At 39.2% G+C, this 72,089-nt stretch overlaps 3 protein-coding genes across 3 annotated transcripts; 1 reads left to right on the forward strand and 2 right to left on the reverse strand.

Annotated features, from left to right (window-relative positions):
- Positions 1 to 11,214: 11,214 nt before the first annotated feature.
- Positions 11,215 to 11,811, reverse strand: LOC109212269. The gene has a single exon (XM_019375901.1). The coding sequence runs from the start codon at positions 11,659 to 11,661 to the stop codon at positions 11,371 to 11,373; it is 291 nt and encodes a 96-aa protein (XP_019231446.1). The 5' UTR covers positions 11,662 to 11,811; the 3' UTR covers positions 11,215 to 11,370.
- A 25,836-nt stretch (positions 11,812 to 37,647) lies between these two features.
- Positions 37,648 to 43,488, forward strand: LOC109212271 (protein disulfide-isomerase-like). The gene is made up of 11 exons (XM_019375904.1): positions 37,648 to 37,907; positions 38,701 to 38,731; positions 38,835 to 39,113; positions 39,311 to 39,499; positions 39,580 to 39,705; positions 40,400 to 40,537; positions 40,619 to 40,738; positions 40,993 to 41,110; positions 41,654 to 41,766; positions 42,435 to 42,629; positions 43,142 to 43,488. Exons 1-10 carry the CDS (start codon positions 37,735 to 37,737, stop codon positions 42,621 to 42,623), a joined length of 1,476 nt encoding a protein of 491 aa, XP_019231449.1. The 5' UTR covers positions 37,648 to 37,734; the 3' UTR covers positions 42,624 to 42,629; positions 43,142 to 43,488.
- A 2,114-nt stretch (positions 43,489 to 45,602) lies between these two features.
- Positions 45,603 to 55,517, reverse strand: LOC109212270. The gene is made up of 5 exons (XM_019375902.1): positions 55,140 to 55,517; positions 52,959 to 54,998; positions 50,240 to 50,454; positions 48,346 to 48,569; positions 45,603 to 46,834 (listed from the first exon to the last, which is right to left on the reverse strand). The coding sequence occupies exons 2-5, from the start codon at positions 54,988 to 54,990 to the stop codon at positions 46,039 to 46,041; spliced, it is 3,267 nt and encodes a 1,088-aa protein (XP_019231447.1). The 5' UTR covers positions 54,991 to 54,998; positions 55,140 to 55,517; the 3' UTR covers positions 45,603 to 46,038.
- Positions 55,518 to 72,089: the final 16,572 nt, after the last annotated feature.

A 72,089-nucleotide genomic window follows, 5' to 3' on the forward strand; every position in this document is an offset into this window, starting at 1 on the left:
TCCTCCACTCATCGATAGATCAAGTCGAGGTAAGGACTATAAATCTGACTTGGGACTGGCACAATAGTTTTTTTTTCATACTTGCAGGATGGCGTACTCCTAGATGATAAAAAGAAAGCCAGGAAGCTTCGGATGCAAGCGAACAGATAAAGTATCATTCACAACAACCTATACAAGAGGACGTTTGGCGGCCCTCTAGAAAAATGTTTAGGCCCAAATCAAACGCGGCGCGTCCTAGACAAAGTCCACGAAGGCCACTGTAGAGCCCATTTCAGCAATCGAGCTTTGGTTAGATGCCTCATACGAGCCGATTACTACTGGCCTACTATGAAAAAGAGGCTGCTGAATTTGTGAAAAAGTGCGAGCAATGTCAAAAATACGCCCAATGATCCATCAAGCGGTCGAGCATCTCCACTCAGTCACTTCGCCTTGGCCTTTCATCAAATGGAGAATGGACATCGTCGGCCCCCTCCCTGCGGGGCAAGGTAACGTACGATTCCTTTTGGTTTTAACTGACTATTTTTCTACATGTGTAGAAGTAGGAGCATTCTCCCAGATACGTGAACAAAAAGTGATCGCCTTCATATGGAAAAATATTGTGTGCAGCTTCGGCCTCCCCAAAGAGATCAGTTGCGATAATGGACCCCAATTCACCGGAAAAAAGGTCATCGAGTTCTTCGAGAAGTGGCATATCAAAAGAATACTCTCCATGCCCTATCACCCCGCGGTCAATGGGCAAGCGGAGTCCTCCAATAAATCAATACCGAACATCATGAGGAAAAGCTTGAGGCCACCAAAGGACTATGGCTGGAGCTATTGCTAGAAGTAATTTGGGCCTACCGCACAACGCCAAAGAGGAGCACAGGAGAGACGCTCTACTCATTAGTCTACGGGACCGATGCAGTAATACCAATCGGAGTAGGAGAGCCCAGTCTGAGATATTCCCACGAGAGCGGGCCGAGGAACGACGAAAGCAGAAGGCAAGAGCTCGATGAAGTCGAGGAGCGGAAGGATATGTCCTACATAAGGATGGTCGCCCAGATGCAACAGGCAGAATGCTATTTAACAAAAAGGCAAAAGTCAGACCACTCAAAGTCGGGGACTACGCGCTCAAGGCCAAAACACAAGAAATCAAAGACACACGGGAAGGCAAACTAGGAACAAATTGGGACGTCCCGTACAAAATCATGGCAGCAGCAAATAAAGGGTCGTTTCAACTAGAAAAAATGGAAGGAAAATTACTACCAAACAACTGGAACGTCGCCCACCTTAAGTACTTCAACTTTTAAAAAAAACGTCATCTAAGTCGTACTCTTTTTTCCTCACTTGGGTTTTGTCCCAATTAGGTTTTCTCAAGAAGGTTTTTAACGAGGCGACAAGGGGGATACTTCAAGTAGAAATACAAACGGAAAAAGGATATCGGACGGTCAATTCATTGCCCAACCTCTCAATACGTCTCCAGGTCGCCCAATGAAGGGACTGGATAGACAGGACTGGAATGTCGGCCTGAGAAACATGTAAATTTCTCTAAATATATGAGCAAAACACAAGTATATGAAATTCGCCCATGTTTTGGCAAGTGCAACATTGCCTCAATTTCTACTCGGCCACTGGTTGCAATTAACTCACTTTCGACCTCGCTCGAATTAACTCACATTCGACCTCGTTCGAATTAACTAAAGTGACATTTGACCTCTCTCGAATTAACACACATTCGACCTCGCTCGAATTAACTCACATTCGACCTCGTTCGAATTAACTAGAGTTACATTCGACCTCGCTCGAATTAACTCATATTCGACCTCGCTCGAATTAACTCACATTCGACCTTGTTCGAATTAACTAAAGTGATATTCGACTTCGCTCGAATTAACTCACATTCGACCTCGCTCGAATTAACACCTATCAGCCCCGGCCATGACCAAAACCAAAATTTTACGACTAAGGCGACCAAATGATAAAACAAAAGAAGGAAGCGTACAGGACCAAACAAAGGAAAGAATCAGATACGAGCAGCGAAAATAGCATTTCATAATTCAAAAATATTCTTTACAAGGGCTAGACAGACGCCCACAAAAGAGTGAACAAAAATTACAAACAAAGAATAATTACTCACCACCCGACCTAGCAGCGACATCTCCACCATCGTCATCGCCATCGATATCCGTCCTCGTACCAGACGTCTTGCTCAATCCCATCTAAATCAACCTCACCATCGCCGGCCCTCGGTGTAGCAGGGCCATAGCCGCAGGATATCCAAGCTGCACGCGCCTTAGTACGAGCATCCTCAAAATCGGCCTCAGGAACATTCCCCGTTGTCATCAAATCTCTGACTATATCCAGCCGGGCCTCGATGTGGATCCACTTCTCATATGAATCCCGCGGAACATCAGGATAAGAAGAAGTGTGAGAGGAGGACGGCTGAGCCAACAATTGCGTCTTCTCGGCTTCAACGACGATTTGGTCACCAAGTTTCGAGACCTCTTTTACTAGACCTCTATTTGCTCTTCGAGCCGCTCTTCTCTAAGTTTGGCCATCTCCATATCATTTGCTCGCTCAGATCGAAGAACACAGATTGTGTCCTCAAGCCTCCACTTTTGTCGAAGCCGCCAACCGAGCCAACTTGGCCTTCTCCAAATCCATCATCTTCTCGGCTACTTTGCCACTCAAAACATCGGCCCTGACCAAACATTGCTCGAGCTCGGCCCACAGAGATATCACTTGGCCTGAAGGTCCGCACATTGGGCCTCAACTCTCTTGCTCACTTTGAGCTCCTCTTATTTGTCCCTCAACGCCCCTTCGAGGATGTTCCATTGCCGATGACCCTCATCAACTCGTCATCTTTCTGCTTTAGCTTGTCCCTGATGGCTTGGAAGTTGCCACTCTCGCCAAACCGCCTACAGATCTCGCGGTACTTGGTGCGGTATTCGAGGTACTTCCTCTCCGTCTTAAAAATAGTTTTGCGCCTCTCTTCTCGGCGAGCACTCTAAATCTCCAAAATAATGGTCTGAAAAGAAAGGAGGAAAAGATGTAGAAAATCAGTCAAGTCAAAGAGTAGAGTGCAAGTCACGAAAATTAGAAAGGTTAGAAAATTTACCCTAAGGGCGAGGCCGGCTATGCCCGACGACATGGCAACATCGTCCAATGTCTCGAGGGTCCTTCCCTCCACATCGGAGCAAAGGGGACCTAAGAAGGGACTACGTCCTCTATATTCACCAGTAAGTACCAATCCATAGGAACCACGATGGTCTTCGAGGACCCATCTAACCTAACCTCAACGCGAGTAAACCCCTCGCTCAGTATCCAGACCTCGTTAGGATCTAGATCGGACCTCGTATCATAGCCGCTCTCAGTAACCCCTTCGTCGCTCTCATGAGTAGACGTGGTGGGAACCTCGACTTGCCTCGATGACAATGGCTCATCTCTCAGTACAGTGCCCATGACTTCCACAGGCGACCCGTCGACTCCAACCTCAGCCTCAGGCAAAGGCACGCCTTCCACGGCCCCCGTTGATAGCAGGACTTTAGACGGCGGGCCAGCATCACTTTCCAGCACGAAAATGGTCGGCTCATGATCATCCCTCGAAGAATCCACTTCTTAGATGGTTCCATCACCCACATCCACCGACCTCCTTTTACGAGGAATCAGGTCTTCCTCACTCGGCGATGATTTATCTATTAAGTGCAGCACGCGAAAGGCTGGAGTCTCTGTTGCTGAGGCCGCCGATAGTCGGCTAGATCTAGTCAAAGCTGGAGGCCGAGCAGAAGTGGTCTCCTCGAGACCGGTTCACATCGACCCGGTACCGAGGAGTTCTTCTTAATTTTGAAGCCGGCAACAGTAGGGCACCCTCCCAGAACAAAATCCTCAAGGGGATAGTCAGTCGCAGCTCCGTCGCCGGCAGGCCGCGACGAAGAGGCGGTCTCCTTTTGGGCACGGTTTTGGAAGTTTTAGCCATTGATGAACAAGAGAAAGGGGAATTAGGATGATATGCGGGTTGATTAGAGTTCAAGAAATTTGGGTAAAGCAAAGGGATTTTTTGAAGAAAAGGCAAGAGTAGGAAGATCTTTGAGTGTAAAAGTTTTAATGAGAAAGGGCTAGGGTTCTTATAGGTTGCTGGCGATGGTTCAGAACCGGTAGTGGCCGACCAGAAACTGATAGGCATTTAATGCCTCGGTAACCAAACCGACGAGACGTTTCAGTATCCACTTGCCGCTGACGTCATAGTCGGGCTCGTCGCTTACGTCACGGCCAATCGAGACGGGATTGGAAAAGTTCATATCATTTCTCGCCATCTTCTCTTCGAGAAACGAGGGGACTATCTGTATACGATCAAAACTGAGCTTGCCCTTTTTGTATGACTAATCAAGACTAGAACGTGACAGGCTACGGTTCGACCTCGTATTATATCGGACCGTGATACAAAGTTAGATTTAGCGAGCTTGTGACCCAGAGACCGATCGAGATCGGGATCGGTCGAGATCAAAACCGGGCAGGATAGAGATCGAGGGAAGCTTACCCAGCCAAATAACAGAAAGCCAAAATATCTGCAATTGGGCGAGGATCACGGCGAAAATCTCGGCACGTATCAAGAAGAGGCCGATTAATTAGCTAATCATGGGATTTCTTACTGTATTTAGAATTGTATCAAGAGTAGGACTCACCTACTATATAAATGGGGTCTGATCATTTGTAAAACACATCACATTTACGCAATACAAAGCAATATACTGCCTTTCTCTAGTTTTCGTTATCTTGTTACTCTGTTCTTATATCAACTGAAGCTTCCCTTGGTTCAAGGGTGATCGAATTCAAGGGTCAAGGCTATTTGATTCGTTTGGTTGCATTTATTTCTTTGTAGTCGATTTTAATACTATATATATATATATATATATATATATATATATATATATATATAATATATCTTCCTAATTTGTGCCAAGTTATATCACGTATCCTTAAAACCACATATAAATTCAATTGTTATCCGATTTTAGGGTAAACAGTCCTCAAACCCACACTTAGTACAAAACAAAGTTTACAAATCTACGTAGGATTTAAAATCGGGAAGCGCCTATTACATATCAGAATTCACAGTACTTCACCACAGGAGGGGCAGAATCTTAAATCGGCATCCACTTCATGGTTACATGGCTGACACCAGTCAAGGACTTCGTCCTCCATATCTGACTCCGATTGTGGGAAGAAAAGTTTGCAATTGTTGCACCGGCTCTTTCCATGGCCATCGCCATATTGGAACAAACAAGAGCTTCATAACCTTGTCGTACTCGACGAGGTCGGCGTATGATCCGCACGCTATGCATATCCCCTCTGCACTCACTAATACCTGTCTCACTGTAGCGATTCCAACGTTGGAATTGCCATGAAAAGAAAAGTAAGAACTAAAAAAAAGGAAGAAAATACAGGGAAAAGATAAATCAATTTTTCATTCAACACACCATGACAGTGCTTTTTCTATCAGAATATAAAGGCCTAAAATGATTAAGGGCCTATCTGACATTAACTACCAACTAAGGGGTCCTAATAAAAATAAACATAATTTTGGAGTTAAACGGCAGTACAAAGACTTGGCCCTTCCTTTCGTTCGTTACATTACATCCCCTTGTAGCCAGTAGAGAGCTTTTTGTTAAAGAAACTTTTATAGAGTTTCGCACTTAAATCTTAAGATTTATTTATAAGCAACTTTTAATAAAAGAAACTACTTACTTCTAAGATTATTGCTTGTGTTTTTGCACAAATTTCAAGCTTTAAAAGTTGTTTATTAGAATATTTTTATATTTAAAAAGTAGAGTAAATCGAAACAAAACACTTTTTAGTTTTAGGGAACGAGAAATGGATAAAAACATTAAAATTTGCAAGCTTCATTATTCCTTCCATTGCTAGCGAATATGCTACTAAATTTTGTTCCGTGAAGTAATTTTTAATCTGTCGGGTACCAAGCAGTAGAATTAAGGGGGGCATTTGCATTTATACCCGCTTTTTGTGCCACATTTTAATCTGTGCCCGCTTTGCAAAAAAAAATTGCAAGCGTACCCGTTTTTTCGCATAACTTCAGCACACGGGGCTGAAGTAGCAAAGGCAATCACACAAATCTTCAGCATTTTAGTAGCCGGGCCTGAAGTTCAGCTCTAGAGCTGAAGTTTTTGTTTTGTAACTCGCGAACTTCAGCTCTAGAGCTGAAGTTTTATTTTATAAGTTTTTGTTTAGTAACCGGGCTGAAGTTTGCCAGTTATAAAATAAAAATTTCAGCTCTAGAGCTGAAGTTTGTCAGTTATAAAATAAAAGCTTCAGCTCTAGAGCTGAAGTTTTTCTTTTGTACTGAAAAACTTTTTGTCTTTGTAACCGGGAAACTTCAGCTCTAGAGCTGAAGTTTGCCAGTTATAAAATAAAAACTTTAGCTCTAGAGCTGAAGTTTTATTTTATAAGTTTTTGTTTAGTAACCGGGAAGTTTTTGTCTTTGTAACCGGAAAACTTCAGCTCTAGAGCTGAAGTTTCTATGTTGTAACTAGAAAACTTCAGCTCTAGAGCTGAAGTTTTTGTGTTGTAACTGAAAAACTTCAGCTATAGAGCTGAAGTTTTTGTCTAATTAACTTCAGCTCAGGACCAAGAAGATACAGTTACATCTAATATCATCTAATGCATCCGATTTTGCGTTCTGTTTTTATTGCAAAATAAATGCTTTGTTGTTATGTTATTTCGTTTTCGAAAACTTTTCTTTTTAACATTTGAATCTCTGATCGCTGATGATCAGTTTCTCCATTTTCTTTACGGTTTCTATGTTTTATCTATATTACAACATATTTGATTTTTCGTGTTGCTGTTTTTTTGTTGGATAAAAATTGGTGCCTTTTTCTAATCAATGGTATGACCATATCATTCCTCAGTCCTCACGGAGTTGTGTTTCCAGACAATGAGAAAATGAAGAAGGAGAAGGGGAGGAGAAAGGGAAGCTAAAGTTTTTTAAAAAGTGCGTACGGGTGCAAACAGAAAGACAAAGCGGCTACAGGTTAAAAAGGGGCGCCGAAATATGGCGCCCCGTGCAATTTTTACTAATATTAAGGACCTCAAGTATGGACCGGGTGAGAGGAGTAGCGGTAATGTAAAATTCATTTGTATCGTACATAATCAATCTTTTATTTGCACAAAAATTGCTCGCTCTTATGCCATCAAAATGGCACTAATTAATTGGGAATGTAGTTATATTACATTCAGTGAGACCTCTCTATAATAATATCTCTGTATAATATGCCAATCAACCATTTACTATAAAAGCCAAGTTTTTCTCCCAATTAATTTTTTGAGTTATATTTTTGTCACGACCCAAACTACCATGTCGTGATGGCGCCTATCGTGGTACTAGGCAAGCCGACTCTTTACCAACAACAGCTCGATATTTCAATTTTCAAAGATAAATTTACGCTATTTAATAATAAAACTTCATAAAAAAACACTGAATAGCAAAGGTGCGGAAAGAAAAGCCCGACATCGGGGTGTCACTAGTCATGAGCATCTACTAAAAAAACTGTCCGATAATACTGAGACTAACACAGTCTGGAAATGTAACTGCAAAACATCTAAGGAAGATAGGAGGGAGAAGAAGCAGCACTGCGATTGCCAGTAGCTACCTTGCTAACTCCGAGAAAATCTACAGCTGGAATAGTCAACAGCCGCTACCGGGTCCTGATACGCCTGGATCTGCACACAAGGTGCAGGGAGTAACGTGAGTACGCCAACTCAGTAAGTAACCAAAGTAAATAAAGGCTGAGAAGCAGTGACGAGCAATAAAACATATAAAGTTCATATCATGAAATCACAGTAACAATACAACAGGCTTTTAAAAGCAGAGTGTGAATCAAATCATTTCTTTTAAACTCAGTTTCAGTAAAATCATTTGAAGATATTTTTCAACAGTTCTCAAACAAAGGCTCAGTACAACAGTGAGCAGAAATGATGAAATCATAGACAGCCCCTCGGGCAAACATCACTCATGTACAGCCCCTCGGGCAAATCTCACAGTCACTCGTATACAACCCCTCGGGCATACCTCACTATCACTCACGCTCAGGGTACCCGCACTCACTGGGGGTGTTCAGACTCCAGAGGGGCTCCTTCAGCCCAAGCGCTATAACAAGCCACCTCGTGACATAAATCAATCAGGCCATCGGCCTCACTCAATCACGAATCAGTAACAACATGTTGCGACGTGCAGCCCGATCCCATAAATATCCTCACAAATCCGTCCCTCGGCCTCACTCAGTCATAAACCTCTCGAGCCACTCGGGCTCTCTAGTAAAACAGGGTACTCAGCCCAAAACAACATTTATATGTATCAAAACAAAGTAATGAAGACTGAGTTATGAAATCAATAAGTATAACATGACCGAGTATATATTTTTAATCGAAAACAGTGAGAGAGTAGTAAGAAAAAGGCCCCTAAGGGTCCAACCAGCTCTGGCACAAGGTCCAAACATGGCATTCAGCCCAATTTACAGAAAATCTTTCTACAACACATAAGTATCATAAAGTTTCAACCAAATACGAAACTTTATAGTTGCTATGAGACGGACCAAGTCACAATCCCCAACGGTGCATGCCCACACGCCCGTCACCTAGCATGTGCGTCACCTCAAAATAGTAAAACGATATGAAATCCGGGGTTTCATACCCTCAGTACTAGATTTACAATCGTTACTTACCTCAAACCGATCAAATCTCTACTCTGCGATGCCCTTGCTTCTCGAACCGACCTCCAAATGCCTCGAATCTAGCCATAAATAATTTTATACAATTAACATGAGCTAAAGGAATCAATCCCATAAAAAATGCTAAGCTTTAGGTCAAAAGCTAAAAAGTCAACTCAAAATCTAGGCCCGGGGCCCACGTCTCGAAATCCGACAAAAGTCGCACAATCTGACAACCCATTCGATTATGAGACTAACCATACTAGTTTCACTCAAATCCGACTTCGAATCGGCTTTCAAATCCCAAAAATCCCCTTCATGAAACTTCACAAATTTTACCCAAAATCCATTTTCAAATCACGAATCAAATGATGAATTCAATGGTATATTCATGAATATTAGCCAAAATCGAGTTAGAATCACTTACCCTGATGAATTTCTTGAAAAACCTTTAAAAAATTGCCTTAAACCGAGCTCCCAAAGTCCAAGATGTGAAATAAAACCCTAAGCCTCGCTTATAGCTCTGTGAACCCTCATTGTACAGTCCGCGAAATTCTTCCGCGGGTCCTGAGCTATTTCCTTCCGCGGTCCGCATAAAACTTACAGCGGCCGCACACTCCTCACCGCGGTCCGCACAATTCTGTCGCGGCCGCACAACACCTCCGCGGTTCGCATAATTTCCTCTGCGGCCACAAAACACCTCTGCGGTCTGCACCAGTTTTGTACGGTCCGCACTTCCAAGACCAGATACCAGATATCAGAGATCTGCCAACTTTCAAAGCCAACTAATAATCCGATAACCACCCGAAACTCCCCCGAGGCCCTCGGGACCTCAACCAAACATACCAAAACGTCCCATAACATCATTCAAACTTAGTCGAACCTTCGGAACACTCAAAACAACATCAAACACCAGATTACCCTCGGATTCAAGCCTAAGAACTTCTAAACTTTCAAATTCCACAAACAACGTCGAAACTTGTCAATCATCTACGAATGACCTGAAATTTTGCACAAATCACAAGTGGCACCACGAACCTACTCAAGTTTCCGAAATCTCATTCCGACCCCGATATCAAATTTTCCACTGCCAACCAAAATCGCCAAATTTCCAATTTCGCCAATTCAAGCCTAATTCTACCACGGACCTCCAATTTACATTCCGGACGCACTCCTAAGTCCAAAATAACCTAACGGAGCTAACCGAACCATAAAAGTCCAAATCCGAGATCGTTCACTCATAAGTCAACATCCGGTTGACTTTTCCAACTTAAACTTCTAAATAGGAGACTAAGTGTCTCATTCCACACCGAAACCACTCCGGACCCGAACCAACCAACACAATACGATGAAATACAGCTGAAGAACACATAAGGAAGCATAAATGGGGGAAACGGGGCTATAACTCACGAAACGACCGGTCGGGTCGTTGCAATTTTACCTCTCTATAACAGCTTTTTACCTATAACAACAACATCCATATTTGTAATGGAATGTTCTTTGTAAAACTACCCCTTTATAACAACCATATAGAATCTTTAAAATTACTAATAATAATGCTACTAATATGCACACAATTTTTTCCATTAAACAAGTTTCTATCTTGCATAAGATATAACATTTAAAGATCTTCACATGATATCTTTTCCATTGGATAAATTCCAAAAATATTTAGATAGAAAAATTAACTACTCCCTCCGTTTCAATTTAGATGAGGTAGTTTGACTCGGCATGGAGTATAAGAAGAAAAAAAAAGACTTTTGAAACTTGTGCTCTTAAAAGCTTAAGGGTAAAAACTTTGTGGGGCCATGACATTTGTGTAGTTATAAAAGCTTCTTATTAAGCGTAATAGGCTAATTGAAGAGTTTAAAGTTGAATTAATTCCAACTATATAAATGTGTCATTCTTTTTTGAACGGACTAATAAGGAAAGTATGTCATCTAAATTGAAACAGAGGGAGTATTAAGCTCTTAGATTGTCTTCAAGAGAAAGCTATTGGATACCTTTTTGCTGAAAATTTGGACATGAACCTTAGCTGATTCAAGTGTTATATCGCTAGCAAGAGAATAAAATCTACGAAAGAAGCTACAATTACAAAGTTCTTCCATCAACCTTGAAAGAATTTATTTTTCTATGTAGCTTTAAAATGTATGCCTTAGAGTTTAAATCTTTATACGTTTTGTTATGAATTTATTAATAATATATTAGCTTTCTTTGATATTTAACTAGTAACTATACATAAGTTTTGAGATTTTAAATTTGAATAATTTTCTTATCTTTTATATGTAACCTTAAAAAAGAAAAAATAATTAATTTTTGGATAATCTTTATAGCAAAAAAATTATTTAAACGTCAAATATTGTTATAGGTGTATAACAGACATTCACTATAAAAGTCAAAAAATATCATTTAGTTGTAGGTGTAGAACAAAGAGGCTGTTATAGAAAGGATTTTGTGGACTTATTTTCTAGGTAATTTTACTACTAATAATTTTTTCTTTTCGAGGCTAACAATAGATCATTAAGAAGTTATCTAATTTAATCTTTCTAAAAAGAAAAAGACAAAGAAAAACTTAAATTTAGTCCTCAAACCCACACTTAGTACAAAAACATAATTTACAAACCTACATATGATGATTTCAAAGCCTGAAGCGCCTAATACATATCAGAATTCACAGTACTTCACCACAGGAGGGGCAAAACCTTAAATCGGCATCCACTTCGTGGCTACAGGACTGACACCAGTCAGGGACATCGTCCTCAGTATCTGACTCTGATTGAGGGAAGAAAAGTTTGCAGTTGCTGCAGTACATCACCGGCTCTTTCCCTGGCCATCGCCATACTGGAACAAACAAGAGCTTCAGAACCTTGTCATACTCGACGAGGTCGGCGTATGATCCGCACGCTATGCATATCCCCTCTAACTGTCTCACCTGCTGCTCTAGTCCTCCTATGGAGGACATCGTTTTTTTGTTTCTGTTATGTATGTGGTTTGATTTTGACTTGGGATTTATTGAATGCGTTTTTCGTATAAATTAGAGTTCTTGAAGAGAAAAGGTAGAGAGAGAGAGAGACCTGTAATGAGCTAAAAAAAGCTACAGTTTCTGGAGGATGTATATCGGATTCTTTGACTTTGAGAATCAAGTTATTCGGGACCCGTTTTTGGGTCGGTCCAGCTCACTAGAATTCCGGGCCATTTAGCATTTAGATTATTGGGCAAATATTACTTTTAGTCCGCCGTCCCAATTATTTATATTCCGTAGCGGTAACAGTATATAATATTTACATATTTTTGTATATAACATACATAAATAAATATATATATATTCAGCTATTATTTTGAGAGCGGCTATATAATATCATTTTTCCTAGATTATTAGGAAATTACATCCAATGATTTTGAAAATGGATGCTTTTAATTTTTTAACTCCCGCTTGCTCCATAGACAAACTTTTTATGTCACAAATCAAAGTGTTGCCCATAGAGTAAGCAAGGAGACACTAGTTAAACTCGAACTGTCTATGGGGCTAGTGGCTAAAAATATTTATAATAGCATCAACGTGTTCTATTTGTACAAATCACCCTTAGATTATTGTGAGGGGCTTATGCCCTATCTCGGCGGATTATTTGCACCGGTCTTTCCTGAGGCTGCTCTTTAATTTATATCCTCATTAACTTAATGAGCTAAATTTTGTCCTTAAAATCATTGATATTGTTCTCCTCGTAGATATATTTAGCTTCCTAAACTAATGAAAAACAGAATCTACATAGTAACCTCAAAAAACTTTATTTGTGCAAATGCCCGTATGGCCGATCTCTCCTCGTCCCGTGATAAGTACAATGTGATACCCAGCATTACTGTTATTTTTAAGTACTTCTTTATAGTAATGTTTAGTGCCAATGTTTAAAAAGGTAAAACTGAGACTGGCTGAAAGTCGTTTTAGGGTGCGAGAGTATTTAAACGTGGCTATAAGCATCTAACGCGTTAGTTAATTCATCCAATATGGGCTTCAGAGATGCCCCATGCACATCTCAAGCATTGAATTGCCCACCGTATATGAAACATAATATTTTCTTTTTCCAAAATATTCTTCTAAATAAACGATATTATATATAGGGTTAATATATAATATGTATGTTTACCCTTATAAATGAGTAACAATTAAATTTATATGCAGTTTAGAGGATACGTGATTTAAGTCAATACGAATAATCTAAGAACAACAAGTAATTAAATTAAAGAAAGAATGAACAATCAAACAAATCGTGACGTGACGATCAAGCCTGATCTTAAGTTGAACCCTGAAATTCGGCCTCAACCGGATCCTCGATATAAGCTCGGTTGCGATTAAAGAAGAGAATAATGAAGAACACTTTGAAGAATAACTAAAAGTCAAAAATCAACTTTTATTGCTTTGATATACGTGTCAATAGTCTCCTCAAAATGAAAATATTCTTCCCTTTATATAGTATGGAAAATTTCATTCCTAATACAAGTCTAAATAAGGTAAAAATCTTCTTTTTTTGGTAAATATTGATTCGCAGTTGGTATCGAGCGGGATTTGCGCTGTAATATCCGGTTGAGGGCGAATATTACGGCTCCCTACTTGTCATGCCCAACAGTTCCTCCTTTTTCCCGTGGTCTCGAAACTTTACTTCGCCCGCGTCCGTTGTTTCTCCGTGCCCGATCTCAGATACATCGTTCACTCCTTCCGAGTTCTGATACGAGGGATCCTTCGATCTTGCTTGTAGTTGTGTCGGACCGTGATCCCTTCCCGTTTCTTTATCTGGGAATCGGAGTTGCCCCAGATTTTACACGTACACAGATAGTCCCCTTGCTTTCCATAGAGCAGGTTTATCGAAGCGACGGGAAGCGATTAATTGACCCCGGTTCATTCTTCCATATGTTATTAACCGAGTTGACGGGTCAATGAAACGTCCCATCAGTCGTGTTTTTCTGACTTCGGGCACGTGTCAGCCGTCGGTTGACTGTCCTCGGATGCGAAATGTCACGCATTAATTACCCCCTCTCTATAAAAGCTTTGGTCCCTTTTTCACTTTTTTACTTTTCGATTCCAGAATTCCTTAATTTACCCTCGAACTTTTCACTTGTTCTCAACCCCTTCAAATCTCCATTAATTATTTTATATATCTTCATATCTTCGTCTTCCCATTTTCAAATCTTCGCCTTTCCCTTAAATCTTCAAGTTTGACCTTCAAACATTTGTCCGCATCTTCAAATCATCATATTTTCCAGAATTTGATGGAGAAGACTTTGAAATATGTGCTCCAGCAGAGCGTCTCTTCAACTTCTAACCCATCCACGAATGTTAAGGTGGCTGTACCTGAAGTGGCCCTAGAACCTCCCCTAAAGAACTTCATCCCTGGAGGCTACTCTATTTAAAACAACTTCAAGGACGAAAAAGCCTCCAGTCAACAGAATCGAGGCAAGGAGGTATGGAGGTACATATGATCCATCACCGAGGATACGATCCACTCTAAATGGGAGGACAAAGAAGTGGTTGTCCCCGATCCTGATGATGACATCACCACACATGTGGAGGGATATCTAAGAGTTTACACATACCCCTTTACACTTGCCCCCGTGGACCCCATAACCCTCGAATTTTGCAAAAAATACGAGGTCTACCTCGAACTGATCTACTTATCCTTTTGGAGGATCGTGATGGTCCTCCGCCACTTCGTTAATAACACCGGAGCACCCCCGATTTACCCTCGACTATCTGCTTCGTCTCTACAGTCCTCGAATCTTCCGAGGGGATTAATCAAGCTCGTTCGTCCGACGAGGAAAGCTCCCTTATCGAGCATCGACGAAGATAGGGATCGAGGCTGGCAGGGAAGATTCGTTCGGGTGAAAACCGAGGATCTCATTCCATCCGAGTTCCTACCGTTCCCTGAAAAGTGGAACATTGCTCGTAAGTTCTTCTCCCTTTCGAGTAATTAGAATTTCTTTTGGATTTTTTATTCTTCTTCTTCATTGCTTGGTTCTATCATCGTGTAGTGGTTTCCCGAGTCCCCAACGCAGTCCCCCACTTGAAAGAGTGAGTAGAGGGGATCTACACGCAGATTTCGTATTTTGAGCGCGAATGGCTCAATCTCTCGAAGGGAGAGTTGGAGGCTCTTTCCAATGGTGAGTGCTCTTCCCGACCAAACTTGCTAACATATTCAACTGTTTTCTCTAAATCCCTTTCTTTCTTTCATAGGTTTGCCCAAGACCACTAAGCTTGGGGCATTGGACAAGGACGAGACTTCGTCTTCACCTGATAAACCCTCCACTTCGGGACAGTCTAAGGTTGTTGCAAAGAAAGAGGAGTAGAGAAGAAAGAGAAAGTCTTCGGATTCCCCGGACGCCGAAGCCAAGAAGAAGTGGGTAGCGGTCCGGGTCCAAAAAAGCAATAAGAAGAGTACCAGGCCAAGGTACCGGACCTCGACTCCCTCTACCGGCTCAGGGATTATCCTGAAGATAATGACCTGGAGTTCGTCGCCCATGAGCCGACCACTGATGAAGAATAGCGGGTGGCGCCCGGGGGAAGTGACTGAGAGGCCAATGACTCTTTAGCTCGGGAGCCAGAAGGAAAACCAATGGCTACGATCTCCCGAGAAGCTACCCCTGCTTCGAGGGGAATCGCCGGTGTCATTGAAATCACGGAATCGTCGTCCTATACAGAGTCCTTATTCGACGAGACTTAGGCCATCAAGGAGAAACCAAACGAGATGGTACGGGCCGTAGACGAGGCCCTCAACCTTTTCTTTGACGGTGTAGACATCAGCACGTTAGAGGATTACTCCGGGTTCTGTGACTTGGAGATCCTAAAAAAAGATGTGTCATCGGAAGCATGCGGGCCGAGCTCGAGCCCGAAGCTGCTGAAGAAGTTCCCTGCTCCGAGCATGGATCCCGACCGCAAAATAATGGTCGTGTTTACGATTCCGTCTGATACTCGAGTGCTGTCTGAATCGGTTGTTGTGGCCAATTATCTTCGTTGCTTGGTGATCGAAGAGGATCATGCGAAGATGAATGAGGTGAGCACTCCGAGCCTCTTCAACGAGGCACAAGCGCTGAACTAGGTAAGTTTCCCTTTCCTTGTATCCTTTACGTAGCTCATTTAACTTCCAAGTATCTTCATGATTTCATTAATTTGTTTTTTAGGCTTCGGTGCTTCACATGAAAGCTTACATCGATCTCGGATGGAAGTTAGCTAGCTCGAGTTTGAGCTCAAGGAGCAAGTCCGGCAAAAGGATATGTACAAAGCTCTTAAAGAGCAAAAAGACGATGCCCTCATGGATCTCCCCATTCTCCAAGCTGAGTTGGAGAAAGCTCAAAGGGAGGCTTCGTCTGCGAAACGGGAGCATGCCGAACTGTCTGAGAAGGTAAGGATATTTGATATTAAAAATGAGAGGTTACGCGTAGCAGCTAGCGACGCAACCTTGCAGGTCCAAGAGAAGATAGACCTGATCGACCAACTATGGGCAGAGATGAATGAGCTCAAAGCTTCGACCGAGATACTGAGGAGCGGGATGGACCTTTTGGTCTCGGAAAAGGAGGCTACCAAAGAGGAGGTTGCATCGGTCAAGTACCTGCTCCGGGTGACAAAGGATAATGTCGACAAATGGTCTCGGCTAAATGATGAGCTCCGAGCGTAGCTGAGTTCAGCCGTTTCGAAATGGGATGACCTCGACCCTAGTATACTGCATTGAAGTCTAAGTTAGAGGCATCTTCTATCGATTCCTCCAAGGTCGAGGAGATGCTGCCTCAATATTAAAAAGACGTGGAAATAGCCGAGGCCCGCTTAACAACAAAGGTCAAGTACGTAAAATAGCTATCCTATAGGGAGACGCTCGAGGATATTGAAGAGGCCAAGAGGCTCGAGGCTGAAGCTAAAGAGATATATGAGCCCGAGGGTTCCAATACTGAGTCGGGCTCTAGAGAAGACTAGGCGGAGATGCCTTAGGTCGTTTTTCGTTTTCTTTGTACACTTTTTGTTCATTTTGAGGCCGTTTTATCGTGCCTTTGTAAATATTTTGTAATATATAAAATTTTCCCTTCACCTATATTGTGTATTATATTTTTCAGTATCTATTTGCAACCTTTTATTTGAAGATCATCATTAATGCCTTAGCATAAAATCGGACATAATCTAGAGTACTCGTTCCCCTAAAGCCCTAATGGGGCCTGGTCCCGATAATAACTCTGACTTTCTTAGGCTTCGAAATACTTGTAAAAATAAAGACTTTTAAGATACTTGAATGTTTCGGTCGTACACAATGGTGTTTTGCCATGGGCAACCGTTTAATAGGGTTTAATCATATGTAAGGACCTTCCTTTTTGAGTGCAGACTTGGACGTCTCCAAGCCATTTTGAGTTGGTCATATCCTTTCATGTTCGGGCCCTGCCTAATAGGCTCGGTGCCCTTGGGATTCAATAGCCCGAGCTATCCAATCTTTTTATCAGACAACAGTCCCTGACTCAAGGTGGCCCGTGGGCTCAAGGATTTAGGATGTGGTATTTTTTTTAAGTAACTCAACAAATATATAGATGGTGTAAATGCAACGTGATAAAATATAGGTGGAAAATTTCTTTCATTACTTCGTATGTATAGTACATAATCGGAGACGCATAAGCTTTTTCCCTTGGCAAGAATGAGCTATATGTGTATGGCTCGTTTGACCCTTACAAAGAATTCTAATAATCGAGCCTTAGATTTTAATATCAAATAATAACTCTTTCTAAGGATCCTAACTTAGGGGATAATGAGGTAATGGCCCCCAATATTTGTGACTGAACTTGTGAGGGCTCGCATATTGTTGGTCCAGCGCGGGTGATCAACAACTCCGGCCTTAAGCCAGCCTTCGAAACTAAGGTAGCATATTTTATTGTTGTCTCATTAAAAACTTTATCGTAAAAGCCCACTTCGCAAAAATCGGTCCAAGAAAAAAAGAGTACAATATGTGCTTTCAGACCTAATTGTCAAATTTGCCCTCAGCTGAATACCTGCATAAGTTAGTCCACAGTATAAAAAATTTCAAAAGGAGTTGTGTTCGTACCTTAGAAGTAGTACCTCTTTAAAATGTGACACGTTCCAGTTGTTCGGTAGCTGCACACTGTTTCTTGACTCGAGCTTATATGAACTTTTCCCGATTATTCCGGTAACTCTATATGGACCTCAGTTGGGCCTAAATTCCCATCGTGTGGGTTCTTGGTGTGTAGCATAATTTTCCTTAATACCAAGTCCCCGACTTGAAATGTCAAAGGTTAGCCCTTCGATTGTAGTACCTCCCTATCTGTTGCTTTTAGCGGCTAACTGGACCAAGGTGGCCCCTCGCCCCTCGTCCAACAAGTCCAAACTTGTGGCCATGGCCTCTCCAATTGATGTCTCAATGGCATATTGGAACATTAGGCTTAGTTCCCCCACCTCGACCAGGATTAGAGCCGCTACGCCATAGACTAAAGAGAACGGGGTCGCATTGGTACTTGACTTCAAAGTTGTTCGATATGCCCACAGGATTTCGGACAAGATTTCTTTCCACTTTCCCTTTGAATCGGTAAATCCCTTCTTCATGTTTTGGAGTATAGTTTTGTTTGTTGACTCTGCTTGCCCGTTCCACTAGAGTGGTAAGGTGTAGATAAGACCTTTTTAATTTTGTGGTCTTCAAGAAACTTATTTAGCTTGTTGTCGACGAACTTATTCCTGTATTGCAAATGATCTCAGCTGGTATCTCGAATCGACATATTATATGATCCCAGATGAAGGCGATGACCTCTTTCTCCCAAACCATCTCAAAAGCCTGAACTTCGACCCACTTGGAGAAATAATCAGTCATGAGTAGTATGAATTGGGCTTTACCGGGTGCCCATGGCAGGGGACTGACGATATCCATCCCCTATTTCATAAACGGCCACGGCGATAGTACCGGGTGAAGCATTTCATTACCATAGGGGCGTTCCTTTGGCACTCGTTGCATTTTCATACGAAGTCTTTCACATCCTTCTCAATCTCATTCCAGTAGTAATCGGCTCTGATGAATTTCCGCACCATTGATTATGATCCCGAGTGGTTTTCACAAGTGCCCTCGTGTACTTCTCTCATGGCATAGTCAGTCTCCCCCGGACCCAAGCACCTGACTAGTGGCCCGAATAAGGATCTTCTGAACAATTTACCCCCGACTAAGCTGAACCTGGCAGCTTTGACGCGTAGGGCTCTTGACTCCTTGGGGCCCGATGGCAATTTTCCTTTCTTTAGGCAGTCTATGTATTTGTTTCTCCAGTCCCAAGTCAAGCTTGTCGAGTTCGCCTCGGCATGGCCTTCTTCTACCATCGAGTTCATTAACTGTACCACTACCCCAGAGTTGAATTCATCGGAGTCGACAGTCGACCCCAAGTTGGTCAATACATTGGCCTCGCTATTCAGATCCCGAGGTACGTGTTGTAGAGTCCATTCCTTGAATTGGTGTAGGGTCACCTACAACTTGTCCAAGTACCTTCTCATCTGTTCCTCTTATACTTCGAATGTCCCATTGACTTGATTTACGATAAGGAGGGAGTCGCATTTTGCCTCTATCACTTCGGCCCTCAGGCTCTTAACCAGTTCTAGACCTGCAATTATAGCTTCATATTCGGCTTCTTTGTTAGTCAATTTTACAGTTCTAATAGTCTTTCTAGTTACATTACCCGTAGGTGGTTTCAATATGATACCAAACCGGACCCCTTCGCGTTGGACGCACCGTCCATGAATAGGGTCTAGATCCCCGAGGTAATCCCCAAAGTGAGCAGTAGTTCCTTTTCCACCTCGGGAACTAAGGTCGGCGTAAAGTCGGCCACAAAGTCCGCCAAAATCTGAGATCTTATGGAGGTTCGAGGTTTGTACTCGATATCGTACCCGCTAATTTCTACAGCCCATTTGGCATTCCTCGGGGGGTACGAGGTCACAAAACATATGGGATGGCATTGAAAGTATGGATTTAATTTCCTAGATGTGCTTAATAAGGTGAGTGCTAATTTTTCTAAGTGTGAATACCTTGTTTCGACATCTCCTATGGTACTACTAACATAATAAATAAAAAATTGTGTACCTTCTTCTTTCCGGACCAGGACACCACTTACCGCCACCTCGGAAACTACCTAGTATAGATATAGTTATTCATCCGCCTTCAGAGTGTGCAGCAAGTGAGGGCTCGACAGGTATCGCTTGAGTTCTTCTAAATTTTGTTGGCATTCCGGGGTCCAAGAGAAGTTGTTCTTCTTTTTCAATAGTGAGAAAAATTAGTGGCTCTTATCTGACGATCTTGAAATAAATAGTCCCAATGCAGCTATATGCATGGTCAGTCTTTGTACTACCTTAACGTTGTCAACTATGGTGATATCTTTGATGGCTTTTATTTTGTTCTAGTTGATTTCTATTCCCCGGTTAGATACCATGAACCCGAGGAACTTACCCGAGCTAACCCCGAAGACACAATTCTCCGGGTTTAGCTTTATATTGTACTTCCTCAATATGTTGAAGGTTTCCTGCAAATGTTTCAAATGGTTCTCTACTCGCAGGGACTTAACCAACATGTCGTCAATATAAACTTCCATTAATTTCCCTATTTGTTCTTCGAACATTCGGTTAACTGGGCGTTGGTACGTGACAGTGACATTTTTTAGTCCGAACGGCATTACGTTATAACAGTAGGTGCCAAATTTGGTTATGAAAGAAGTCTTTTCTTGATCGCACGTGTCCATCCAAATTTGGTTGTACCCGGAATTAGCATCAAGAAAACTCAGTATCTCATGTACGGTAGTCGCGTCGATCATTCGATCGATGTTAGGCAAAGGTAAAGAGTCCTTCAGTCACATATTGTTTAGATCCTTATAATCTACACATATCCTAAGTTTGTTTCCTTTTTCAGGTACGACTACTACATTAGCTAACCAATTCGGATATTGAACTTCCCAGATGAAACCTATTTTCAGAAGTTTAGATACCTCGTCTTTGATGAATGCGTGTTTGATCTCGGACTGTGGCCTTCTCTTCTGCTTAACCGGATGGAACTTTGGATCCAAGCTCAATTTGTGAGTTGTTACCTCTAGTGGGATCCCTGTCATGTCAAGATGGGACCAGGGAAACAATCGGCGTTAGATTTAAGAAAATCAATAAGTTTTTTCTTGAGCTCGGGGGTTAGTTTAGTGCCCAGGTATACCTTTCGATTAGGTAGGTGCTCAACCAGTATAACCTGCTCTAACTCCTCGATTGTCGACTTGGTGGCGTCAGTGTCATTGGGCGCTTTATAAAATTCTCGGGACGCCTTAATCATCCTCATCCTCATCGTCCGTTCTGTGCTCCTTCTATTTTTCCGGCCCGGTCGAGGCAAGGATCATTGATTGCTATTTAGTTTTTTTTCCTTCAGTCGGTTCCCTGCTTTTTGATGTCGCAACTGCGGGGATCGGGATTACTTCATCAACAGCGAACATTCTTTCGCGGCCGGTTCTTCTCTATAGACAGTTTTTACTCCTCCTGGAGTGGAAATTTCAATGCCTGATGTAAGGAGGTACTGCTCTCATGCTGTGAACTCATGGCCTTCCGAACAATGCGTCGTACCTCATATCCCCTTTGATCACATAAAACTTTATTTCTTAGGTGATCCCGATAGTGTTTACTAGTAAAGTTATCTCACTCTTCGTGGTCTCGCACAGCATGTTGAATACGTTCAAAACTCGAACCGCCGGTACGATTTGGTCCTACAACCCAGTTTTTCCACGACCATCGATCGGATAATGTTGGCCGAGCAACCTTGATCAATCAACATACGTTTAACTCGAGATTTATTAATAAGTATAGATATTACCAGTGCATCATTGTGTGGCTGGATGATGCCTTCGACGTCTTCGTCACTGAACGAGATGGTCCCTTTAGGGCCGGGTGCCTTTTTCCCTCGTGATATAAACTTTGGTGTGTTTTATCATTGGCCCTTGAGGGACATTCACTCCCCTAATAATCATGTTGATCACATGCTGGGGCTCCTCTTGTTCGACCTGTTTGTTGGCGTCCCTATTTCTGAAGTGGTTTTTGGCTCGTCCGATTAGAAACTCCTAAAGGTGCCCATAGTTGAATAATCGAGCTACTTCTTCTCTTAGCTGTCAACAATATTCAGTCCAATGACTGTGAGTACGATGGTATTAATACACCAAGCTATGATCTCTCTAGGAGGGATCGGACTGCGGTGGTCTAGGCCACTTGGTCTCTTTGATGCATCCTATGGGCGACACTATGCTGGCATCATCTACATTGAAATTATACTCCGACAATCTCGGTGCTTCCATACTCCCGAGCGACCTATTTGAACCCACTTTTGCTCATTAGGCGACGACTGATCAGTCCTTGATCATTTCTGTTGTTGTTCCTTGTCGGGTAACGCCCGTATCCGTTTCCCCTCCAATCCGCATTGTAAGGTTGGTATTGATCTCGGACCGGCCTTGGCTCCTGATCGATGATTCTCTTAGGCCTGGCATTGGTTCTATTGGGGTAAACAGACCCCGAAGAGGCCCCGAGTTGGTTGTCTTCGATTCTGATCTTCGATTGATACCTGTTGTGGACGTCAGCCCAGGTAACCGCTAGGTACTCCACCAAGTTTTGCTTTAGCTGCTGAGAAGACACGGAAGTTCGGGGGTTAAGCCCTTTAGTAAATTCTTGAACGGCCCAATCATTCGCGATCTGGGGCAGATCTATCTGATCCATATCCCTTTAGTAAATGCTTGAACGGCCTAATCATCCGCGATCGGGGGCAGATCTATCTGTTCCATATGGTACCTCGATACGAATTCCCTGAGTATATCGTTTTCCCTTTACTCGACCTTGAAAAGGTCTAACGTCCTCATATCGACCTTGATGGCGCCGACATGGGACTTTACGAAAGCATCTGCAAGCATAGCAAACAATTCAATAAAATTTGTAGGCAAGTTGTGATACCATATCATTGCTCCCTTGGACAAGGTTTCCCCAAATATTTTCAGCAACACCGACTCAATATCATTGTCTTCCAGGTCATTTTCCTTGATTGCGCATATATAGGAGGTTACGTGCTCGTTTGGATCTGTGGTCCCATTATACTTGGGAATGTCGGGCATTTGAAACCTTTTCGGGATCGGCTTCGGTGCCGCACTCGGGGGAAAAGGCTTTTGAATGAACTTTTTAGAGTCTGGCCCCTTCAATATCGAGGGTGCTCCCAGGATCTAATCGACCTTGGAGTTATAAGTTTCCACTTTCTTATCGTTGGCCTCTATCATTTTCTTGTCAGTCTCCACTCATTCTGTCAGCGCGTCGAGCATCTTCATTACCTCGGAAGTTTCTCCGAGCCCGAATTCATCCAATTTCATGGCAACTTGTTCATCCCTTCAAGTATTTTCCTTGGTTCGCCCGAACTCGACCCTGTTAGGGGCATGGCTCTAGGTTTGTAACTGCTCTATTGCTGCTTGCAGAGCTTGAAACATTTCGAAAATCAACCGCAAGCTCACCCCATTACATTCACCTTCGGGCGCTTCTCGAGCCAATGGTAGGGTGCCCCGCGAACGCCGATCTCGGGTTCAGTTGGTAGATTGATATTGATGGCAACCTGTGAGTTAGAATAGACTGGGTCGGCTGCTGGGACACCATTGGGATCAACATGGGGCACATTATCGCTAGGTATCATATTATTTTTCTCTTCATGGTGGCCAGACTCAGTGTCAACGTTCAAGTGAGCAGACTGAGAATTTGACATCCTTAAGCTAACCTTGAACCAAAACTTCAAAGAACAAGCATAAAACAGAGTGTGTTATGGAGATTTGTATCAAATAACCACTATTATCCTTAGCCCCACGGTGGGCGCCAAATTGTTTACCCTTAAAAATGACTAATAATTAAATTTGTATGCGGTTTAAAGGATACATGATTTAATTCAATATGAGTGATCTAAGAACAACAAGTAATTAAATTAAAGAAAGAATGAACAATCAAACCAATCGTGACATGACGATCAAGTCTGATCTTAAGTTGACCCCTAAAATTCAGCCTCGATCGGACCCTCGATATAAGCTCGGTTGTGATTAAGGAAGAAAATAACTGAAGAACACTTTGAATAATAGCTAGAAGACAAAAATAAACTTTTATTGCTTTGATATGCGTGTTAACAGTCTCCTCAAAATGAAAATTTTCCCCTTTATATAGTAGGAGAATTTCATTCTTAATACAAGTCTAAGGTAAAAATCTTCTTTTTCGGTAAATGTTTATCCTCAATTGGTATCAGGTGGGATTTGCATCATAATATCCAGTTGAGGGCGAAAATTATGGCTCCCTACTTGTCATGCTCAACCGTTCCTCCTTTTCCCGTGGTCTCGAAACTTTACTTGGCCTGGGTCAGTTGTTTCTTCGTGCCCGATCCCAGATACATCGTTCACTCCTTCCTAGTTCTGATACGAGGGATCCTTCTATGTTGCCTGTAGTTGCGTTGGACCGTGATCCCTTCTCGTTTCCTTATTGGGGAATCGGGGAAAATATTATCCCCGATTTTACCCGTACACAATGTAATTATCTCATTATTTAAAATACGTTCATAGGATTACCATATAATAACTATTCTAAGCTCCTGTTTGGACATAGAATTTTTTTCAAAAAATTTGAAAGTATTATTTATTCATGGAAATTGATTAGTCTTTGAAAAATTTTGAAGAAAAATTTTCAAATTCTAATAACTGCTTTGGCCAGTTTTTGGGTGAAATTTGTATATGGTCAAAACCAGGCTCGCCCCTTGTATGACTAATCGAGACTGGAATATGATAGGTTAAAGTTCAATCTCGTATTATATCGAACCATGGTGCAAAATTAGATCGTCGAGCTCGTGACCAAGAGACCGATCAATATCGAGATCGAGCAAGATCGAGGGAAACTTACCGAGCCAAATAACGGAAAGCTGAAATATCCACAATCGGTCGAGGATCATGGAAGAATTCCCGGCACGTATCAAGAACAGGCCAATTAATTAGCTAATTATGAGACTTCTTACCTCATATAGAACTGTATCAAGAGTAGGACTCCCCTACTATATAAAGGGGGTCTGATCATTTGTAAAACACATCATTCTTACGCAACATAAAGCAATATACTGTCATTTTCTAACTTTTATTATCTTGTTACTCTGTTCATACGTCAGTTGAAACATCTTTGGTTCAAGGGTGCCTGAACTTGTGGGCCAAGGCTATTCGATTCGTGTGTTTGCATTTATTCTTTTATTATCAATTTCAACATTAATCTATTCTCTTAATTTGTATCAAGTTATATCGCGTATCCTTAAAATCACGTATAAATTCAATTGTTATCCGTTTTTTAGGGTAAACAGTTTGGCATCCACCATGGGGCTAAGGATAATAGTGATTACCTGGTACAAACTTTCGTACACACATTATTTTACACTTGTTCTTTGAAGTATTTTTTATTACAGGACTAAAATGTCAAACTCTCAGTCAGCACCTCTACATATTGACAATGATTTAGGCCACCACGACGAAAATGATAACATAGCACCAAGGAACGATGTACCCCCGATTAGCCTCGATGGAGTTCCAGTTGTAGATCCAATCGACGTTAGCTCACATGTAGCCATCAACGAAAATTTGGCCGTCGATCCCGAAGGTAGAATCCGTGGGGATGTTCAATCAGCCGCTCAAAGCGCATTAGGCGGTGAAGATGGTGGAATCAGTCTGCGGGTGATCTTCAAAATGTTGCAGCCTCAGCAGACAGCAATAGCCCAACTCCAAAACCAGAATCACCCACCGAGCAGGGTCGAGCTCGAGCCATCCCGGGAAGTTGTACACAAGGCCGAATCAGTTTCAAGAAAATGAAACAAGAAAGAATCGGAGACCAACCCTTTAATCATGAAGATGCTCGAAGAACTGACAAAGTGAATTGAGTCGGGGGAAAAGAAGATTGAGGCAAATGACAAAAAGGTGGAAACTTACAACTCCAGGGTCGATCAAATCCTGGGGGCACCGCCAATATTGAAGGGACTGGATTCATAAATGTTCGTACAAAAACCTTTCCCCCGAGCGCGGCTCCAAAGCCAATCCCCAAGAAGTTCCGCATGCCCGAGATTCCTAAGTATAATGGAACAACCGATCCGACCTCTTACACGCGTGCTATTAAAGGGAACGATCTAGGGGATGACGAGATTGAATCTGTCTTGCTAAAGAAATTTGAGTAAACCCTGTCAAAGGGAGCTATTATAAGATACCATAATTTAACACCTAATTCTATTGACTCATTTGTTATGCTTACAGTTTCTTTCGTAAAGGCACTTGCCGGGGCCATCAAGGTCGAAACTAGGAAGTCAGACCTTATTAAGGTAAGGCGGAAGGACAACAAATGCTCAGAGAATTTGTGTCTCGATTCCAAATGGAACGGATGGACTTACCACCGGTCGCTGATGATTGGGTTGTTCAAGCTTTCACTCAAGGACTCAATGATCGAAGCTTAGTGGCTTCATAGCAGTTGAAGCAGAATTTGATAGAATACCCGGCTGTTGCTTGGGCCGATGTGCATAATCGGTATCAATCAAAGATCAAGGTCGAGGACGATCAACTAGGGGCTCCTTCTGGATCCGTTTATCCTATCAGACCTGTCGATAGAATCAAGAGGGATATTGACCCATAATCGAGGTCGAATAGAGATTGATATCAGCCGTATAATGGAGATCGTAGGAGCAGCGGATCTGGGCAAAATTCTACACGAAATGAAAGGAGAAGTGATCGAGGTCACAGCTCTCGAGGGCTCGTGAGCAAGAACGGCTTCGATAGACCTATCAGACCCAAAGAGGCACCACGATTATCAGAGTATAACTTTAATGTTGATGCGGCTGCCATCGTATCGGCTATCGGATGCATCAAAGATACCAAGTGGCCTCGACCTTTACAAATTGATCCAACACAAAGGGATCGCAACCAAATATGCAAATATCACGACACACATGGCCAGAGAACGGAGGATTGTCGATAATTGAGAGAAGAAGTAGTCCGGTTATTCAACAACGGGCACCTTCGAAAATTTCTGAGTGACCGAGCTAAGAATCATTTCAAAAACAGGGATTCCAATAAACAAAATGAATAAGATGGTCCCTAAAACGTCATTCATATGATCATCGGAGGGTTCGATGTTCCTTAAGGTCCTATGATAAAGCGCACCAAAGTATCAATTACGAGGGAAAAACAAACTCGAGATTACATACTAGAAGGAACTTTATCTTTCAACGATGAGGATGTAGAAGGAATCATGCAGCCCTATAATGATGCACTAGTAATTTCTGTACTCATGAATAAAACTCGAGTTAAACATGTGTCAATTTATCCAAGTAGTTCGGCCAACATCATTCGATCGAGGGACGTAGAACAACTCGGCCTGCAGGACCAAATCATGCCTGCGCCCCGAGTGCTAAACAGATTTAACATGGCTTGTGAAACTACTAAGGGAGAAATAACGTTACCGGTAAACGTAGTCGGTACTACCCAGGAGACCAAGTTTTATGTGATCGAAGGGGAAATGAGGTACAATGCCCTGTTCGGGAGGCTATGGATCCACAACATGAGGGTTGTGGCCTTGACCCTTCACCTTGTATTAAAATTTCCGACACCAGAAAAGATAAAGACAATTTACGGGGAGCAACCCACCGCAAAAGATATGTTTCGGTCGATGAAGTAATTCCGATATCAACACTCTCATCGACAAAGAACTCAGGTTCGAAAGCGAAACAGGAAGCCAAATAGCAATCATCGATGCCAGCCTCGACCCAATCGGACAAGCAAGGGACTGACGAAAACGACGATTACGGGGTTCCTCGTTCCTTTATAGCTCCTGATAATTCTGATGCTACCAAATCAACGGTTGAAGAGCTGGAGTAGGTTGTGCTGATCGAACATCTGCCCGATCAAAAGGTATACCTGGGCACGGGGTTAACTCCCGAGCTCAGGAAAAAGCTCATTCAATTTCTTATAGCTAATATGGATTGTTTTGCTTGGTCCCGTCTCGATATAACAGGGATCCCACCGGAGATCACGACTCACAAGCTAAGATTGGACACGAAGTTCCATCCGGTAAAGCAGAAAAGGAGACCCCAGTCCGAGATCAAGCATGCCTTCATCAAGGACGAGGTAACTAAACTCCTTAAAATAGGGTCCATCCGGGAGGTCAAATACCCGAAATGGCTAGCAAACGTAGTAGTAGTTCCTAAAAAAGGGAACAAACTAAGAATGTGTGTGGACTATAAAGATTTAAATAAGGCATGCTCCAAAGACTCTTTTCCTTTGCCTAACATCGATCGCATGATCGATGCCACGGCCGGCCACGAGATCCTCAATTTTCTCGATGCCTACTCCGGGTACAAACAAATACGGATGAACCCTGATGATCAAGAAAAGACCTCTTTTATCACCAAGTATGGCACATACTGCTATAACGTAATGCCATTTGGATTAAAAAATGCCGGTGCCACTTACCAACGACTAGTAAACAGAATGTTCGAAGAACAGTTAGGAAAATCCATAGAAGTTTACATTGACGATATGTTAGTTAAGTCCCTACGAGCAGAGGACCATTTAAAACATTTGCAGGAAACCTTCAGTATATTGAAGAAGTACAACATGAAGCTGAACCCAGAAAAGTGCGCGTTCGGAGTCGGATCAGGTAATTCCTCGGGTCCATGGTGTCCAACCAAGGAATCAAAATCAAACCCGACAAGATCAAAGCCATCAAGGATATCACGGTAGTGGACAATGTCAAGGCCGTACAAAGGCTAACCGGGCGCATTGCTGGGGCGATTCATCTCGAGGTCTTCCGATAAAAGCCATCGATTTTTCTCGTTGTTGAAGAAGAAAAACAACTTCACATGGACCCCAGAATGCCAACGGGCTTTAGAATAACTTAAGCGATATTTATCGAGCCTGCCATTGCTTCACACGGCGAGGGAAAACGAACGACTATACTTGTATCTAGTAGTATCAAAAATAGCGGTAAGTGGAGTCCTAGTCCGGGAAGAACAAGGTACGTAATTTTCAAGTTATTATGTTAGCAGGACCTTAGGTGAGGCCGAAACTAGAAATCCCCACCTAGAAAAATTAGCACCCGCTTTGCTAAGTGCATCTAGAAAACTGAACCATATTTTCAGTGCCATCCTATATGTGTTGTGACAACCTACCCTTTACGAAATATAATGTATAAACCCGAACTCTTGGGACGATTGGCCAAATGGGCCATAGAAATCAACAGGTACGATATCGAATATCAACCCCGAACAACCATTAAATCTCAAATTTTAGCAGATTTTATGGTTGACTTTACGCCAGCCCTAATACCCGAAGTCGAAAGAGAGTTGTTGGTAAACTCGAGAACGTCTTCGGGAATCTAGACCCTCTTTATGGACGGTGCCTCGAACGTAAAGGGTTCCGAACTTTGCATCGTACTGAATCCACCCACAGGCAATATAGTTAGACAGTCTATTAGAACTGTAAAATTGACTAACAATAAGGCCGAATATGAGGCCATGATTGCAGGTCTCGAACTATCCAAAGGCTTGGGGGCGGAGGTGATCGAAGCTAAGTGTGACTCCCTCCTTATAGTAAACCAAGTTAACGAAACGTTCAAAGTCAGAGAAGAACGAATGCAAAGGTACCTAGATAAGTTACAAGTAACATTACATCGGCTCAAAGAGTGGACTTTGCAGCACGTGCCCCGAGATCAAAATAGTGAGGCCGATGCCTTTGCAAACTTAAGGTCGTCGGTCGAAGACGAAAAGCTCAACTCAGGGGCGGTCGTACAACTCATGAGGTTGGTAGTAGAGGAAGGTCACACTAAAATAAACTCCACAAGCTTAACCTGGGATTGGAGAAATAAATACGTAGAGTATTTGAAGACCGGAAAACTTCCCTCAATCCAAAGGAATCGAGGGCCCTGCGCATAAAGGCAGCCCGATTCAGCTTGTCCGAGGATGGAACCTTGTTCAGGAGAATGTTCGATGGCCCACTAGCAATATGTCTGGTACCGGGAGATACCAAATACTTTCTAAGGGAAGTTCACGAGGGCACTTGCGGAAATCATTCAGGCGCCGAATCAATGGTTCAAAAGGTGATCAGAGCCGGTTATTACTAGATCGACATGGAAGAGGACATGGCCATTCATGAAGTGGGGGATGGACTTTGAAGTGCCAAAGGTATGCTCCGATGATTCACCAACCCGGGGAGCTATTGCTTTCGGTATTATCGCCATGGCCATTCATGAAGTGGGGGATGGACATCGTCGTCCCTCTTCCATGGGCACCAGGTAAGGCTTAATTTGTCTTATTTATGACTATCTATTTTTCTAAGTGGGTTGAAGCACATGCATACGAGAAGGTCAGGGAGAAGGAAGTCATCGACTTCATTTGGGACCACATCATATGTCGGTCTGGGATACCGTCCGAAATTGTATGTGACAACAGAAAATAGTTTATCGGCAGTAAAGTGACCAAATTTCTCGAAGATCATAAGATATAAAGGATATTATCGATACCTTATCACCCTAGTGGGAACAGACAAGCCGAATCGACCAACAAAACCATAATCCAAAACCCTAAGAAAAGGTTGATTGGCGCTAAGGGAAAATGGAAAGAGATCCTGCCCAAAGTTCTTTGGCATATAGCACAACATCGAAGTCCAGTATCGGGGCCATTCTCATTTGTTTATGGCGCCGAAGCTCTAATACCGATTGAAATCGGGGAGTCGAGTATCAGATTCCGATATGCAACAAAGGAATCAAATGGCGAGGCCATGAATACAAGCCTGGAGCTATTGGATGAAAGGCGTGAACCGCCCTTGTTCAATTGGCCACCCAAAAGCAACGGATCGAGAGGTATTACAATCGAATGGCCAACCTTCGATACTTCAATGTCGAGGACTTAGTACTAAGGAAGGTCACACTAAGCACCCGGAATTCGAACAACGGGAAATTGGCCGAACTGGGAAGAACCATACCAGATTCTCGAGGTCACATGGAAAGGATCCTTTAAACTTGGAATGACAAACAGAGAACAACTACCAAACAATAGAGCGTAACTCACCTAAAACGATATTACTACTAAGGTACGACCCCATTTCATTTCTTTTTATTTTCGGACTAACACTTGCAGGTGGACGACAAGGAGCGGCACAAAGTCTTTAGGTCTGAAAGCACGCGTTGCACTCTTTTTCCTTGAACCGTTTTGTCCTAATTGGGTTTTCCAGCAAGGTTTTTAATGAGGCAATAGTGGATCGTGCTAACTTAGAATCAAAGGCCGATCACGAATCGGTGTCAAAGATAGCACTAACAGTATCAGAGGTTCCTCTACAATCAACCTCGAATATTGGGGGGCATTACCCTTTTGCGAGGAAATTACTTCGTAATAGAAGGGTCTCGATAGGTAAAATTTGTTGTAAGGGCCAAATGGTCAAACGAACCGTGCCCACATAGGTTGCTCGAGCCCTGGCATAAAACATGTACGCATGTATAACTACTTTTCACAAGAATAAAGAGAAGTATTTTCCTTGCAATTATCTTATGTCTTAGAAAAATTTCCTCTTTTCAATTTCGTACTTTCGATCTCTTAAGGAAACGAGCTCAAGGGTCGATTATAACTAGAGTTCAGATGATCACTCCCGAACTCGGGGACTCCAGTCCGAAAAAGAAACTCGAACAGATCGAACTATTAAAAATCGAGGGCATAGACCTCTTAGGAAACCCCCGAATTTTAAAGGCCACGGCCATACCCACTCGGGGACTGTTATCTTAGGCAAGCCTGGATAACTCGGTAAAGCAAACTCACCGGCCTACACGCAAATTAAAAGGTTACGGCCATATTAACGCGGCTCGGAGACGTCCGAGAACCGTAACAAAAAATAGGCCTTTGAAATTTTCATAACTAGTTTTAGAGGCTACTCTCGGCAAACTATAATCCGAGTTACTTACTTTGGGAGAAGGTTCATGGTAATGCCGAACCTCCAAGACCCAAAAATAAAAATAATATAAAGGCAAGGTTTGTTCGAACTTACGCAACCTAAGTTATTTTATGCTAAGGCATTCCGACCTTTGTGAATACAAGTAATAAAGCAAAGGAAAAATTTGAAAGCCAAAAGGGAAAAGAAAGCCTTGTATATATTTACCCAATAATCTTTTTACAGAGGCCAGAATGGATTAATTCAAAAATTTACAATGGCCGAAACAACCTCAAAAAGATGCAAAAGAAAGCAAAAAATATAAAGGCCTAAGTGGCCTGGTCTTCATCGGAGGCAGCATACCGCCCTCGGGATCTTCCCCGCCTTCAGACTCGCTTAAACTCTCGGAATCTTCCTCGGGAAAGGCCAGCTGTCGGGCCCTGGCCTCTTCTACTTTGGCATTCTCGATTTTAGCCAGTATATCGAAGTCCCGAGCATAGACTCCCTCGAGGGCTTCCCTTCAAGCTTGCCACCTTGCATGATCCACCATGCTCTTGGCCTACGCCTGGATGGCCTCGACGTCGACCTTGAATTGGGCCACTTTAGCATCAGCTTTGGTATTGGCCACTACCACCTCAGATTTGGCCGCCTCGAGTTCATTGGCAAAGTTTGCCTTATCGAAAATAGCCAAGTCCAATTGGGATTGAAGCTCCTCAATTTTCTTGACCTGCACCGAGGCCTTCTCTTTTGCAGCTTAGAGCTGGGTCTCGGCCGACTCTAGTTGTGCTTTGGCAGCTTCCCTTTTTGAGGCTAAGATGTCCATATTTTTCTTGAACTCCTCGGCCTCAGCTTGAATCGTATCTACCTGTGCCTGAAGCTCACCTATCTGTTCAAGCCTTTTCCGGACCTGCAGGATCGGATTGTTAGTCACTATCTTCAATTCGTCTTCACTATCGTGAAGCACTCGAAATACCTGCTCGGCCATCTCGGCATACTCATTCCGAGCCATTTATAACTCGGCCTAAAGCTTATCACTGAGAAGCTTGTAGGTGTCCATCTTCTCAGTGAGATCCCGAACCCCGACCTCGTGGTAAGTTAATTCCTCCTGGTATCAGAGGAAAGTCTCATGATGCAGCACCGAAGCCTGCAAGCATAAGGGAAGGTGTTATAGTTATTTACAACTTTAAATTTAGAATATATGAGAAGAAAGATACACAAAGTTACCCGATTTAATTCTTGTTGGGCTTCATTGAATAGGCAGGGGGTTTCCACCTTGTCCATCACTGCCTGATCTTCTTTGGTCACCAAGCAACGAAGGTAGCTAGCGACCCCTACGTGGCAGAGAAAACCCGGGCATCCTCCGGGATAGAGAAAGCTATTGACCGTCTTCAGTCAGGATCGACACTCGAGGCCGGGAACCGATTCACCAATTTTGGGCTTGAGGAAGACCAACTAGTTCCCAGCGATGGTACCTTCTTTGGCACCGGAAAGTCTCCGAGCTTAGTGATATCCTCGAAGGCAGTAGGCTCAAACCTATCCAAGAGGCCCCTCGTGAATATGATCTTCTAACATACCTGCCTCACGGATCATAGCATCCGAGAACTGAGGAGACTCTGTAATGTCAATCACCCCGAGCGCGTCTTTCAGGGAACTTTCCTATGCTCGAGGAGTGTCAGCTCTGGTCTCCCTTTCGACCCCCCCTAACTTGGGGCAAAATGGCCTTACCCCCTTCTGGTTCGAGAGCTTCAACTAGAGCTCTCTCACCGACCTCCTCATGTCGAGATGATTCAACTTCAGCACCCGCCTGTTCGAGAGCCTTTGGATCATGACACCAGCCCGCACGCGGTCCACTAGTTTGGATTTTTCTTCTTCTTCTTCTTCTTTAGACTCATTCCTTAGTCGATGGACTGAGTCCGAGGATAGAGCGCCGGAGCTCCCCATGGGCTTGCGAGACCTCCTCTTCGATTTTTTCTTTTCCGAGTTCGGGGAACTCGATACCCTTTTTCTCTTCTTATCGTCACCCTACTTCAGAGCAGGGGGCTTGAGAGGCACATCCTCATCACCAGATGGAGGCCTCATAGCAACGTCTTTGAGGACACCTACAAAAGAAAACAGAGCAGATAAAAATTCAACAGTACAAGGAGAAAAACAAATAGTATTGAATTAGAGGAAAACTTACCGTGATTTTGAGCCTCCCATCGAACCTTCGACAACTCCATCCAAGCATGCTCGGAATATGGTCTTTGTGACACAAGGCCCTCGACCCATTCCTTGAGTTCAGGAACTACGTTCGACACCTGGGCCACAACTGCAACACCAAAAATATCGATAAGGAAGGAGATAAGAGGTGTAATAACAAGATTGAACCTTCAAGGTGAAGTACTACTTATGTTTCATGTTCTATTTCTCGGAAAATGACATGTCTTCGGCAGGAATCAGCTGTCTTTCAGTAGGTCTTTGGCTCGTTTGATTCCAAATTCCTTAAGTAATTATTTGACTCTAGGGTAGTTATCAAATTTGTGCTTTTCATAACATGTCTAAATGCTGTTTTGTTTCCTGAGTAAGTTAACACGACTTTCTTTTTATACTAGGGTGTATACTTAGCATAAATTAGACCTTTTAGGCTTTAACTTATTTGGTATCATGCACCTGTGTGACTGTGTAAATCAACAAATTGGTTTCTCCCTAACTCTTTCAATATGATCCTACGTTTGAAGAATTGAAGACGGACGTTGAGCCTTGAAGAGAAAAGGTTCACCCCGGCTAGTAGGTCAAGCACGTGTCGATGACGTGTTATTTTTTACCACTACATATACCATTATAACACACTGATTTGTTACCCCTTTCTTATAAGGTGTAGATATTTGAAAGAAAGGATTGTGTACCTTGTGTGTGGTTTGCGTTATCTCCATAATGTTTTTTTCAGCTTTTAATATTTGCTGCTTCAAATCTTGTAGAGGCCATTAAATTTTTTGAGGCGTCTTGGAGGTTCGGTGTTACCGGGAACCTTCTCCCAAAGTAAGTAACTCAGATTATAGTTTGCCGAGGGTAGCCTTTAAAACTGGTTATGAAAATTTTGAAGGCCTATTTTTTGTTACGGTTCTCGATGTCTCTGAGCTAAACGTTAATATTGTCGTAGCCTTTTAACTCAGGTGTATCCCACTGAGCTTGCTTTCCCGAGTTATCCAGGCTTGCCTAAGATAACAATCCCCAAGTGGGTATGGCCGTGGCTTTTAATATTCGGGGGTTGCCTAAGAGGTCTTATGCCCCCGACATTTAATAGTTCGATCTGTTCGAGTTTGTTTATCGGACAGCAGTCCCCGAGTGAGGGAGTGATCATCCCAACTCTGGTTATAATCGATCCTTGAGCTCGTTTCCTTAAGAGATCGAAAGTACGAAATTGTAAAGAGGAAATTTTTCTAAGACATAAGATAATTGCAAGGAAAATACTTCTCTTTATTCTTGCAAAACAGTTATACATGCGTAGTATTTTATGCCAGAGCTCGAGCAACCTGTGCGGGCACGGTTCGTTTGATCGTTTGGCCCTTACATCAAATCTTACATATCGAGACCCTTCTATTACGAAGTAATTTCCTCGCAAGGGTAATGCCCCCCCAGTATTCGAGGTTGCTTGTAGAGGAACCTCAGATACTGTTAGTGCTGTCTTCAACACCGATTCATGATCGGCCTTTGATTCTAAGTTAGCACAATCCACTGTTACCTCGTTTAAAACCTTGCCGAAAAACCCAATTGGGACAAAAACGGTTCAAGGGAAAAAGAGTGCAACGCGTGCTTTCAGACCTACTGCTTCATGCCACTCCTTGTCGACCACCTGCAAGTGTTAGTCCTAAAATAAAAAGAAATGAAATGGGGCCGTACCTTAGCAGTAATATCGTTTTAGGTGAGTTACACTCCAATTGTTCGGTAGTTGTTCTCAGTTTGTCATTACGAGCTTATAGGATCCTTTCCCTGTGACCTCGAGAATCTAGTATGGTCCTTCCCAATTCGGACCCAATTTCCCTTCGTTCGAATTCCGGGTGCTTAGTGTGACATTACTTCGTACTAAGTCCCCGACATTGAAGTATCGAAGGTTGGCCCTTCGATTTTAATACCTCTCGATCTGTTGCTTTTGGGCGGCCAATCGATTAAGGGCGACTTCATGCCTTTCATCCAATAGCTCTAGGCTCATATTCATGGACTCGTCATTTGATTTCTTTGTTGCATATAGGAATCTGATACTCAGCTCCTTGACTTCGAACGTTCCGTTAACTTGGTTTACTACAAGGAGGGAGTCACACTTAGCTTCGATCACCTCCGCCCCCAAGCCTTTGGCTAGTTCGAGACCTGCAATCATTGCCTCATATTCGGCCTTGTTGTTAGTTAATATTACAGTTCCTATAGACTGTTTAACTATATTGCTTGTGGGTGGCTTCAGTACGATGCCAAGTCCGGACCCCTTTGCAATTATAACGTATATAGTCAGAGGTTTTAATCAAATACAACTTCAACTTTTGAAAATAATTTTTAATATAATTTTAAAAACTCTTTTTTCAAATTTCAACCAAATCTATTTTTAAACGCTAGGCTAGAATACTTTGGATATGCATATTATTGTCCTCACATATAGTTAAATCAGAATTTTCATATAATTTTAGCTTTTGAGGTTTGCCCAATGTTAAAAATATTTTCTGAAATTGCATATCTAAACAGTTCTATTTAACAAAGAAAAAAAAATATTTCTGGGGCTTCGCCGCTTGTATCAAGGCTAACGCCACTTATCGATCGAAGCACATGCACCACCTGCGGCTCTCACAACGAGACGACGTTAAGTGCGCACGTGACGCGGAAGCAGGTGGCGTGCTTCATTTGCCACGTCGGATCAAAAGACAAATTGTTTTATTCCACGTGTTGCATATGACACAGCATAGAGTGAAGTATATTTTGTTAACGTTACTCTCGAGAGTGTTGTATTTTCAGTCACGCGTCAGTACCATGTTTGTCCCGTTCTCTAACTGCACCTCTCTTTTTTCTTTTTCTTTTTTTTTGGGGTCCCTGGATCACGAAAAGGAGTCCAGGAATTCTACTTCCTCTAAATGACCTTAGTACCCTCCTCACTTGTTACCTAAATTAGCAAAAAAATATAGTTTTGACATAAAATACTTAGAGCAAATATGTTCTACCTACTCCAATTTTTCAATTCGTAACATGGTGTCCTTCACCTTTTTTATTTTCTTGTCAAAATAGTACTATGAGTAACAAAATGTTACTGTGAAAAAACCCATACTCATTAACACAGGCGGATATAATATTTATACTTTATGGGTTCAATATTTAAGATTTTTAATATTGAGTCCATTATATTTTTAAAGTTATGCATTCATATCTATTATTTTTTATAAATTTAATAAATTTTTACCTATAAAATTATACTCCGCATCAAAAATTATGGATTCAATTGAACTCGTCACTTTAACACTACCTCCGTCACTGCTCATTAAGCTGCTTTAAAGAAAAAAAGAAAACAAGATAAAAAAAGAACTTATTAATACAAACTATAACGACCAACTTGATGCTTGGTATCAATGTTTTATATTACAAAATACATATCATTTAGAATTGGAATAATTGAAGGAAAATATTTCTACTTCTTATTTTACGTAAATATAATCTACACGCACAAAAGATAAACGTTTAGAGCATATTTTACCTTTTTTAATTAGATAAAAAAATATAGGAAAGGCAAATATAAAGTGCAAGTTCTTTAACATGAGATCGAAAATTTATACAAATAAAATGATCTATGATAAAATGTTTCAATCAAACAAAATTCAATTTCTGTTGAGTGTAGACATTAAAAGAATATTATAACTAGTATTTAGTGAATTTACAGAATTTACGGTAAAATAACAGGGGCATTTTTGACATTTCATGTTTGATAGATGGCAGATCTTCGCACAGTTAAAGAGTTCCCATAAGCAAATATACTACTAACTATATAAAATCCTCTTGAGATCCACAATGAGAAACGAAACTGAAGAAATTTTTTCAGTGAGCTGAGAGAAGAGATAAGAGTGAAAAAATGGCGATTAGGGTATGGATTTCCTTATTTCTCTGCGTTTACGCATTGCTAGGATCGCTTTCTTATGCTTCTGAGAGCGAAGAGAAGGAGTACGTTGTGACACTGGATCACTCCAATTTCTCTGATTTCGTCGGTAAACACAAATTCATCGTCGTCGAGTTCTATGCCCCTTGGTAAATTTCACTAATTACACTTTCAGTTTACTGTCCGTAGTTTTTGAATCTGTAGCTTCTCTATAACGTATCTTTCAGATTCAGATATTTTCTGTTTTTCTTTTCCCTTAAAGGACTGATTTTTTGGGATATTTTTGTTTATTGATAGTCGATTGGTCTTTTGTTTGAAAAGTAAGAGCTTAAACAGATGTTACGGAGATTATCAGATCCAGGGTGCCCTTTTTTAATTAAGGGAAATGGTTTTCATGAAAATATTCCTCTGTGGGAAGTATTTTACTTTGGGAAATCTTTTCTTGCGTTTAATTCTGATGTAGAAGTTAGAGACATATGGTATTTATACAAGGCGTAGAATAATTTGTGAGGATAGTGTTTTCGGGATATTTTTGAGTACTAAAGGTGGATAAAAATGTGTTAAGTATTGAATGAAGTAAGTGATATGGAGTAAGAGTTGGAACTTCTGCTCATAAGTGAGTAAAGTCATTGTACCATTTTGGTGAAAAAGTCTTATCATTGGATTTCAAAACTCAAGGTAAGCAAATACATGGAGACAAATTTCACCAAGGAATGATGAAATCATGACTGATGTTTATTTTTACATTATTATGCAGCTTGACCAAACAGTCAAAGCTAGATGCTTTAGTGCATTTTCTTTATTGAATCAACAAAATAAGCTGCACTTTTTTTTCTTCTTATCTGCGATGTCTGTCTCTATTTAAGTCACAAGGAAATTGTATGCCTCAAATTAGAGCAATTATTTCTTACCATGTTTATTAATTACTTTGATATTTTATAGGTGTGGTCATTGCAAGAAACTTGCTCCTGAGGTAAGAACCACTGACACATTCTTTAGAATCTTATAAAAGGTAATAGGGTTTTGGAGCATAAGTATGTGCAATGCATTTAAACACTTCACTTTGTAATTTGCAGTATGAGAAAGCAGCACAAATTTTAAGTCAGAACGATCCACCTGTTATTCTGGCCAAAGTTGATGCTAATGAGGAGCAAAACAAGATTCTTGCCAGTGAGTTTGATATAAAAGGTTTCCCTACAATTAAGATCTTGAGGTATGGAGGAAGCGTTATTCAAGATTACAAAGGACCACGTGAGGCGGATGGTATCATTTCTTACTTAAAGAAACAAAGTGGTCCTGCTTCTGCTGAAATTAAATCTGCTGATGATGTTATTGATGTCAATAAGATCATTATCGTAAGTGCCCTCCCCTCTGTATCTCTCTCATTATATATGTGTACACACACCCAAACACATATGCTCACACCAGAGTAACCCGATACACAAACACCCAGAATTGCTCCCACTGGTTTGCATATGTTTTTCTTTTATTGTTTTAACCCCTAAGAGATCTGCTGAATGGGAGTTGACATTATGGTTTGAAATTCTTATAGGTTGGGGTTTTCCCAGAGTTCTCTGGCGAGAAATATGAGAATTTCACAGCTCTGGCTGAAAGATTGCGGTCTGACTATGAGTTTGCTCATACTTTGGATGCTAAACTCCTTCCTCGAGGGGATTCATCAGTTTCAGGCCCTGTTGTTAGGTTATTCAAGCCTTTTGATGAACTTTTTGTAGATTTCCAGGTATTGGATCTGTGTAAAAGTTTTGTACATTTTCTGATGTACTAGACAATGTTTCAACTTATGATCACATGTACTTGCAGGATTTCGATGTGGATACCTTAGCAAAGTTAGTTGAAGCAGCAAGCATTCCAACTGTGACTCTATTTAACAAAGACCCCAATAACCATCCTTTTGTTATCAAATTCTTCAACAGTCCAAATGCCAAGGTGCACCATTTACTTAGTTTACCAGTTTTACATTGCATGTGCAGACTCTGTTAGTCTTGTTGCTGTCTAAACCCGTATCTGCTCTCCAATATGCTACCAAATCTCTTATTCGAAGGTGGTGTCTCTTGTTTTACGTTTTGGAGCAACGATGTTTGCTAATAGGAGAGTAAATGTGGATCAAGATTTTTCTTTCAAATTATTTTCTTCACTTTTTAGATTATTATGTTTTGTTGCCCTGATACTAAGTTGCTCTTTCATTTATGTTATCAGTATGAACTCTTCATGTATGATGACAACTACTATGAGCAAAGATAGATGAGTAAAGAATGGATAGAAGAACTTCATCTGTGTTTTTCTGAAAATTTTGTCGGCTCCAAAAGTATATGTATCAAGTAAAGTTGTTTCTCATGCGGCTGCTTGTTTAATTTCCTGCTAGCTTGCACTTTCTAGAGCTGTAGTCGAAAATGGGTCTACTTCTGACATAGCATATCTTCTGGTGGTTCTGCTATCGTAATTCCACTATTGCTGTACTGGATATGCACTTTATGTACCCAACTCTGGTTTCCTTATTGAAGTTTAGTTCCAATTATCTCTTTGTGCTGTACTATTTAGAGCTGGAGGCATTGTCCCCGTTTTCTCCCCATTACCCTATTAATTTCGAGCAGTTTCTAATAAATGAGTATGACATTGGCAGGCCATGCTGTTTGTAAACTTCAACAGTGACCTAATTGATACTTTTAAATCCAAGTATCATGAAGTTGCTGAGCAGTACAAAGGCAATGATATTAGTTTCTTAATTGGTGATGTTGAGGCCAGTCAAGGTGCCTTCCAGGTTAGGTTTCGTATTTGTTGTGTTTGAATCATTTCTTGTTATTGACGTTAACATGATGATATATTTGGCTTTGTTGAGCAGTACTTTGGACTCAAAGAAGATCAGGTACCTCTAATCATCATACAGACAAATGATGGGGAGAAGTATCTCAAACCAAATGTTGAGCCTGATCATATTGCTTCATGGGTTAAGGATTTTAAGGTAATGAAGCACTCTGCCTTTTCTTTTACCCGTTTCTCTTGTATTAATTGTTTCTCCAGTCCTTTTAAATTCATTTTACATATCCTTAGTTTTACCTCTTGAAATGATGAACTGAATTTCTCTTAAAGAAATTCTAAGTTTTGCTTGAGATGTGAACAAATTGCATGTAAAGAGAAGTTCTCAAGAAGCATTGTTTCTGTGGGCAACTTTTTTCTTATAATGTTTCTAAAATATTTACTCACATCATATTTCAGGACGGCAAGGCGAAACCTTTCAAGAAATCAGAACCTATCCCAGAGGTTAACAGCGAACCTGTTAAAGTTGTGGTTGCTGACACTCTCCAGGATATGGTTTTCAACTCTGCGAAGAATGGTATTCCTTACGTAACGTTCAAATACTGTTGACATTTTGTTCAGTTCCATCTTAGTGCTTCATATAGAATTTATTGTAAGACTGTCATGCACTCTTATGCAGTAAAGCAACTGAACTTCAAATTGTATATTTCGTTATTTCGCATGGCTGTTCAGCATGATATAAATTGAGTTTAAAAGCATACTAGACGGACTTACAATGGTCGTGATTTTGAGTTTAGTTGTTCCAACTTGCTCTGATTAAGCTGTTCAGAAAATGTTGATAAGTGACAGAATTAAACATATGGTACAAGATCATCATCTGCGGAATGTGACATAGTATTAATCAAACAGTCGTATCACAAATGTATTTAAGTGCAGTATGACATTTTATAACTGCCACGTGGACAGTTACGAGTCAATTATGTGGTGTAGTTCAATTTCTTCCGTGCTCCATCCTACTCCTTGTGTTCGTCTTGTTCATATGCCTGAACTCAAACATGTTCTTTTGTTAGAAATTTTGCTGGATATGCATTTTGATGATTATTGTGGTTGTTTCTTATAGTACTCCTCGAGTTTTATGCCCCTTGGTGCGGACACTGCAAGCAGTTGGCCCCGATCCTTGATGAAGTGGCTGTCTCATTTGAAAGCGATGCTGATGTTATGATAGCTAAAATTGTGAGATTCCTACTCAAAGCTCTTTATTCTGTCATGGTTCTGAAATATATTGTGTATTTTGAGTATGTTTATTGCTTGTACAGTAAAATTGGAGGAACATGTTGGGCACATAGTATTTGGTTTTAGGGAAAGAAAAGTTCAGGAGTTAAAAAATTGTTTTACATAACTTTTTGTCATATATAATGTGTGATAGCGGGTTCTTTATGTAAAACTGTATAAAATTTGGTCCCAATTAACAAAAATGTTTAACACCCAATCCGGACAAAGTACTATCTGATGTAAACACTGATGAGACAATACCTAGGGTTGAGTGCTTACCAGCATAGCCTGCATACGAATGAAGGTAAAAAGATCAAGCATGAGGCAACAAGTATCTGCTTGCTAGTATAAGCTTGGAGATTACGTGCCTCATTTTGCATCTTCATGCATTATTACCTAACAAAATTTTTGCGCTCAACTTGTTAAACAACGTGCTTAAATTTTGTTGCACTTAATTTTTCTTAGAAGCAGAGTATTTCATGCCTTTTACCTCTTTAATTTTGCTGTTTTTCCGCCCTAGCGTACAGGTTGGCTCCTCCTTTTCGGGGGTAGCTACTTCAATCTTGTGTAAATATTTGAAATTTGAATATTGGAAATTGCTAACAAAGTCATCTTTTGCTGTTATGTAGGATGCTACTGCTAATGATATTCCCCAGGGAACTTTTGATGTCCAAGGTTATCCGACTCTTTATTTCAAGACAGCAAGTGGAAAGATCTCACAGTATGAAGGTGACAGGACCAAGGAAGACATTATTGACTTCATCCACAAGAATCGGGATAAAGCTGCGGACCAAGGTTCGAGAAAAGAGGAGCTATAAGTAAAGGTAACCGAACTTCTAGGTCAAAACATTATTACTACTTGTGGAGTAAAACATATCATTTGAAGTTGTCATATGCTGCATTTGGAGTTGTGTCATCTGCTTTGAAGTTTACCTGTAATTCAACCAATACATAATGTTTTGTTCAGCATTACTAAAAATGGTGATATTGAGGTAAATTTTGATAGTTGTTGGAATGAATGGACAAGAAATTAAATGAACTTGCGCTGAAGACATGTATATTTTCTCCTCTGTGGTTTTTCCCTGTTGTGTTTGGTTTGAGTGGAAACAAGAATTATCAATGGGACTAAGAATAAAACAATATTTCTATTTGTTTTCTTTTTGTACTAACCAACCAGGAGAAGGATTAAGCTCTTGAACTTTACCTTCCTTCCTTTACTTCGCAATGTAGGAAAGATTCTAACTTGCTTTCAGACGTGGCTTATATATTTGGAATTAAGTTTTGACTAGTTTTTGTTTGCTTTATGGTGTCTAAATTTCCTCTTTGCCTCTGCCAGGAAGAATAGCAACAAGAGGAGATTTTGAAGGTTCCCAAGGCATTTGGCATTGTGTTGGCTGCCTTACCATTTACCAGGTCCAATGAAGTGAGGAAACACCGTGGGCTACATTTCCAACCCCGCTCCCATCCCACCCCCCAAACCCCTGCCATCACAACCCCAAAAATAGCCCCTTTTTACCATGGTCTGTAACAAATATTTCTGATAAGGTTTTGTTGAGGATTAGGTATCGTAGCTAGTCTCAATAGTTTGAGTAGTGCATCTCAGCGTGATGAATGTTTTTCTGGAGAAACTATCATCTAAGTTATTTACGAAGCAAAGTGAAAACCCTTTAAACTTGTCTTGAATGTCTCTTCCTTTTAGACTTACTTTTTACTTGAGTTAGCTTTCCGGTTACACTTGGTAACTAAATGTTTCTGTTTAACGATAAATACTGGCCTCTCCAGTTTCCACTGTTATGTAGAGGTGGAGTGGAGTTTGCTTGAGTTGGTGCTCTTTCTTTCTTCACTGTGTTATTTCATGATTATCTCTTCTAATATTTTTTAAACTAATATAATCTCTCAAAATGTAGTAGATTTGCACGCATTAATAGCAAGATTTGGCTTGTACTTGGTAAGAGTGAACTATTTCTCCCAATTATGTTCTTCTCAGCAAGATGTACGCTTTTTGTTTCCATTTTCTGAGACTCATTTAGAGCAGACAATTGAAGATGCTCCAAACTACAACCCATCAGCATAACTGATGAGTTTATGTACTTCTATCACCTGAGGAAACATAATTGGAGAGGAACGCTCAAACTGACGCATTGCATTGACACTCGTAACGAGCCCCGAGAGTTGTATAAGGGGGCAATCATTCCTCTCAACGGAGTATGTAGATGCCGAGAAGGGCATATGATGTAAGCAAGGAACCAAATGAATTCTGATGCACATGAGCGAATTTCCAACATAGACACACCCATAGCAGATCGCATATTAGAAGAACTCATACGTGTTACGTTCATTTGAAGTTCTCTTAGAAGGAAACGTGAAAACCAAGTCCCAGTACATCATTAGGCCAACTCCACTCAGGTAGAGAAAGGTGCATGAGCACACATAAACTTTGAAAAGGAGGTCAATCAAATGAGTACTAGCTACTTCTTTGACCTTGTTGTATCGAATAACAAGAATCGATCCCAACCCAAGGAATGACATTTGGTGAGAACTTACGAGACTAGAGGACATTCATCAAATGCTGCATGTAGGTTAGAGCCATTCTCATCCGGGTGATTTTTAAAAATAGCCAGATTTACAACTGGTCGTTCAAAAATAGCCCAATTTCAAAAGTAATCGAAATTTAGCCACTTTTTATGTAAAGATAAATCTGAGCGAAAACACTGTTCAAAACCCGGAAAATACTCCAGTATATTATGCTGGAGTTCCAGCATAAGTATACTTGAACTCCAGCATATTATACTGGAGTTCCAGGATAGTATGCTGGAACTCCAACATAATATGATGGAGTTCCAACATAAATACACTAGAACTCCAGCATAATATACTGGAGTTCCAGCAAGTATAATATACTGGAGTTTGGAGCACCAGTGCTCCAGTCTCCAGTATATTATACTGGAGCCAGCAAAATATACCGGTCGAGCATAATATGCTGGAGTTCATACACAAGTGCACCGAACTCCAGTATATTATGCCGGACCGGTCTCTATTGCAGCAAAACGGTGGCTATTTTTCATTGACTTGGTAAACGCTGGCTATTTTTGATTGACCAGTCCGAAAACTAGCTATACCGTGAAATTTTGGCTTCTCATCCCAACTGGTGACCCAATTTGCCCAGTGCTTTGCTTCAGGAGAAGCTTTACCGCGCTTGCATGGATGTGGAGGACTACCCAAAATAGCTCCCTGGACATCTAAGCAATAACCCCGAGAGCATGGCGAGAGGGAGGAGAAGAACCACAGCAGTAGGTACCACACGAGACAGAAGAAGACTTCATTGACCATCTTTTTAACATACAATATAATTCTTGCACAATAAGGATTATATAGAAGAAAGCACCACGCAAGGAAACAAAGCGCATCATACCCCGAGAGGAAACAAAGACATCCAAACAGACTCATCGACCTACTGGGAGCGGTCAGTTTTTCCATTTACCCATAATTGTTTCATTTCAATCTCTGCTTTGTCCCACAATTTCTCTTTCATTGTTCCCCCAACTACGGGAGGAGGAATAACGTTATCGATACTTGAAATTTTACATGTGATGATATTCAAGCCGAGGGTCTTTCAAAAATAGCCTCTCTACACCCTTCCCAGACCCCACCAGTGGACTAGTGAAATTATACTGGATTATTGTTGTTGATCGCATAGAACAAGGAAGAGGTACGTGCGAGTGCGGTGGGGGGAGGGGGGATTGGTCATGATTAAAATGCATTCCACACCATAATAGAGCAGGGACCTTAACTCGATAGGACGGAAACTAGAACGAGTTTATTTTCTGCATCATTGCCAAAATTTTCATTCATCAACCCTACCCTGACACAGACTTAGGACTAACTTCCACAGTGCATCCCTTCCCCAACCCTGATAAACCATACATCCAGCATAAATTACCTATGGATAAAACTATCCACCAATAAGACCCAATCAACAAATAAATGAATTACTATACAAGTACCTACCTATTAACATCAACAGACAAAACTGAACTTAATGATTAACAGTCAATATGCTAAAACTTATAGTCTCAAAAGCTAAACTTCTTATAGCCACTGCATAACCAAGAGCATCCTCTGCGTGAATTGCTGTTACTGTCGAATATATCATTCTCTCTAACTAGTCACCGTGAATGTTATCCAAATAGGAATAAAGTTAGGATCCAATTGTGAAAATGATGCCAACGCTGCCTATGAACTGTCTCTAACACTCTGTAACCTGACTTGTTCATGCGCTCTCAGAGCTTCCGAAGTGAAGTTCTCCAAAGCCTTGAAAATTGGAAGTAAACCCCCCTGTAAACTACTAGAAGCTGCATCATGCACTAACTTAATGGCATCCTTGTGCTTTGTTCTCTCCTCCACTAATTTCTTTTTAAACATATCCAAGTCCACCTTTAGATCGTCCAATGGTGAAATGCCTTTTTCGGATGGAACAATTATGTGACTTCTGTCGGACATTGCATCTTGCTCATGCTTCACGCTCCCTCTCTTACTCTGAAGCATGGTTAGCCGTTTCTTGTAGTCCTTTGAGAGATATTCTGCTTTGATCCTCTGCCTCTGCTCCTCATCTTGTCTTTCCCAAAGCTGCCTCAAACTTGTAGCAAAACTATTCATAGCAATTGCTACCCGAGTTTCAGAAATTGCTTCCATTGCCTGACTCCAATCATTGCAAATTACAAAAACTGGAGGAGCTCCAAGACGGCCAGGGGAGAAAGGGACAGGTCCATCGGGGGTTTCTTCCAGCTCATACTTAAGGCATCGTAGAAGCCACCCGTTCAAGGATTCTACATAGGATTTCTGGCTGCAAATCCAATCATTAAAGTGGCTACACCATGACGAAAGCTGCATCTCAAGTTCAAGAGTAGCTCTCACGCTTGAATCTCTTTGAAATGCAGTATTTGCTTTGAGAGCCCTTGTTTTACTCTCCATCACTGCTTGAAACTGCTTCTGATGACAACTGAGCATTGACCTCCACATTCTCACCAGCCTGCTTATTTACATACAGTATATCATCAGATCGAGCCTAAAGGTGCATCCACCAGCACGTAAATTGAGTGGAACAGGAAAAATTATGTAACTGCTATAAGTTCATGATGCATTAAGAATGCATGAGGGATAACATTTACTTAAATTCTTGAGGCGAGAAATACAAAACAAAGCATAGATTACAATGCCAAGTTCATGTGGCATTACAATGCATGAGAAGTAAAAGTTCAGAATACTTCTTGAAGGGAGGAACAAAAAGTAAATAATGCATTAGCATGCTTAGTTCATATACATTACAATGCATGACAAAATAAACATTCGCATTATATCTTAAAAGGAGAAAACAAGATTCATGCATTACAATGCTAAGTTCATGATGACAATCCATGACCAAGTAAAATGGTTCACATTACTTCTTGAAGAGAGGAATACAAATAAATAACAGAATAGCAGCTCAAGATGTGGAAAGGAGAAATAAAAATAACACAAAGGAAATAAGAAGTGAAGCAACAAATACTGATAATAGATTATCCACTACAAATAATGAATAAAAATCCTACCGAACGAACTTGAATATTGCGCAAATAAAAGCCTGCGAAACAAGCAAACATCCAATACTTTGTTTTCTAGCTACTCTTTTCAACTGAAGATACAAATTAAATGTCCTTGGTAAGAATGTTCCAATCCTCAAATAGAACTCTCCAAGATCTCGACAGTAACAATTGCTAAATACATAAGTTTACATGACTTACATATATAACCATTTAAAAATAAGTAGTTTTGTAACAGCTGAATTAAAATACACCTACCTGATGTGGGGAGAAAAGAATTAAGTACATCTATCCACTTAAGCTAACTACAGCTAAAATATAATTTCACACACTAAGGTGATGCAGCCAAATCTTTTGGAAAAACTCAATATCTCAATCAACCTTCTTAACTTGCTGAAGAGAGAAGTTCAAATTCATATCTACATTTTCAAAAGCTAACCATAATCAATCCACAAAGATTTCCAATGTCTTATAAAACCGCAAATGTTGACTAGTTAATATATGACCACTAAATTTGTTAACTACTTGTGAGCATTCAAACTAATCCGGGACTGCACCGTCATTTTAGGCATAGGAAGATATTAACATTAGGTCATTTGTCTCTTCTCTGGCCATGTCTGTTTCCCAACCTTCTGTCTCGCCAAACTAAAAGTGAAACCTTAAAAAAAGGATGCAGAACCTTCTTCCAAAATCCTAATTTGATAAAACCAACTACACCATATAATGTGGCAGGAAAAATGAACAGAAAATGTTCATGAATGAAGAGAGGATGAATGCATTATATAAAAAGGTTGGAAGGAACTCAGCAAACAAATGTGATCATCTTGTTGGCAAGTCCGCAGTAAGGATAAAAGTGCAAACATACAATTGTTGCACTATCAGTAATCTTAAAGGGGAACAAAGTGATACAGAGGAAAGAATGAAATACAAGAATTAACGAAATAATTGAGTAGACCCATACCCGTGAATTAATTCTGCAACTTGGGGTTGCAATTCTTCATCCCTTAATTTGTGAATTCTGCGTGCGATTGCATCAATTGCTTTTATACAGACGTTAAGTTTTGTTAGCAATCTTCTGATAGATGCCTGAGTAGCATCTATCTTGCTTGACTCAGCTCCTTGCTCGTCCAAGCTTCTCAGCCTTCTACACTGCTTTTCATATACGAGCCGCAGTTTTTCTTCATCCTACATCAAACTAACCACTTCAATGAACAAAAAGTCCAAAACAGCAATATCACTATAATAAAAATTCAACTTGAGAAAGTAGATACAGGAATCTGCAATAGATGAGTCATTTGAATTTGTCACAGGCCATCAGATTAATAACGAAAACAAGAATGCCCTTAAAATATATGATGGTTTCATGAAGATTAAAGAATATGAAGTCAGCAAAATAGTTAACGGTAAGATTTTTCATAGAATTCTTATTTAATGGAAATAAATGATCTTTAAGCTACTAGAATTTGAACTCAATTAAAGAAGTTGTTTAAGAATACTGAACACTGGAAATTCTGTGTAAACAACTAAGAAAAGAATATTGATAATATTGATTAGTTGACAATATTCCAGACACTACTGGATGATGCGAACACCAAGTCCTACCAAGATATCATTTGATGGCTTTTTATTCTACTTACCTTCACATGTAAGGATCTAATCCAACTATGATTATCTGCATTTGAGTGACTATACCTTTTAATGGAAGGCAATATTCTACTTCCTCTGTCCCATTTTATGTGACACAAATTCTTTTCTAGTTTGTCCCAAAAGAATGATACTTTCTATAGTTAGAAATAATTTAACTTAAAAATACTCATTTTACCCTTAATGAGATGATTTATAGCCACGCAAATGTGTATGGCTTGTTTTAGATCACAAGTTTCAAACAGCTTTCTTTCTTTCTTAAACTCCGTGCCCGGTCAAACACCATCACATAAAATGGGACGGAGAGGGTAATTTCCTGTCTTTGACTTGAATAAAGAAGTTTCAGTGTCAAAATATATATCATGGGCGTAAGCTGCTACAAATTCCAATTTCCTTACTTCAGTGAGCAAAGCATAAAGAACTCAGGCCTTCTTTATTCATCTTCGACTTGAGCACTCTGAGATCTTGACATCATTATGGGATGATAAAGTTTTATATTGCCACTTCAGTTCATGCACTCAATCTGATCACACATTGTATCTTCTATATTTCTAACAAGGACACCAACATTCATAAAACATGAGTTTTTTTTTTTGTTTTTTGATGAGTAACATGAAATTTTTTCAATCCTTGCTTCCAGTTTGGAAGCAGATGTCTTACCCCCACCATTCTTTTGCCCAAGGAACTAGATATTGTAATTAACTATCCAAACACCCCGATTCCTACTAAAATTTGATGATCGTATTTGGTTCATCAAATGTTCTTCTGACTCAAAGTTAAGAGAACACGTTACATTTATCAGTATAAAAACACAAGTTTAACCTAGGAACTAACTCATTGATCGCTTTCAGTCGGGCCAAGGATACAATTACCTGATTCAAAAGTGCAGTAATGATGATGAAATTTTTCAAAAGACCGGTCCCATAAAGAATTGAAATCCAATATCAAATTGATGAGTCAATAGCTCCAAAAGCTAACTTTCAATGAATGAGAAACACTGCTTAAGCTTGAACCAACTATAGCAAAAGCCGAACAAGATATCAGTCAAACGGTTGTATTCATTAAGGAGAATACCAATTCACATGGCACATGAGAAATTCCATGTTTTCCACTTCTAGAGAATTCTACACATGAAAATATATAGACAAACGAATCTTTCAATAGCTCATCATATAGACATAAAAAGGATAGTAGTAGTTGTCCACCATTACCTTAACTTCCTTATATAGTTTCTTCTCCCATTCATATAGCTCGTCAAGGGTAGCTGACAGGTTACAGGGCTGCACAACATTGTCTTGGCCAACATCTCCAAAATAGGATTTCGCCAATTTTCTTGTTTTGGTAGCCAGTCTAACTGACTTCAGTGTCACCGTATGCGATACCGACATGGACGGGACAATCAGGTATAAAATCCTGGATACAAGCTCTGAGCACAAAAATCAGGGGAGTAAGAAGGATGTCATCATGCTTCTCCCAGGAAGTTTATCAAGAAAGTTGCGATAACAGGCAAATCACAAATAAAGGCAAACAAGCGGCTACTGATCAGAGAAAATTCTCCGATTGGATGCATTTACGGTGTTAGCTATGCTTACTGGAACAATTGTATTTCTAACTTATTGCCATCTCCGTTTTTCACAATTTAATTAAAAACTACTAATAGCTAGGGAAACATTCATAAATTCCAGTGTTGTCAAAGGCGCGCTTAAGCCCAGAAGCGAGGCTCAAACGTTGCGCGCTTCGCCTCGCTTTGTGGGCGCTTTAATGTTGAATCAAAGCTTTAACGCATACTTTTCCTTGCCAATGAGTATAATCCTGAAAAGGCGACCTTAAACAAATGATATTTCACTTTATCATGAATTTTTTTTCAATTTCTTTGTCCATATATTTGTTATTCATGCTTATAATGATTAGTCTTGGAGTACTATGCATATTTTTACTTTTTCTCCCGTTGCGCCTTTTTTCATTAAAACCCATGCTTTATTTGCGCTTTGAGCTTTAAGCCCCAACGGACCTTAGAGCTTTTTTGCGCTTTTCGCGTTTGATAACACTGATAATTCACATTAAGATGGGGAACAAGTGCAACAATGACAAACTAGTTGCAACTTACATTGAGATGCGGTATATTTAATATTTTCCCATCTCATAAATAACGATTAACACAATGCATTCTAAAAACTAGCAGCAAATTTGTTAAGCAGTAACAATCTAAATTCTAAAATGACACTAATGCCATGAGTGGGCTGTCAGTTACTCCGGGGAGAAAGTTTTCAAGTTAGTGAAGATTTATGGAAAAGGGCCATATTTATCCCTTCTATTCTCGAAAATAAGTTATATTTACCCTCCGTTTCAGTGTCAGAGTAAAACTGCCCCTACCATTACACTTTTGGATAATATTTTCCCCTCACCCGTTTAGTGGCTTGGTCCCATCTTAAAAAAGCATGTGGATGGTCCTGATTGGATAAAAAAGACCCGCCCGCTAAACTTAATTTTCTTATTGGTATTTTCTCTTTTATTATTTCCTTTTCTCATTAATTTCTGGTATTTCCTTCTCTCCATCCTAGTCTTCTTCCCTACAAGTCCAGAAGAGAAGGCCCAACTTCATGAAAATCAATAACAAAAATCTACACACTACCACCACCTTAAAATTATCACAATTTTCTAGCTTTCTTTAAACCCTATATTTTTCCCTTTCCTTTTATATCTATTTTGAGCTCGTTTTTTCTGATAAGAGTTTCATAGAAAGGAGGAAATTAGATTAGCCGTAAGGAGGTGGTCGGTCATTAAAATGGTGAAAGTTGCTAACTTCATCACCAATGTAGCAGTTGTCTTTAATTTTTGATGCTAAGTTATGGAACTTTGACAGAGAAAAGTGGAATAAAGGGAATGAGGAAGAAAAAAGAAAAGAAGTAACTGAAAGTTTGTAGTAATTCTTGAGAGAGAATAGGAGTGAGGTAAATGGAGTTTGCTCTGAAGTTAAATGCCGGAAAATGTGTGGTGGTTAACGGGGGAATAAGGGTGTTACCGGGTGTTACGGAAGAGGGAGGAAGGCGACGAAGGTGGAGTGAAGAGGATTGGATTTTGGTTCACCAATTGGAAGACCAATAATGCAGATACTGGAAGAGACTTTGAAGGTGCAAACAATGGGGATGTTAGTAATGCCAAAAAAGGAGGAATGTCGAAAACCATTAGCTGGGCATCAATCAAGAGGCCTACTGGTTACTGCATCATTAGAAGCATGAAATCCATACACAAAAAGAGTGGAGAAACAGGGAAGAGAATGCAAAAATGAAGATGAGGAAGAGAACAAGAGAAAGTTGAACTGGAATTATGCAAGAAAAGTATACTCATGGGAGAGAAATCCGGCAGCCTTCATTACGATCAAAATGGCGTTCTGTTACCAGAACTTCTTCCAAAGTGGGGGAATGAGTTTAAATTTTTAATTTTTTTTTTTTTTTGAAAGGGTGGGTTATTATTATGAGTCGAGTGGGATTTAATTAGAAATGGGGCGGATCCTTTTTTATCCAATCAGGGTTGGCCACGTGTCTTTTTTTAAAGATGGGACCAAGTCATGTAACGGGTGGAGGGCAAATATGATCTAAAAGTATAACGGTAGAGGTAGTTATACTAAGAAACTGAAATGGAGGGTAGATATATCTTGTTTTCGATAGTAAAGGAGCAAATATGGCCCTTTTCCACAAGATTTAAGTAATTTAAGAACACGGGCAGAAAAAGAAGTCTAAATGAGCTGAACTATGCTTTTCTTTTCTTCTTTTTCCCATCAACAAAGAGCGGAACTAAGCTTACACTCGTTAAACCATAATAAGTATAACTTATGAACAAAACAAAGTAAAAAAGAACCAGATAGACAAAGTAGAAACTTAGAAGAACCCCAGAATCACTGAATCAAGAGAAACATTGGCAGAACCATACCTTTAACAAGGCTAGGCTGGTAAGGAAGCTTCCCAACCTCAAGCATCAGAGCAACTTCCCTTCCATTACTGGAAGCAATCTCAAATTCATCTCTAATTTCAGCCACAGCCTCATGAAGATCCCTGGTGCCATGAGCATGTGATGTGGTCAAGCTACTTGACTTGGGTGATTCGATCTCGTTCTTTGACACTTCATCAACCTCAAAAGTCACTCCTTTCTTCTTCAAATGCACATCTTCTGGGCTTCTTGACACGAGCGTTTCAAAATTGCTCTTTTCCTCTGTGATATCAATTGAGCCTGTGCCACCACTACTGTGTGATGGTTCTGCACTCGAAAGGTGAGAACCTGAATCGTACATTGTTGATATCGTCTTTGTCCTGCCACTACTACCCTCAAATTTTACTCCCCTCGAACTTGATGAGCCCTCCACATTATGTAATGACGAGTCCAGCTTTGAACTTCCCACACTACCGTGTCCTGCTACACCCCTTAAATCAACTCCATGAGGCATTTGTGGCATTGATTTCCTACCACTGTCACTACTTCTTGATGAATTCGCCTCCCCAAAACGCCTTGTCCTTGACTCATTACTCAAATTCTTTCCTTTATGGTACTCCTTATACATCTCTGTTTCAGTCTCTTCTTCTAAATCAGGAATGCCCTCTCTCTCCCTCACTTCAGTCGAATTAGGACTACTACTTACTGATGCAGAACCGTGTTTTTCATGTGAGAAGTAACCCAAATAGCCGTTATCATAAGGATCAAACGGATTGATAGAGTCCCAAAGAGAAGCCTTTGGAGAAGGAGGTGGCGGTGGCTCCTTTGGAGGACTTGGCTTCTTCCCTTGATTACTCTGACTTCCCCTTTCACCCGTTGGAGGAGCCATTGGGTATCCAAAAAACCCACCATTTTCATTAGGGTAGCTCCAATACGAATTGGAATACCCCGTAGACGACGCTGGATCTGCTTCGTGAACCACTGTGTTCATCACAGGGGAAGATCTCTTCATGTAGTAAGCATACATGTTTGGATTTCCACCACCAAATTGCTGTCCTTGTCCTTGTCCTTGACCTCCTCCTCCCCAAGGAGGAGCCTGAAATTGTTGGTTCATTCCATGAAATGGATCCCAAAATCCTTGTGGTGGAGGAGGAACCTCATGATTCATCATCACACCATATGGCTCATGATTCATCATCATACCATATGACTCATGATTCATCATACCATATGGCATCCCCCCATATGTCTGTTGCGGGTATGAGGAAGTTGATGGCTCCCCTTCTTCCACCATATGATGATGATGATGACCATGACCCACATCACTATGCTCATGTACATTCCTATGACCCCTTCGACCCTCATCATCATGCTCATGTACATTCCTATGACCCCTTCGAGGCTCATCATCTTCATGTACATTCCTATGACCCTTATTACTATGACCCTTATTTTTATGACCCTTATGTTGCAGATGCAAATGCTCAACGTCGTCGTCGTCAGATGAATCTGATGACAAATGCAAGTGAGAATGGTCATGGTCATGCTCGTCTTCATCGTGAAAATCCGAAACAGAACTATCCGTAGAAACTGAAATTGAAGATCCAGAAGATTTATTATGCTTATGATGAATGGTTCCACTAGCATTACTTCTATTGCTGCTAATTTTGCTTTCACCAGGCAAAATCAAGGAAGGGGAAGAAGGAGTTGAAAGAGACGAAGAAGAAGAGCCAACAATGAGCTCTTCATCAACAAACTTCCGAAGCGCTTCACCAACATCCTTAAGGGAGTGAAAATAAGAAATATGTGCAGCGGCGAGGGCATAACGGTAATTAGCAGCAGCTTTGATCAGTTCCTTCCTCTCTCTACAACGAATCACTAGTTCTGTATCTACTGATTTAGACTCATTGCACCCCATCTCCTCAAAAACAAAAACAGTAGCCAAACAGTCCTTAAGCCATACAGTAGCTCCTATAATTATTACCGATATTTTCAGTGTAACTGTTTTGTGTATGTCTCCACCGCCTCCGGTCATCTCTTTACCTGTTTGCAGAATTGCATTGTGAAAAGGAAAGAAGAAAAAAACGCAGAAATCCCAAATCCCAAGTGAAAAGGGAATTCAATGAGTTTATATTTGGCAAGTAGTAGTAAATGTAAAAGTAGTAAAAGAGGGAAAAAACTGACCTTTGAAATAGAGGGGAATGAATCTGGACCGCCCATACGAGTGGGGGCAACAAGTATCAATGTACCTGTGGAGATCTATGGAAGTTTGTGGGAAAATAAAATTTACTATTTAATTGCTGGGGAGTTAATAAATGGAAGAAGAACATGTATTGAGATTTGTGATTGTTTGTTGAGATTTGTGTTTTTTGTCAGTAAACAAAGATAGAGAAGAAGAAGAAGAACAGAAATAGAGAAGACGAGTATTGAATTCAAATATTGAATTCTTTGTCCTAACTCTCTTCCTACCTTGTTATTAGTGTAATTTGTTTTCTCGGTGTTACTTTGGATTTGTCTGCTGAAAAATAAGGGGAAAAAGGACAAAAGGGTTTATGGATGGGGCCCGAGGAGAGAGTGAGGGAAGGGGGGGGGGGGTGGTTTGAAGAAGGGGGAAGGTTTGATGGTGAGAAAAATGTGTCAGAATTTGCAGAATAAAGATCGTGGGTAGTGACACAAATGTAATTATTAACATTTGTTGGGTACCATTCTGTTTGTATTAGAAAAGGTTATGATGCCTTTTCCTTTTCGGTTTCCTTTTTTTTTTCGGTTGTAATTGACCATGACAAAGAAAATAATAAGAGCCGTTTTGGCCATAAACAAATTTTTTTTTAATTTTTTTATATTTTTTTAAATTAAATGTTTGACCATAAAATTTTTAATTTTCACTTGAAGATGAATTTTAAAATTTTTCGGCAAATTTAAAAACTCCAAAAAGATTATAAAATTTTCACTCAGTCGTTCACAATTCAAAAACAACTCAAAATTATATTCATGTCCAAAAACAACTCTAATTTCAAATATCATTTTCACTTGAAATTTTTTCCACCTTTCTCAGAGATTCTTATGTCCAAACGATCATTAATCATAAATATAATCAAATCTTTACATTAATTAAGTAATTTAATAAAAAAATATGAAAATATTAACTTGCCATAGTTGAGTAATTTAACAAGATGGAAATATGGGGTTGTTAATTATTTCGTGGAAAAAATTATATTCATACATATATTAATATTTATTAATTCGATGTAAACATTCAATATAAATAAATTTTTACCGAATAAGTAAGTTTCATAAGTTTGGTAAGCTTTAGCGATATAACTATACTATAGTAATGATTGGTGTTAAATTCTATTATATCAAATTAAAGTTTCGAATCTCTTCTGAGATTATTCTCAAGTTATTATCTCTTAATTTATATTTATTTTAAATATAAAAAATGATCCCAGCCATCCGAATTTATTATAACACCTTTAGATATTTAAATTGACACTATTTGCTAAATATATTATTTTATGTGACTTTAAAACTTATGAAGAATTTTATAATGGGTTTTACCTATTCAAAAATTTAGCCTTTGACATATCCCGACAAAGTAACCATGGCTAGTGTCACAGGGGCGTTTTCTGTCCGCCGAAAATACTACCCGCTGTCCGGCAGTCAAGTCCCACTTTGGCTTCAGCCTCCGCCCAAGTTCTTTCTTTCGAGGTTTAACACTTAGAATAAATTCAAGGCAGCATAAATAAATAAAGGCACACATAGATTTACGGGAACCCTTTCCCAACCTTTTATAATAATGAATTACAAAGGAAAATTCTCGGAGTTTGGCAAGGTGCTCGCCACCCTTGGCAGGCACCAACTCACAAAAATAGCCGACACTTGCACGAATCTGACCTATAAAAGCCCCTGCCTAAGGCGTCTCGTGCTGCCCAATTCGTTGGCAAGACAATGGCACATATTTTGCAATGCTCAACCGCTTGACATAGACAACCCTATTGCCTATATCTTTGCTTTTTCCTTCCCTAGGTACTTAGCCCGTTTTTGGGGTTACTAACACACATATATATAATGTAGTCAGCCCAAAACTGTTTCCTATTTCAGTTGAATCCCCAACTGATAGGACACAATCCCCATGATAAAAAACGTGCATGTCATGCTGGAACATGCCTAAAAAACGTGCATAGATTAGCCTATAATCAGCAACTCTTGGACAAGGGCAGTTGTAAACCGCCCAACTGCATAGCATGTGCACAGCACACTTAAAAACCACTCCATGTGCGCTGCATGTGCGTGTTTCTGGCCAGCTGTTGCACGCCCAAGGCTGGCTTTGCGCCCAGCCAAATTGGCCTTTGACACTGCTCCCGCTCATGCCATCGCCATAGCTCATCGCTCATGACTTAGCCGCACGCCCGCCCGCTGCCACAGTTGCTTGTCCTTGTCAAGTCGCCCCTACTTGATCAAGTCCGCCTTTTGCCAATGCCAAGCTGATTTTGGCATCAAGTCACCAAGCCATGATGCCATTCCCTTTGCTAAGTCGTTTGCCCACAAGTTTCCTTAGGTGCCAGTCCGCTCAAATAAGTCCACGGCAACATATATTTGCCAATGCCACTGCCTTGGTACTAGCTGCCCCATCTTAGCGCCGAGGTCTTTCCCGTTTTGCCTTGTCAAGCTTCCGTCCAGCCCGCCTAGTTTTGTCAAGGTCTTGGCCTTTGCTTGCCTGCAGACGACAGACCACTCATGTTTTAGTATAGTCCTGTCACACATAGCCCTCAAATCGAAGTGTGGTCCGTCACACTTGCCCTTGCAATAGTTTTGTTGCCATTGACAATACCCACATTGTCTTGCATGTTGATTTTCCCCGCACATAGGCCAATGGCAAGGCCATCATGCCAAATCCTTGCCACTACCGCGCGCGCCGCTCCTGCCGATCAGCTTTGTCAAGGGGTCTAACAGCTAGTTATGTGATACACATATTTAGGCTGAATCAAACTATACCTATAACCAAGTGAAACAGATTAAGGCAAATGTTTATTTTGCATATGGGTGTTTCAATCAAACACAGTAATTTAACCTTTGTTTGGGTTTGTTATAGTAATAACAAAAGAGGTGTGAATGGAAAATGGTGGAAAAAGAAATGGAGGAAAATGGAACTTTTGTTATGAAACAAATAAGAGAGAAGAAGAATATTAGCAAAGAAAAGTGAGAAGAGAGAGAGAGAGAGAGAGAGAATTCTTATTGATATAGGATGAATTACAATGGAATAGAATCCTCTATTTATAGGGAGAGGGTGACTTAGCCATCAAGCAATGACCCTAGAATCTCTCTAAATATAAGACATTCACCATAAATACAATTCTATTTATAACACTCCCCCTTGAATGTCTATTCAACAAATAATGTGCCTCGTTAAAACTTAACTAAAATAAAATCCAGTGGGGAAAAATTCTAGAGAAGGAAAAAGAGTACACATATCTAACAATATGCGTTTTTGGTTGCCTCATTAAAAACCTTGTAAAAAAACCCAGTGGACAAACCTTGTAAGGGAAAAAAGAGTACAACGCGTATTAACTCCCCCTGATGAGTGCATCAATTCACATCCTTAAGCATTTGCATTCCAATATTGTGCACCATCTAAGATCTTTGGTAAGATTTGATGAACAAATCAGGCATATTAACTTGAATGAATATATTGCACTTGAAATCATCATCTTGATAGAGATGAATTGTCTTCATATGTCTTGTTGAAATCGTCAGTTCAATATCTTCACATAGAGGTGAAAACCTTTGCTATCATATTATAAGCATATAGTTATAGCAAGATACATTCGTGCACAAATTGCACTGAGCATGTAGTACTTCATGATCATGAAATTCTATATGCTTTAAGCAATTTAAATCCTTCAGGGATTGTTAAGTCATATAAGCCATATAATAGAAAGTTCAGAATGCATATGAAGTTTTCATGTCATGCTAGACATATAAGATATCGAAAATTGATTGCACATACCATTGGCTTTATACTTTCAAATGTTTGAACTACATGTCTTCATATGACACCAATTCTATTTGAATTGTGTCTCTTCTATTTGGCCAATTTTTTGTGTCTGTATTCGACAGACTTAAATTCTTGCCTATACTTAGCGCTATTCATAGATGTCGTCGACGAATATTTATATTGGTTCCAACCTTTTTTTTTATCATAAAGACATAACATAGAGATCTCTTCATTTATATTTTCAGTACCTGAATCTCTCATGAGATTTATGAAGTGTTATGTCATGTGATCTTCTAGATCACTTGCCTCCTTTATTATGATCATTTTTATCATTTTGCTCATCTTCTTCATCAAGAAGTTTATTTGAAACCGATTTTGTCTATACGCTTTAAGCGTACCATAGACTTTGTCTCTAGGACTTATTCTAATAGGAGCATTTGCAGTGAGAATATAGTTACTTTCTTTGGGCCGGCAAATGCGTCGCATGCTTTGCAATATATTGCAAATGAATTATCATTTTTTGAACTTCAAGTTCATATTATCTTATTCGAGGATCTAGATGTACAAATGAATAATTCCATTCCACGTAACCTTTTCTCATTTTATCTGTCTCCCCCCCATGTTAGAAAAACTTACTTGTTTCCGCAACTTTGAGAACTCACCTTTGTGCGTTATGGTGTTAATCAAAATATACACCGCAACATCAATTATAATAAGATGGAATTATTTGGTTCCTGACCCTGAACCACTTGTGAGAGGAGAAAATAATATACTTGTGTGTATAGTATACGTATATCAAATTGATAAAAGATAACTTTGTTCTCATAAGCATGTTTAGCTATTAAGTAGAGGCACTTAATAAATTATTTTGCTAAACCAACTGTGATGTAAATCAACTTATCAAAATGAACTTCTTGCATAGAAAATCTGGAAATTATGCTCGAAATTAAATTATTGAGCAAGTTACCTCGCAAGCACCATGTTGCGGGTTATTAATAATCGCACATGTAACCATCTCATAGAACGCATCTTTATGTGGTAATACATGGCAGGTGAATAGGCCCATATTCACCTTTGATTATTCCAGCATTCATGGGATTCAATCCCATTTTAGTTGGTATATTAATTAATGAGAACAAGCAAATATAGAGAATTCGTAAAGAACTTTCTAGTTCGTTAATATTTACCCATGTGAATTCTCTTTATTTTTGCACATCATACTTAAATTGATATGGGTAAACCAATTATGCCAGCTGAATATTATCAATATTGATAAAGTTCAGGTTTACACCAATGATGTGTGCAAGTATCAATAAACTCCAAGTTTATCATGATATAGATTTTTATATCAATAAACTTCTCTTTATTGTGGCATTCTTTTGTTTGTGTAGTACAAACAAGAGAATAAGCGGGTAGCTATTCACATACATATCACCCCGCTACAAGTTGTAGTAATAGAAGATATTAAATCTTTCCTTTATTTATAGTCTCAGTATGACCAACCGCTTTCGCTAATACTTTAGAAACTCAATAAGTTTTCTTTGAGACTTACTATAACACAACGTCTTATTAATAATCAATTTTTCTCCAAAATAGTATAATTGGCTCTTCTAGAGCTCTCAATTAATTTTGTACTACCAACATATTATCAAACATCCATATGGTGAATATCTCTTTTAAAGAGAAAGTTATACCATTATGGTTATGGTCAAAATTATATGCAAGATATGTTTCTTGCATTAATGCTAGTCTTTAATAATCACATTATCAAAATATTTTAGCGTGCAATAGGTACGTGACCAATGACCATTCATGCCATAATAAAGACATTATTTTCTTATATCATCTCAAACCTCCTTCTAGAGGTGAGTGCGTGGTATATTCGCTACCACTAGCATGTTCATATTCTTCCAAGAATGAATATGTATTCATAAATCAAATGTTGTCACATTCACATCATGAATTGACCATAGTCATATGTATGTGTTTTACGAAATCTTATGTCACATCAATGACAAACATTAACTTCATAGAGTGAAGGCTTATTTTGAGAATCCTTATTATTCTCATTACCACGATAATGACGATTATAATTTCGTCTATTACCACGTCCACATCCATTGATACCTTTATGATAATAATTTTGTCTTCTTTCAGACTTATTACATATTTCTATCACATTCTCTCAAGGGAATGAGAATTGAGCAAATTCAATGGGACGGATTTTCAATTTTTTGCCCACAATCATACCTGAATTTGATCATGGCAAGACATAGAAACTTTACCACTTCGAGTGGTTATAATTTCTTACTAACTCCATTAGAGTTATAATCAAATTTATTTTCTTTGCTTGTATTTAAAATCAAATTATAGAATAAAAGAGAAAAATATGATAAAATACATACCTTAAATCCAGAATTTAATCACGAAAGAAGTTCATGGAACAATTGACAATCATTATGCTCAATCCCAAAGCTTCTACTCAATTGGTTAGAGTCTCGTGCTGATAACGTGTTATGAAACAATAAAGAAGAAGAAGAATATAACAAAGAAAAATAGAGAGAGAGAGAGAGAGAGAGAGAGAGAGAGAGAGAGAGAGAGAGAGAGAGAAAATTCTTATTGATATGGGATGAATACAATGGAATAAAATCCTCTATTTATAGGGAGAGAGTGACTTAGCCATCAAGCAATGAACCCTAGAATCTCTCTAAATATAGACATTCACCATAAATACAATTTTATTTATAATAATTTTGAATTAGTTCATTTTACTAATGCACTTTGTCCCTCATTGGAAGAAGGAAAGAAAATCTTTGTGCTTATATAGTGAAGCACATTTTCTAGCTCTTAAAGAACTAAGAAGAAGTGGTGCCTCGCGCCGTCGTCGCTCGGCAATCGGTTAATTGATATGATCGATTGATAATATTCTGGACCAAATTTATTTTCCCTTCCCATCATTTAATATTTTCTTTTCTAATATTTTTTCGAAAAAATATCGCGGAATAATTTTTCAACGGTCGAGTTCGTGACCAAATATTCCGTTCAACAGAAATTTAAATAATTTCTGCTGAATAGACACCTTATTAACGAACAGGCACTTATGCACCTGTTGGGACTCAACTTCTTTGGCTATAAATAGAAAGGCTTAGCCTCATTTTCCACGACCGAAAATCTGAAATCTCCCCCCCCCCCCTCAATCTTCTGCATTCTGCATTGGTTTTCAAAAGCAAACGTAGCATTTTTTGTGTGATTTGCTCCGCCATTTGAGTTTGCCGAAGTTCTGTGATTTGAAGTGCCGCTATCACAGAATATTTATTCCGTTCTATTCTGGAAGGAATTAATCCGTAACCTTGGGCAACTGTGAGGGGATTAAATTCCTTATGGACACACGAGGAAATTGTGGGTCCGGAATTTTTGTTTTGTTTTCTTAAACTAACGATCTTCTAGTTTTCTGGTTTTGAATACAGTGTACTAACAACCTAAGTTCTAAAAATTAAGCTAAACACCAAACATGGGCGAAAGATCAAACTTCCGTCAAACACTAAACATGGGTGAAAGTTAATTTAATCTTAGCTTTCAGTTCTTACTGATAAGTGCATTTTACTTGATTTTTAACATATAATTTCTTTGAAAAACACAAAAAAAAACTATCATATTTCTTCCATACTTTGTCTAAATTATGCAGGAAAGGTTAAAGAAGTATTGGTCCGGGAACGAGAAGATTACAGAGGAAAAATTAGAAAAATGGACAAGCTAAAGCGGAGTAAAATATGGCGCTAAAGAAAGACGTGATATGCCATGACAAAGGACAACCGACTCACAACCGGCTACAACAAACTATAACCGACTCACAACCGGCTACAACAAACTATAACCGATCCATAACCAGAGAAGCTCATAACCAAGCATAACAAGGCCACAACCAGCCATAACAAGTTCATATCCAAGAGTGTATTGAAAAGTTTGTCATGGCTTGGCTATAAAAGAGGCATCAATCGTGAAATGAGAAAAGGGGAGCGAGGAAGAAAGCTGAGAAGTGAAATATTGAGCAAAAAGTTTTTCCTTTCTCTTTATTTTTTAGTTTTGCTTCTGTTTCATCTTTTAGCCATTCCTCTGGCTTCATTTCTTGTTCTGAATAAATTGTAGTATTGAAAATTACTCTAGTTCCTGTTTTTAATTAAATAGGAGGAATTATTCTTTTGAATATTTCTTTCTATTTTCTTATTTAATGGGCAAGATTATTTCCGTTGTCGGTATTGGCTCCAATATGGAGTAACTTTTCTTGTCTTTGGAAAAATGACGGATCTTAATATTTTTATATAATAGTAGTAGATATTATTCTTCAATTTCACATGCTTGAGCTGAAGCTTTTTATTTAAATTTTATCTGCTTTATAGTTGAGTGTTATTTAATTTGTTAACATCTATCTATTTCGTACTACATATTAACTTCTTACTAATTCTGTAATCGAAAGAGGCAGAAGAAGTAATACTTAATTTTGGTATTGATAGATGTTAACCTATATTTAGTGACATCTAGCTAATATATGTTAAAATTGATTCTACACTTACTTGTAATCGAAAGAGGCAAATGTTGTAGTAATCAGTTATAACAAGTAGGGTAACCGAAAGGGACTTACTAAAAAAGGAGCATACTTTAGTTCAAGTATATATTTCTGGTTCTTTAATATTACTATTTTAACTATTAATTTGTATAATCGAGAGGAGTGCATTTAATTGTTCAACTATAGTAATAATATATAAATGTAATCGTGAGAGGCAATTATACATTTATGAGAAATAGAAGTTGAAGGATAAATGTATCTACTATATAATAAAAATATTAAGTGAAGTCAGGATCCCAGCACCTTTTTATTATATCTGTGAAAAACAAAAATATTTTCTATTGCTCCATTCGTATTTTTTTAGTTAGTTAATTTAAAACTCAACTATTTCTGATTTTCTCAAATAGTAACTAAAACAAGAAACATATGTAGAATAGATAAACCAATCTCTGTGGGGTTCGACATCTTTCTATACTATTATTTGACAGAGTACGAGTTAAAATTTTATATACGCTAGACATTCGTCAAATTTTTTGGCGCCGTTGCCGGAGATTGGCTAAAGTCTACTACAGATTAATTGTTTTACTACTAATTTGAGATTTTATCATTTTAACTTTTCTACAGAAATTTCAGAAATTGTATGACCCGTTCCTCTTCTAGAGAACTAGTCAAATACGATCCTGAAATTAAAAAATCTTTACGGTTGTTGCGAAAAGAACAAACCTCACGATCTTAAATTTTCACAATAGAGGAAATGGAGAACGAAGAACTCAATAACCAACTTCCACCACATCAAGTAGAAGAACAGTTTGATGAGGTGGCACCACGACGCAACAGAATACTTAGAGATTATGCAAGGCCAGATCATTTTGAAGGAGAATCAAGTGTTAGGAGACCACCAATTACAGCAAACAACTTTGAAATCCGCACAGGCTTAATTCAAACCATTCATCAGTCATGTCAGTTTACTGGTGATGCGAGTGAAGATCCTCACATCCATTTAATTGATTTTCTTGAATTAGTTGAAACTTGCAGGTATAATGGAGTCACAACAGATGCTATTAGGTTGCGGCTTTTTCCTTTTTCATTAAAAGGTGAAGCCAAAACATGGTTGCGAAGTCTACCAAGAGGTTCCATTACAACATGGGACCAAATGACCCAAAAATTTCTTAATAAATATTTTTCACCTGCAAAAACATTTAAAATGAAGCAAGAAATCAATAATTTTATGCAGACAAATTCTGAATCTGTATACCAGGCATGGGAAAGATTAGCAGCAATGTTAAGAAAATGCCCACATCATGGTATCCAAGACCCTGATATTTTATATATTTTCTATCACAGTCTTAAACCCTCTGCTAGAAATGTAATTGATGCAGCATCAGGAGGATCAATAATGGGAAAAACTACTACACAAGCAATGCAATTGCTTAATGAAATTTCGGAAAATGCTGTTCAATGGCCCTCAGACAGAATGATTATCAAAAAAAATAGCAGGAGTAAATCAAGTTGAAGCTTTGAATTCATTGACACAACAAAATGCGACTTTAACACAAAAAGTGGAGGCTTTTCAGGTAGGTGCTCACTCATCATCCCAACTTGAGAATTGTGATGTTTGTCAAGGTAATCATCCGAATCATGAATGTCAAGCTTCAACGCAAAATGAAGAACAGGTAAATATGATTGGTTATAGAAATAATTACTCATTTGGTAGTCCCATGGCACAAAAACATCCAGGATTTCAAAGGAGTAATCCTAATGGTGCTGAAAATCCTCAAAGATTTTTTAATCAAAAGCAGCAGGTACGGGGACTCCTGGTTTTCAAAATCAAAATAGAGGGCAACAAAATTTTCAACAATATCAGCAGCAGCCTCAAAGAGCTCATCAACAAAGCCTTGAAGACCTGATGTATAAATTCATTAAGGCTAATGACGAGAAGGTTGAAAGTCAACATTCAGCCATCAAGAATTTAGAATTCAGATGAGCCAATTAGCAACCCTCATGTCTGAAAAAATAAAAGGTGATCTACCAAGCAACACCGAAAAAAATCCAAAGGAACACCTCAAAGCCATCTCTCTGCGATCAGGTAAAACTCTTGATGATCCATATGCAGATAGACAAGGAAAACCACAAGAAGTGGAACAGGTAAATGAAGGTGAGAATAAAAGAGACTCTGAACTTCTAAAAGAACAAAAGGATAAAAGAAAAAATGTACAAGAAAATGAATTGATGACAAATCCTCACTCTGTACCCCTCCCTTTTCCCCAAAAGATGAAAAGAGAAAATCTTGACAAACAGTTTTCAAAGTTTCTGGATATTTTAAAGCAACTGTACATTAACATACCTTTCACAGAAGCTTTGACACAAATGCCTTCATATGCTAAATTTCTCAAAGAAATTTTGTCAAGTAAAAGAAAATTGGAAGAAGTTTCAGTTGTTAAACTTACAGAGAAATGTAGCGCTATACTTCAAAATAAGCTTCCACAGAAACTTGGCGATCCAGGGAGTTTTACAATTCCTTGTACTGTGGGAGATGCTCACTTTGAAAAGGCATTATGTGATTCGGGTGCTTCAATAAATCTAATGCCTTTCTCAATTTTCAGGAAATTAGAACTTGGTGAAATGAAAGATACTGGTGTGTCTCTTCAATTAGCTGATCAAAGTACTAAAAGGCCCAAAGGAATAATTGAAAACGTCCTCGTTAGAGTAGATAAATTTGTATTCCCAGTAGATTTTATAGTACTTGAAATGGAAGAAAATACTGAGGTACCATTAATTTTAGGTAGACCATTTCTTGCAACAGGGAGAGCGATCATTGATGTTCATCAAGGACAATTAATATTGCGAGTTGATGAGGAGAGAGTAATTTTTGATATGCAGAAAATGATGAAATTTCCTGGGAATGAGTCATCATCATCTTGTTTTCAAATTGACTTACTAGATGAACTTGTAGATGAATTCAAGGATAATCAATTAATTACTGATTCATTAGAAAGATGCTTGGTCAGGTCAGGTACCACAAGTGATGAAAGTCCCACAATCAGAAAAGAAGCTGAAACACTAGAAAAAGATTCAGAAAATGAGAAAATCTCACCAGAAGAAGTTCAACCGAAAATTGAACTCAAAAATCTTCCTCCTCATTTGAAATATATCTTTCTTGAACCTGAATTATTTCCGGTAATTATTTCATCTTCTTTAACTGCAGAACAGGAAATAAAACTAATTAGAGTTTTAAGAGAACACAAAAGAGCATTAGGGTGGACTATAGCTGACATCAAAGAAATCAGTCCAGCTATTTGCACGCATATGATCCTTATGGAGGATAATTACAAGCCAATAGTCCAACCCCAAAGGAGACTTAATCCAGCAATGCAAGAAGTTGTCAAGAAAGAAGTAGTGAAACTTCTAGCGGCAGGTATCATTTATCCAATATCTGATAGCCCTTGGGTAAGTCCTGTACAGGTAGTACCAAAGAAAGGAGGTATGACCGTAATAAAAAATGAAAATAATGAACTCATACCTACAAGAACAGTCACAGGATGGAGAGTCTGTATTGATTACAGACGACTTAATGATGCCACAAGGAAAGATCATTTTCCTTTGCCTTTTATTGACCAAATGCTTGAAAGAATTGCAGGGCATAGTTTTTATTGTTTTCTTGACGGATATTCTGGGTATAATCAGATACCAAATTTTTGGCGCCGTTGCCGGAGATTGGCTAAAGTTAACTACAGATTATTGTTTTACTACTAATTGAGATTTTATCATTTTAACTTTTCTACAGAAATTTCAGAAATTGTATGACCCGTTCCTCTTCTAGAGAACTAGTCAAATACGATCCTGAATTTAAAAAATCTTTACGGTTGTTGCGAAAAGAACAAACCTCACGATCTTAAATTTTTCACAATAGAGGAAATGGAGAACGAAGAACTCAATAACCAACTTCCACCACATCAAGTAGAAAGAACAGTTTGATGAGGTGGCACCACGACGCAACAGAATACTTAGAGATTATGCAAGGCCAGATCATTTTGAAGGAGAACAAGTGTTAGGGAGACCACCAATTACAGCAAACAACTTGAAATCCGCACAGGCTTAATTCAAACCATTCATCAGTCATGTCAGTTTACTGGTGATGCGAGTGAAGATTCCTCACATCCATTTAATTTGATTTCTTGAATTAGTTGAAAACTTGCAGGGTAATAATGGAGTCACAACAGATGCTATTAGGTTGCGGCTTTTCCTTTTTCATTAAAAGGTGAAGCCAAAACATGGTGCGAAGTCTACCAAGAGGTTCCATTACAACACTGGGACCAAAATGACCCAAAAATTTCTTTAATAAAATATTTTTCACCTGCCAAAATATGGCGCTAAAGAAAGACGTGATATGCCATGACAAAGGACAACTGACTCACAACCGGCTACAACAAACTATAACCGACTCACAACCGGCTACAACAAACTATAACCGATCCATAACCAAAGAAGCTCATAACCAAGCATAACAAGGCCACAACCAGCCATAACAAGTTCATATCCAAGAGTGTATTGAAAAGTTTGTCATGGCTTGGCTATAAAAGAGGCATCAATCGTGAAATGAGAAAAGGGGAGCGAGGAAGAAAGCTGAGAAGTGAAATATTGAGCAGAAAGTTTTTCCTTTCTCTTTATTTTTTAGTTTTGCTTCTGTTTCATCTTTTAGCCATTACTCTGGCTTCATTTCTTGTTTTGAATAAATTGTAGTATTGGAAATTACTCTAGTTCCTGTTTTTAATTAAATAGGAGGAATTATTCTCTTGAATATTTCTTTCTATTTTCTTATTTAATGGGCAAGATTATTTCCGTTGTCGGTATTGGCTCCAATATGGAGTAACTTTTCTTGTGTTGGGAAAATGACGGATCTTAATATTTTTATATAATAGTAGTAGATATTATTCTTCAATTTCACATGCTTGAGCTGAAGCTTTTTATTTAAATTTTATCTGCTTTATAGTTGAGTGTTATTTAATTTGTTAACATCTATCTATTTCGTACTACATATTAACTTCTTACTAATTCTGTAATCGAAAGAGGCAGAAGAAGTAATACTTAATTTTGGTATTGATAGATGTTAACCTATATTTAGTGACATCTAGCTAATATATGTTAAAATTGATTCTACACTTATTTGTAATCGAAAGAGGCGAATGTTGTAGTAATAACAAGTAGGGTAACCGAAAGGGACTTACTAAAAAAGGAGCATACTTTAGTTCAAGTATATATTTCTTTAATATTACTATTTTAACGATTAATTTGTATAACCGAGAGGAGTGCATTTAATTGTTCAACTATAGTAATAATATATAAATGTAATCGTGAGAGGCATTTATACATTTATGAGAAATAGAAGTTGAAGGATTAATGTATCTACTATATAATAAAAATATTAAGTGAAGTCAGGATCCCAACACCTTTTTATTATATCTGTGAAAAACAAAAATATTTTCTATTCGTGTTTTTTTTGTTAGTTTATTTAAAACTCAACTCTTTCTGATTTTCTTAAATAGTAACTAAAACAAGAAACATATGTAGAATAGATAAACCAATCTCTTTGGGTTCGACATCTTTCTATACTATTATTTTACATAGTACGAGTTAAAATTTTATATACGCTAGACATTCGTCACTTACATATAATTAAAACCTATATTAGTTATATACTAATTTATGTATTATCTGTTAATGAGAAAAATAGTTGCATTGATTAATTAGCAAAAAAAAAAATAGTAAAAAGATTCAGAATCTGAGAAAATTAAATGAGCGAAAAAATAAACAAATAAACAAAAGCATCATGATGTTTCTATTTGCTCCTTTATTGATGGCTTTTTACTTTGACCTTCAGTCTACGGCATTTAGCTGAAAAAGGCACAAATATTTGAATACTCTGACTTGGTAATTAAAGAAAAAATAATAAACAATAAAGAAATAGTAGAAGAGAAGAGAAGGTATTTCTTTACATTTTAGAAAAGGATATAGCCAAAAGGAGTTCAAATGTTGACTGCATGTCCGATAAATAAGAAGGAAAATAATACAATTTGTTTTATACAATGTTGTTAAAAAAAGTATTATACAATGTTGTTGACGTTAAGTAGGGGTTTGAAAGATACTTTAGGGCATTTGATGATCAAATTCTACTTTTTGATAAAGTCAAAACAAATAAATAGATGAACAAAACCAAAAGATGGGCCATTACACCAATATGGAAGCCTAGTATGTGGGCCAACAAAAGTTATGACGTAGGGCCCACTGAACTTCAAGCCCAAATTTAGCTTCTCTCTAAGCCCCAATTTGTCCATTTCCCACTGTTTTTCCTTGCATGAAATTGGTACATTAACTACAAAGAATACTTATTTTAGTGGAGAAATGACTTTATACACGACGTAACAGGTGAAGTGCACAACAACCTGCTACTTAGGGATTATCTAGTACCTATTTTTATTCTAAAAATTTGAACTAAAAATCTTAGTTTTAGGACAATTCAAGACATTTGTGTCCCGAAAAATTAAACTTGAAAATTTGAAATTCGGGACATATTGGCTAATCTCTAAATAGCAACTTTTTAGAATGGCTATATGGTGTCATTTATACCAACACGTAACTATCCCTCTTTTTATTTCTTTTCCTTTAGGGATTGTGGAGATTTGGGAGGAAAGAAGGGGGAGGGGATTTTGTAAGTAAAAGAATGAGAGTGACAAAAATGGTCCATTATGTTGAGAAAACAAGAGAATTGAAGAAATATCTTCTTGTCTAGTTTGGCTTGAAACTGAAAAGGGAAAGAGAATTGAGAAAATAAGAGAGTATCTTATTCTTAAGGTTCACAAATTTATTAAATTTTCTATAATATTACGTGCTGTTTTCATATTGCTCCTCCTCTCGCCCTTTCCTTTCCTATTAGCACCCTCTCGTTTGTTGGGCCATTACAATTTATTGGGTCATTATATTTTTCACCGAGAAATTAAAAAATAGTCAGATTAACAAGTGGTAATTGAAAAATAGCCACATTTTTAAAAATAATTAAAATTTAGCCACTTTTCATATAAAGATAAATTTGAAGGAAAACACTACTCAAAATCCGAAAAATATTCCAGTATAATATACTGGTCTAGCATAATATGCTGGAAGTTCATATACAGGTGCTCCAATCTCCAGTATATTATGCTGGAACTTTCCGTGTGTTGGAGTTCCAACATAATATGCTAGAAGTTCATACACATGTGCACCAATCTCCAGTATATTATGCTGGAACTTTTCGTGTTGCAGCAAAATAGTGGCTATTTTTCAATGACTTTGCAAACGCTGGTTATTTTTAAATTACCAGTCCGAAAACTGGCTAGCCCGTGCTATTTTTACCATTTTTTTTAGCTATTTGCCAAAATTAGGGGACTTTTATAAAACTAGCTACTTTAAGGATTGTTGTTTAATAAAATGGTGAGGATTTATAATGTATTGCAATTATAGCCAGTCTGAAGTTTAGCCGTAATACTTCAAGCAGACCATGGGTATGAAGTTTAATATTTGAGAGAAGTGTCTTTTTACAAAGTTAGATCGGAAAAATGATGTTCACCCTTCTTACAAACGCAAGTAAATAATAATTTCAGATGTTAATTTTATTGAGAATCCGACCGTTATGGCCTTCTAAAATTTTTATTAGCCCATGATTTTTCATTGACCCGAAATGGCTTTTAAGCCTAATTTATTGACGAGAAATTTTCATAAAGCACTATCTTTTAGTAGTAATTAGCCATCTATAGATACCATTTGCTATATTACGGATTATAGATACCTTTTCTGTGGTTATAAGATGTATTTGATGTATTTAAGCTATTGTATTCATGAATACAGTAGCAAAAATAGGCGTGAATCAGGGAAGTCCAGCTAATCAGTTGTTGTATTCGACTGTATTCATGGAGTGAAACATGGGATGACAGCTGGACAAATTGTTGTATTCGACTGTATTCACGACGTGAAATAGGGGATTACACTGTTTTTAAAACGGAAAGTGAATCAATTAACATAATAGACTCCTAATATAACTCAACAAACTCAATTATAACACACAAATTTGTATTTTCAGTTATAAAAAAGATTCTCAACCAAAAAATACTCCAAAAACATAGCAATCTTCAGAGAAATTATATAATACATCTGAATACGTAAATTATATTAATTAGAAAAAACTTATGAATACATTCATGGCATATAGCGAGACAGTGAATACAATGAAATACATAGAATACAACGTGATACATTGAAATACAATGAAAAAAAAGACAGAGAATACAATAAAATACATGGAATACAACGAGATACATTGAATTACAATGAAAAAAGACAATGAATACAATGAAAATCATGAAAATACAGCGTGAATTACATTGAAATATATTAAAAGAAATGTTCTTCTTCATCTCGAAAGAAAGAAATCGTTACTCAGTGGATCTCCGAAACCGAATCCTCTTTCCACGACCGCCGCCATCTCCTCGTTGGACTTGACGTCACTCAGTCTTTGGAGGAGGCGCCAGCTCCGAGGAGTCCAAAA

Source organism: Nicotiana attenuata, unplaced genomic scaffold, assembly GCF_001879085.1.
Source record: "Nicotiana attenuata strain UT unplaced genomic scaffold, NIATTr2, whole genome shotgun sequence".
NCBI lineage: Eukaryota > Viridiplantae > Streptophyta > Magnoliopsida > Solanales > Solanaceae > Nicotiana > Nicotiana attenuata.

Coding starts and splice junctions, on each gene's coding strand:
- LOC109212270 (XM_019375902.1), bottom strand. CDS start 54,990: ATGACCGGAGGCGGTGGAGACATACACAAAACAGTTACACTGAAAATA. Junction 48,570..50,239: donor AACTATATAAGGAAGTTAAG/GTAATGGTGGAC, acceptor AGTTTGATGTAG/GATGAAGAAAAACTGCGGCT. Junction 46,835..48,345: donor GTTGCAGAATTAATTCACGG/GTATGGGTCTAC, acceptor GTAAATAAGCAG/GCTGGTGAGAATGTGGAGGT.
- LOC109212269 (XM_019375901.1), bottom strand. CDS start 11,661: ATGTCCTCCATAGGAGGACTAGAGCAGCAGGTGAGACAGTTAGAGGGG.
- LOC109212271 (XM_019375904.1), top strand. CDS start 37,735: ATGGCGATTAGGGTATGGATTTCCTTATTTCTCTGCGTTTACGCATTG. Junction 39,114..39,310: donor ATGTCAATAAGATCATTATC/GTAAGTGCCCTC, acceptor AAATTCTTATAG/GTTGGGGTTTTCCCAGAGTT. Junction 39,706..40,399: donor TCAACAGTCCAAATGCCAAG/GTGCACCATTTA, acceptor TGACATTGGCAG/GCCATGCTGTTTGTAAACTT.